A 68,538-nucleotide genomic window follows, 5' to 3' on the forward strand; every position below is an offset into this window, starting at 1 on the left:
ATAGGATAAATTGGCAATACTGCAAACAGAATATTTGCATTTGCTGATTGCAAAGTTACAGTTATAACTCACAGCTGTAATGAAGTCATAAAATAGTTGAGCTTAGTTTTTCAGGTTTTTTTTTTTTTTGCACCACAAGAACTTTTTGTTTGTAGCCATATAAACCACATTTATTAATGATGCCTTTGTGAAACACAGTATTGATAGTGTTTGCTAGGACATTATTTTAGTTGTATTCCACGCTATCTGGAAAGATAAGAGGGAATATCTCCCAACTGAACTTTGACAGAGTTTTAAATATTAGCACTTCTCACATTCAGACAAACCATACAAATCTTAATCTTCACATTTTTATTAAAATTGTTCTGAATGATAATACTGACAATCATATATCTTATGTTAAAACACTTCTCCATTGGAAAATGCTGGTTTGTCAGTAGTGAAGTTGTTTATTTCAATGAAACTTCACTCTGATTTCCCTTGAACAGAATTTTCTGATAAGGAACAGTGCAACATGTCAGCTTTTTTCAAAGTAGAACATTTCCATTTTCTTTTTAAAAGCAACCTCTTCTTTCAGAATATTTACAATGAACTTTTAATACAATATTGAAGGGAAATGTGGGAGAAATAAATTCAGACTAGTTTCCAGAATTTTGTTTTTAATTTCATTCTACATTAATTTTTTGCTTTTTAATGTATTTGCTCAGACTTTTTTTTTTGATCGCAGAGTTTCTCATGAAACAGAATTGCTGAGGCCACAGGCTCCATCAGGGTAAAGACCACAACTGCTGACTGACGAACCTTCTCCCTCGCGCTGAGCTGGTGACCGTCCTCTCCGACTTCCCGGTAACGTGGGACGATAAACTGGCGTCCTCCCAACCTTCCTTACGCAGTATTTTGTCTTTCTTGGGCAAAGCTCTTTTTGTTCCAGCTGGCTCAGAGACGGAGCATGTGAAGAAAAGGTAGGAGTCCTCAGCCCTTCCCAGGCGCGCTGAGACGTAGTTCACATCCTCCTTGGTTAATGCCAGCAACAGAATACGGGAAAAAAAAGATGAAAGTAAATTTGAATATCAAAAGTCATTCTCCAGTTTACTCGCTCTTAAAACCTGTCACATTGCCTTCCCAACACTAATTAGCTACTCTGTTTCAGCTCAGAAGTAATGGTATCTCAGAGGTGGTTGAATGACTCTATCAGTTGCTAACTGTTTATTTATTCAGGATAAAATTAGGGAAAAAAAAGAAGAAAAAAATGTTGTATGCATCTAACCATTCAGTAATTGCTGTTTGTATGATTTCAGTGTTTCTACATCATATTTTGGTTGCTGTTATACTCATCAGGACATTTAGAGGGTAATATAGTAATAATTTATGAAATAACAGAGTCTGATATGCTACAGTATTCCTAGTGGTGCATTTCGTCTCATATTAGCAATACAAAAATCATAAAAAGCTGATGATGGCAGTGGATTCCCACTGAGACATATCCTATTACAGTGGTATCCATGTCAGCTTTTTCGCTTTTTAATCACAGCTTTGACATTCAGTGACTACAGTGTTTTTCTCTTAAAAAAATCACATAGATCTTCACTCAGGAGCCCAAGTCATTAAGAAGATATTCTTTTAAATTAGAGCCAATTCATGAAAGTATATTAAGTGCATCTAAGTTCCATTGATGAAGCCTGATGTATCAACATTATTTCTGTGTACAATCTAATCTACAACGAAAAAGTCCTTTCTTAATTCATTGCTCAAGCCCCAGTCAGTACTGGATAGTACAGAATGGCAAGCAATCTAATGACAGTCTGGAGGTACATTTCCTTTGCTCTCACAAGGATTACGCTATATTCCCAGTTCACAAATATACATGAAAATTGCTAACAAATAAAAATTGACCTTTTGGTGTTTAGTTGATTTAGTATAACTGAACCGAAGCTAGGCAACATTCAGAATTTTTGAGCTATTGTTACTAAGCTAAGGGGAAAATATTGATGGGAGGGCCATGCTGATACACCGGTCAGCTGAAATAATTGGACTTGGTGAAAAATGGTCTTCCAACCCCATGAAAATTCTCAAGAGCTCAATATTTTTTCCATCAATTGTAAAACACTCTCTGTTCAAGACACTGAGAGTCTTGCCATTGACTGAAGTGCGGTCCAAATGTCAGCCACAGATCTTGCTCTAAGCGGGGGGAGGAAGAAAGCTTCAAGCCTAAAGCCTGGTTTTGATTTTACCGGATCTTTGCAAGAGAGCCATCCTTGGCCTATATGGAACAAACTGGAGGGCCGGGGCTTTAATAGGTAGGCAGTGCAAAATGGTACTATTGTAATAGCAAATCCTTTGGCTCTGCCTATTATACCTCAAAAAAAATTTAAAATCTCTGTTTCCTGCATCTACCAAATTACTTACTGTACTATTGAATCTTCGGTATCATTCTTACCTCATTCCCAGATTTTTACTGCTTTAATACTTCCCATCAGAGAGATCATCTTTGTTAGAGTAAACTGAAAATCACAGGTTATGACAAAAAAAGAATTCCCATTAACAAGTCATCATCTAATCATATTAGGATCTTTGTATCCTATTATCAGCTTTCTTATGAAATATCATTTCTTAATGACAGGGATTTCACTAATACTGTGCAAACTCTGCTAACATAATTTGAAAGTTACTATCAAGTGTGCATTTATAGAATAAGGTGTCATCTTTTTCATGCTTCCACATAATTTTAGCATGTGATTTGGTACGACGTGAATGTTGAAAGTTAATTTTCATCAAATCAAGCAAGCCAGAAAGCAGAGAGCTATTGGCTTTTTGCACCAGATTAAAGCATATCCCCACTGAATTCAGCGGGACTTCTTCAAAGGGAGTCAGATTTCGGTTCTCTATATCCCCAGGTTTCTTTTGTGGGTGACAGAGGAAATCCACCCATTTACCTTTTCCATCCTCTGAGGACTATTGCATAGCTCGCATATACAGTAGGTCATATATATATATAAATATATATTGTATTTGAGCCAGAGGCAGAGCCCCAGAGAGCCAGAGCGCCGCAGCACGAGGCGCGTGCGGGCGCCAGGCAGGTGCCCGCTCCCCGGCAGCACGTGCCCTCGACGTGGCGAAGCAGAAGAGCGGAGGGGAGGCACTCGGCTCGTGGCCGATGCCTGCTTCGTTTCTGCCACCTCCCTCCTCCTGCGACATGCTACTTCTTTCCCTCTGCTCCCTCTGGCATCAATCCAGGTTGATCTCAGGTTAACCTGAGCTGCCGAAGTTAGCTGTGCAGACCACGGAAATTATACGCAGATGTAACATTTCACTTCATCACTGTAAGTCTACACATCAAATCACATGTAAAACAGGTAAGAAATATATCACACTCTTTTTCTTATTCCATGTTGGTGGCTCTTTGTATCTCTAATTCCAGGATAAAATGCGTGGCACAACCTGGGAATCTGACATTTTCAAATCTGAAGATACATTTCTTAGATATAAGCTTGTTCAAAAAGTTTTCCAAGTCAGCAAAATAAAATGATTTTATTTATGGTAGTCTTGGAAAGAAGAAAAAATACAGATTTCAATTACTGTTTCATAACAATCTTCATGACACCTTTCCCTCCAGCCTTAAAAAGAAAAATAAAAGCATTCATTCATTTAAAAAGAAAATCTTCTATTGGAAATTTTGTGTTTGTGAATATTTCCTTTGGATGTATTTAAAAAACGGTCAAATACTGAAAAATAAATGTCAAGTCACAAAAATAGACTGCTTTATTTTTTCATAGGTGGACTGACTCCATGATCCTGAATGAAGGATGCTATTAATTAATAGGGAATTTTCAGTATGAATTACAGATGCGGAGATAGCTATCTGAAACATCATAGACTCACACCACTTCAGAGCAAAACTTTAACATCAATGAACTATTTGTAAGACAGTCTCACACTGGCAAGATGCCGAGCACAAGGGTCAGGAACTGTCCTTTGGGTTTGTGTTTGTGCAGCACCTATCACGTGAGCTCCATCAGTGCCTCATGTTCTTAGACCTACTGTCACACAAACAGCAATACAATTCTATGAAGCACAATGCCACATACTGAAATAGGAAGTACGGTAAATGACAGCAGATAGACTAAAGTTGTCAAAATAAGCATCTATCATGGTTCAGTATCCTTGAAATTGTTGTTATGGGAATTATGAAAGGAGATAATGCAAGCACAGCAACGTCAATGGAACTCCATACTTTGATTTCCATGAGCTTTGCATCATAGTTTTACTTGCCAATTTGCAACATCCGATAATCCACAATACAGCCAACAGAGTTATTAGTTTGCATTAGTGAAGTTCTACTACCTGATAGGTTTTAAGCCAATTTATATAGGCTTGCCCGTTTAAGCTGTTAATACTGTTGACGATTACTATGGTATTACTGCAGTCTGCAATATTTCAAAGCTTACAGCAGTGTTTCTCATGAAATCCTTGAAATGGATTTGACTTTTTCTACGCCACTTCTAATCATCTAAGAGCTATCATTTGTGAAACAAGCCAGTGAAAGCCTGAGCTAACTGTGCTAAGTGTCAGACAATAGCATTTCGCCTGCCAAAAGAACTAAAGCGAGAATTCAGTTGTTCAACATAAAATCAAAGAATGCTTTTTATTTTATATGACTTTCTTCCACACTTTGGTTAATTAAGCTGTGAAGTTGTTTCCTTGGATTAGAAATTCTGAGAGTTTCACTGAGTTCATTACTTAAATTCAGTCTGTATTTCCCTTTGTGATTCGCTCATTTTAGAAAAGAATTACTCATTTGAAACTAACACTGTTTCTGCATACATAGAAAGAATCCCTTAACATTTATTAAGTCAGTCTTCTTTAACTGCACAGAGAAGATAGATCAGTGTTGTAAATTAAGCCACGAACAGACTCTATGCTTTCATGCTCCTTAAAATAAAATCAGTGCATGGCAAAGTAAACCATCGCTGAAAATATGCAGCTGCAATTGCTCAGACAGGGCAGAGAAGATTATTAACAATCCACAGTTTTGAAAAGTTTAGCTAATGATACCGTCGCCTGGGTGAGAAGGGAGGCATAGCACCATCTGCTGTACAGCCCGGCGAACGTTTCAGAGCACGCAGCAGGAACAGAAAGTGCAGAAAAACACTGGTTTAAGCCATCCAAATAAGACCTGCATGAGGCCACTGTCGCAGAGCACTGCATGACTATGAGCCTGAGATGGTAACACACCAAAATCGGGGCGGGTGGGTGGGTGTGCTTCAGAGTTAGCCATCAAAAGCAACAGGGAGGAAATAAAGCGAGGAGAGTTATTTCTTCCGGGAAGCGAGGCACAGCTGGGATTTTTAAAGGAACAGAATTTGACAGTCTCAGTCTTACAGGCAAAATCAAACCCCAGAGGTGATATCGCTGTCATTTTGCTGCTGCTCAGAGAGTCTGTAAATCTTTCTCCGAACCCGAGCAATGGTACCAGAAGCTACAGGGCAGAAAGAACGTGTTCTTGCCATCTTGCCCTCCAGCAAAGCGCTGCATGTTATTCCACTCTACTAACATCTCCTCTTACAGAGGCGACAGGCCAGGCAGAAGCACTGCTGACAGAGAAAACCTATGAAGTTCTCTTTGTATGGCTACACCTCAGGAAAAAAGTGAAATGATTATACCGTGGGGCCACTGGCGATATCTTGGTGTAATTCCTCATCACTTCTAAAGGGTTGGCAGTGATTTGAAAACTAGCTTTGTGGAGGACTTCTATGTGGAAAAGTTTGAGATCTTTGGGGTCTTAAAAGTGCTTCAGAGTTTGTTTGGTCTGCCCCCGATGCTGCGGAGGCTGTGGGAATTAGGAAAGGAAATGCTGGTGACACTGCAAACACCTAGCAAGCCTGAAGATTGTCTACCATCCAACACATCCAATGTGGGCCACTGATGAGTGCAAGAGTGATGGAAAGTGACTGATTTCTGTCCAAGTAGCAGGTAAAATCCACTTTTCAGACTACCGGCTTGTCCCAGTCAAAATCAAGACCACCAGCTCCAGCACTAGATGAGCATGAACTGGTACTTCTAAGGATTGTAGAGATCAAAGCAATCAATTCAAAATGCAAATTTCATTTCTCTATCCTGAAAAAGATGAGGGACTATCAAAAATCAGACATCTCAGGACATGTGCTTTGGGAGCTGAAGCTCCCAAGAGTTTTAATTTATGGCTCAGAAAAGCCACTGAGGCTCATCCAGGCCACTAAATTTGGCCTAGCCAAACAAGCACTATTGAGCCCCCACAACAGCACTGAGACTAAGAACTGAGTACAGGGGAGTCACGAGCTTAGCCAGTGCTCTTGCAGCCCTCACATTTGCCTGAAAAGGCCCTAATAGGAACCAGAGGATCCTGGGGTTTAAGGCACGGCTGTGTACATAGTATTGTCAAAGAGGCTTTGGCTTCTTCATTCTTAGGGAAGACTACTACAAAGATGAGGCATCTATGAGCAAAGGCTTGTCCAGGAAACAAACTGTAGGGAGGAACACTTTATCTTAGGATTATCAAGGATTGCTGCAAAGGCACACAGACATACACACATACGCACACACACACAAACTAACCTGGCAAAGTGATGCAAAGAAAAATGGAAGAATTATTCATTACAGCATCACAGGAGGGGCAAGAACAAAGACAACGAGATAATCTGGTGAGCCTCTCACATGGCCAGATGTTAATGAATCAAGTAAGCAGTGTAAATGGAAACTGGAAGCAGGGCTACCATGTATCCTGATTTCTGCACGTGTTCTCCCTTCTTCTCTGAAAACTCTCTCCAGATAACAATAGCAGACTTGGACTTTTCCTTCATAGTTCTTGAAGTTAGGCAGCCTGGAAGAATAGAAAGGATGAACTTTGACAAAGCACAGAAAAAAAGCTTGCTAATTGATCAGTAAGGTCCCTTGGGAAACAAATTCCAAAAGAAGGTCAGGATAATATACACAAGTACAGACTATCCTGATATATAGACACAAAGTTTAATAAGAGTCAGCTTAGTCAAATCACACTTTCTTCAATGATCTTAAATGTGAATAAGTGTACAGGCAGTGGAAACAGATCAAATTACCAGAGATAAAAGAATGAAAAAAAATCAAAAAATGTAATAACTAAATCAGAAAAAGCCTACATTCTGCAGGCTATATCCTACTTGGCTTGTATACCGCTAGAAGTACGCATGCCTATGCCACAGTATGGAAACCCTTAGAGCACAGGAAATATCTGAAAGAAATGCTGGAAACTCCCCTTGTGCTCTGTCCTAATCACCTTATCTGTAATCTGTCTCAGCATCCTGGTGACTAACCTACTAACTAAGGATCTAAGCTACCCCAACATGATTTCCTGATGAATGAAAGAAAAATTTTCAGAGCAGTTTCACCCTTTTGGATTCCTTCATGAAGTTTATGTAGACTCCTTCATGAAGTGTACTTTTCTCTCCATTCACATGCCAATACCTGAAATCAAAACAGGATTCAAAACAGTATCTTGAAACTCACAGACTGAAGCATTTTAGGAAGTGTCGTGTTTCATCTCCAGCCCTGGAATTTAACCGCAACAAACTTAGAGCAAGCAGTCAAACTCCTGGCCAATTTATCCACGCACAACTAATGCTCCAAAACTACATCAGGGCAGCTGAATATGATCTTCCTAGCTAAAAAATAAAGAAAGGAAATCCCCTTATCACCTGCTACAGCATGAGTTATTGGGAACGTGCAAGGAGCGGGATAATTACTGTCTGCACAGCTTGCTCTCATTTTAGTTAATTAACTGATTTTCCTAGTGCTCCATTAGATAGATCAGATTCTTTTCTTTTACACTAGTATAAGCCAAGAGCAACTCTCCAAAAGTAGAACTTAGTCAATGTAAAACTGTAAATAACCAATACTAAGAAGAGGATCTGTCACAAAATGTTCTCTCTCTTCCTAATGGCTCATTGGTTTACTGTTTTACCCATTAAATTGACTAAACCTTTGGGATCCCGGCCTTAATAGAAATCTTAATCTCTGAAAGTCCGTTGACTCTTTCAGAGGTTACATCTATACTAAAAAAATCAAAGGGAACAGACCCTTTATCTGTTCCTGACAGCAGTTGAAATCGAATAGCTTGTACCATATGGCTGAACTCCTCCCTGATAGCCCTTGCCTATTGCCTGCTGGCAGAAGTCCCTGCTCTGTGCTATCCCTGAACTCCACCTGGGAAATGCTGCTGGAACAGGCTAAAACTGAGCAGGGACAGTGCACTAACAGGGAAACAGCATGGATGATCACAGACCCGCTAATGAAATCCCGTTTGATTTGTACAAATTGTACGTACAGTACGGCTGCAGCCAGAGGTGCCTGGTTTTCAGACCTAGAATTTTACAACTTGAGAACAGATTTTAAATTATAGTTTATTGAGAAATTAATAAAGGAAATCTCAACATCTCATTTGTGCTTGTCTAACTGCTTTCTAACTTAGCACTTCTCCACCAAAGCAGCACACAATACAGGTGACACTGGCTAGGACTGACATTAGCAGAGAAGCCTGCAAAATGCACATTATCAAAGTTCCCAGAGCAGCCGAAATTCCCCTTAAGAATCATGGGAGGTGGTCAGAAGCAGTTCAGTTTTTCTGCCTATAGCAAGGACAGCAGTCTTCATCAGTGCACCATCAGGAACTTCTTTAGCTTTACTAGGGAACTTTCAATGACTCTTACTTGCTGGCAGCAGCTCAGTACCTTAAAGTGAGGCGAGTAACATTGTGCTGGTGGTACTCACAGCTCATCATCATCATGCATCATTAACACAGCATCAGCTGTGGCTGGCCCAGGTGGGTCACGCTTTCAAAAAATGAGCCAGAAGAGTGTTATAGTTTTAGAGGGTTTAAAAAACATTAAGACCAAATATTGCATGTCTCATAATTATCTGAAGAAAATCACAAATAAACAGGCAGTTCAGAAATGAATCTACAGTATTAACTCTAAGCAATTAGTAATCCATTAATTCGAGTTAAAAAAGCACCAGAAAACTAGCATGTGATGGACTTGATCATGGCATGCCATTTGTCCACCTGCCCTGCAGAACAAGCCTATATGTAGCACATCCAGACTGATGCTGAACACCACTGCTCTGCACTAGCCTAGCTTCATCACCTGGAAGTATATAGGTGTGATTCTGAGGGTAGACTCACAAACACGGCAGTTTACATACAGTCAATTTGTTCAGCCAGTACTATTCTGCTGTTACTGTTAAGAAAATAAAATGAAAAAAAATGAAGAAAACTTCTGCAAATATTCCGCTTTGTACTTTATTTCATGGAAGGGGAAATTTCCACATAGAGCGTGCAATAAACACACAACCACGCTACTGGCAAAAGTCAACCAGACGCTCTGTCCATTTGCGCTTCACAAGTTACCTGTATTTTAGAACCACTGAGCATGGAATGTTTTATACACAAACCAACATATGAGTGTATATACAAGCTGCATCACAGTACTTCTCAGCTTCTTTCACATTTCTATGGCTAGGCTGAAAAGGCAGGTGATACTCCACAATTCGTTTACCTCAGTTTCAGTGATCCTATTAAAAAGGCTGATTCAGCCTTTCCCTACAGAGAAGGGCAGTAGAAATGCTTTGATTGTTTTCACTAAACACTAAATCAAGTCCAGATGGTTAAGGATAGTTTATTGCATTGACCAGCCAGAAGAAATACAAGGTGTTTCTAACGCCTACTCTTGGAGGAAAAAAGCATACTTTGTCTCCATGTTCCTCTACAGGCCTTCAGTAAGAAGTTAGAGTTCCTAACATAACATTTAATATCAGTCATTATTAAATCAGATAGCTCTACTGATAACCCAGGTATCTACAACTGACAGTTCAGTCTAGTTTACAGAAGCGCCTAGATAAAGCCCCAGACTACCACAGAGCGATTTGGAGGAAACCTGTCACCAGATGTAACTTATCATCATCCTAATTTGGTTGGAACTGCTTTGGTATCATGTCATTAATTTGGACTATGCAGACTGCTGTTGTGCCAATGTAAGATACTATTCACATGATAGCAGTTCTCTTTAAGAACTGAGGCTCAACAACTAAAACTTTATGCATCAGTAAAGAGCTATCTTCTGCCAGAAAGACCTTGCAATCCAGGTTAATGACTAAAAGAGTAAAGGAGATAGCAAAATATGTGAGAGTTTACAGCCTCCTGAGCCTCAGATCATTGCAGCCTCCCATCTTCTGAGTGAGCAATTTGGATCACAGTAGAAAGGCTCCCACATGGGCAGCTGGAGGGACAGCACAGTTCTTTGGGGCTCATGCTGGGGGCTGTCACCAAGCATGCTGGGCAAGCCCATGGATGTTCTTGCAGGTGAAGGGCACAGATAGGTGAGGAGCAATGAGGGTGTTGGAGGAGATACTGATGCTCTGCTTGGGAAGCCTCTGACGCAGCTGGCAGGTAAGGGCCCAGATCACCTGTCACGTCCCTAGTTCATTCCTTTTTTTTTTCTGTTCTTGAAAGTGCATCTCTTCTCTCATACGGGGATGCAGGATCATCACCAGGCAGAGATCATCACCATACGCCTGTAAAGCATTTGCTGTAATTACACCAGTCACAGCCCCCAGTTACAATCACAGCCCAGGTGACACAAGTCAAGGTCACAGAAGCCAGCACAGGGCATTGCCTCACTCCCAAAGCTGTTTTTGCAAGTGCACACTACCAGCTCACACTGTGTACTTGTCACAGCAGACCTAGGAAGAGCAGCCTGCAGCAGAAGTGGCTTTGTCAGCACGATGCTGAGTGTATTGGAGGGACAAGGGAATACATAGTAAAAGCCAGGGAGGAAATTAAAAAGAACATAACCTAGAGTCAAGGGGAGACTAAAGGCTGATTTTAACAGTTATGCTCTCAGTGGCTGAAGCAAAGTCATCACTAGGAAAAAAACAGAAAGCAAAAAAACCCCAAAGGGCAGTCAGATTTGAGCTTAAAACTGAGACTCGCAACATACAAACGAAGCAGAATATTCCTACACCTTTGTGTCTCTCCCTTTAATCTCTCCCTTCACAATATTCTTAAGTGAGAGGGGGAACACAAGAAAAGTTGATCTCCTTCCCCAGGGAAATGCAGTATTATGACTTTTTAAACAAGTTTGGGGTGAAAAAAAAAAAATTGAAACTTTTTCTTTTGTTTAGGGAACCAAATCAAAGTATCATCATTCAGTTCATCATGCAGCCTCTCCCAAACGTGTCACGCCATCTCAGGGATTTTCAGAGTACCTTGTCCTTTCCTGCCAAGTCTCTGGCAGTGAGATTTAAGTTACGCTAACGTTATATGACTTTCTTCTCTGTTTTCAAAACATCTGACTGAATTTGGTACTAATGCAAAGTTAACAATATATTACTGTTTTATTTACTGACATTGTCATTCACTGCCTTAGAGGAACTGTTCTGTGCACTGCTAGGTTTTGCACGGGGATTGCTTTTCGACTTTCACAGTTTTTACATAGGCAAAGTTAGCATCCACTTCAAAAGACGTAGGCATAAAATGTTAATCTGAGGTGCTTTGCACTCACTAGACCGCCAAATAGATTCCATGTAGAGGGCTAGAAACTTGATGTTTCTCATAGCTTTTGACTCACTATTTTCATTAATTTACATCACTTTACTGGCGTGATCGAACAGTTTAAATTGTACAGTGTTTTAATAAATGTTTTCAGAAAATGGCACTGTGAAAAGCAGACCCATTTGGACAAAAAGAAGGCTTTGAGCATCAAAAACATGCTCATTTCCCTTCTGTTCTATTCCAAAATGTAAGAATACAGTATAATTTCAGGAAATAACAGAAAGTAATCTTATGTAAAACTAATAAGTGTTTTCTTAGAAAATTCAGCTTCATGCCAAGTAACCTCTTCTTAAAGAAAAAATATAGATGAAATGGAGTTCAAAGAGCATAGCTTGTGGTAGCACTCTTAATACAGCAAATTTAAAAAACAAAACAGAAAGCCCAAGATAAAAATAATTTGATGCTATTAGAGTTGTACAGTTGCTTTCTCTTTCCCCTGAGGTTCTGCTGAATCTAGGACTCCTAGATTACTGTAAGCAGTAATGGTCTCTTAAAATTAAGACCAAATGTGAAAGAAATGCAAAGCAGTTTGTGAACTCTTCCTGTCCCCAGAACCAATTACATTATTAAAGACTATCAAAACATCCTACATTTTAATTGGTGTTCAAGATTTCACTACATCCTGAAAAAGAGAATGCTGTTTCCTTTTCAATTAGTGCCACAGAGATATTTAAGAACAAAACAGTATGAAAACAGTGATACAGTTATTTGAGGTTTTATTAAGTAGTGCCACTTAATTTCCTTTGTGCATTTCCCAAAAGGGTGTAACAGCTATTTCTTTGCCTACCCAATGTTCTGTAAAATTCACAAATGTACCCCATTGATTTTCAGTCCACAGTGTGTAGAGTGAAGAGAAACAATAACTGTATATAGAAAATATTGATTTAGAACCATTGATTCAAAGCCCCAGGGTATCAAAAGATTAGTTACTTTTAAGGAAAGCACTAAAGGTGACTTTCATCTACTTTGTTATTGACAAACACAGAGCAGATAAAACCTTTCATTCAAAACAGCAAGATATCAAACCAGAAGCTGTTACAAAGAAAACCAGTTTCACACATAACAGAACAATAGAAAGAGACCCAAATAAGCAATAGAAAGAGACCCAAATAAACATTTCTGGCAGGTACGTTAATGACAAAATATAAACGCTATGTCAGAGAAAAGAGAGAAAACCAGCATGGTGTAATCTCCAGATGCAAACAGAAAGGGACAGAAGCAAACTTTGGTGTGATGCGTGATCCTACTAGGATGTCTTCAAGTATAGGATGAATCCGATAAATCTGACCCTGGAACTGCAATTTGTCAGGCATCACTGGCTCCTCCTGATGTCAGTAGAGCTGGGGACACGCAGTACTTGCCTAAGCAAGTCACCACAGCCATGATTCATTGGAGCAGCTTTCCACACTCATCCCCTAAATCTGGGCCTGGCGCTCCCACCTGCTGCACATGCCTGCGGGGACGCCAGCTGCTCTGCTGGTGGCCCGGGACAGGCCCTGGCAGCCCAGTCCTGCCGCATCCACCTCACGGGGAGCAAGCTGCCAGCACACCTCTATCTCCCACTTCACAGAGAAATTGATATGAAGTTACACCTATGTGGCGTAACTCATCACTAGAGTATTGTTTCATTATCTCAGCATTTTCTGACAGTCTAAAACATAACTTCTGTACAAGAAAATCTCCTTTTCCTAACAAGTTGATAAAGACGGCCAACATTTATTTCCACAATTTACTCGATAAAAGCTTCTAATTCGCCCTGGATAACAGGATACTAGGTAAAAGGAAGCAAACGCTGTTGGTTTCCAGAATGCTGCAAATGAATACAGGTCTTCAATTTGACAACTTGGCAGAGTCCCTAAAGCTGCTACCTGAAAGTACTTACAAGCAAATACAGCGCACACGTGGACAGAAGACAACTTTTGACAACGGTTTAGTATAATCTTTAGAATCAGTTTTGTGGGGTTAGACTCGTTCCTTCCTAGAAACAGCAAAACAAAACACTAAAACAAACCAAACTAAAATAAAACCAAAACACAGGAGGACTTCATACCAGCTTCTGAAGTTGGAACTTTTAATTTTAATCACGTAGTACCTACATACCGGCATTTTTTTCTGATCAAAAAGTACTAGTAAGAATATTCACTAGAACATAGTGTGGATTTTTAAGACATAGCTGGAAAAAAAAATTTTTTGAAATTACAATTGCATCAGAAATTCTATTATAAGAAGCAATTTTGCTCAATTGGCATATGTATTACTTACTCTTCAGTGATTTAGTCTTAGACTAACTGCAGACCAAGACCTACTGACTAAATTATTCAAGTGATAATTTCAAAGAAATATTTTTTAGAAAAGTGACATTCTTTCCTGTACATATTCACAAATATGAATGTCAGGGAATACATCTTAAATCCAGCTTTGGCTGAGATTCACCTTGGATCAGCATAAAAGTCCGTGCTGTGGGCACAAACTTCTGAAATAGTTCCCTAGCCTCTTTGTATTAGAGGGGAAAACACAAGCACTTTAATTTACTTCATATGTCTACCTTAGGATCAGATGAACGATGGCACAGATGTCTGGAAATCCCCATTTTACTCCATCCACTTGAAAGGTATTTGAACACTATTAGTTCAAAGCAGTTGGATGATAGGAACCTAACTTATGTCTTCAGTAAAGGAAATACAACCTTTCCAGGTGAATGGATTTCATCACTACATATACTGATGAGGACTGTATTTGCAGTGTATTTGAACAGCAGCACTTGGCATACTGTAGAAATAAAAAATAAATGTAATTAATGTACTGTAAAAATAACAAATAATAAAAAAAATTAATGAAATTTTCCATTTAAAATTATGAGGGTCAAGTTATATTGCTGAAGCAAGAGAAAGAATTGAGTAGCTAAATTTTACACGGAAAGAGCAATAATAATCATATGTAACTACAGAACAGGTTATCCAATAAACTATACACAGATCATTAGGAATAATTACATACTTACATATTAACACAAGATTGCAATTGGAAGGACTGCCATGAGACAAGTAGTCTTCTGCAGATCAGTTCAAGGACACCAAAGATAAAAGCTAGAGCACTCCTATGGAGCTAACTCTGTATCATTTTTAGGATTTTTTTTCTATCCCTGCAGCAGAAACATTTGAATGGAAAAAGCATGTATATTCCATCAAAGTTCACCTTCTGTTTATTTCCTAGTAATTTGCTAAGGTATCATAATTACACTGTTAAGTACAAAATAAACTGCAAGACCTCAGCTCTTTTCTGAAACAGGTACTAGACTGGTCAGCAAGACTTCTTGTCACAGTCTGGAGAGAATGAGCTTCACTCATATTTGCTCTCTGAAAGACTTGATGTTTAACATATTTTAGAAGTTCTAAGAGCTACTTGGCCTCTGCTTCTGAGGACCTAGGATATATTTCTTCTTAATCAGCTGACCAGTTATTTTACATTCATGAAGAGCGGATGCAGCATTTGCCAACACAGGGATCAATATTTCAGAAGCTACTTTTCCTCTCCTACACCTGTGTTCACTCAGGATATTTAAAAAATAGAAGCTTGAGAGTTTCTTTTTCCACTGTGTATCTGTAATGACTGCCATACAGTTGTACAAGTGCATTTCTGGCACAAACCTTAAACAGAGTGAGGTTGGTTGGTTTTAATACTGTATCACAGCTTCTCTGAACTTCATTGGGTGATCTTAAAGGACAAAAAGAACAGGAGCCCCACGTCTTTCTATCAAGAAGATAAATTCCAAGTCTGCCTCACATTAGCTCTAAGATGATGTTCTGGCTTCTGCACAGTTCATACTAGTGTATGAACTGACTTGAAATGATCATCTATCAGACAAAACTTCTTTTCTCCCCTCATTTTTCTCTCTCCTCCCCCCACACACTACACTGGACCTGAAATCTGTCCGTTCTCTTGGATGAATTCTCCTATGCTGAGTATAATGGTTAGTCTGCTTCATAATTTTTGTGAGAATAAGGTCAAAGATCAGAAGATAAGGCTTTATCTCTTGGAACAGTGGATGAAAGTTTCACCAGACCTAGGAGGTGAAAAGATGCAGAAAATAAGAATAGATAAGCCAGCTTTGTGCAGTACCAGACAGCAGACAAGTAGAGTGCCACAAAGACACCACTAAGAAAAGGTTCAGCAAGATAATAAATAACAAAAGGAGAAAAGTCGAAATAAGTAAATGACATAGGAGTTACCACAATGTTCATATTGCAAAATTGGTAAGTATTTCGACTGGGGAAAAAAAAAAATCCTACAGCTGACAGAATGAGAGACTAAGAGCATAATGTTATTATTCTTAAAGTAGACTAAGAACAAAAGAAATGAAATTATTTCATTACTTAAAGTAACATTGTTAATAATCAAAAAAGTTCAGTTAAGTCTTCTCTATTCAAAAATAAAATGTTTGCATCACATGAGAATGTTGAAATGCTTTGCCCCTTAGCAATGCAGAAGAAAGTTAAACAATATTGATCAGATATAAATATTTCAAAATATGCAGATCCAGACAATTCACAGGAAGAAGCCATAAAAGAACTGTTATTGATAGTTCTAATAAATCTTAGCATTCCCAGGAAGTTCCAAAAGATAAAGTATTTTAGTATTATTCAAAATGGGAGGTAGGATGACTAAATTACTTGTAGTCAGACTACTACAGAAATTATCACCGCAAAAAATGATTTTAAAACCTGCAAAAGTTAACTGGAATAAAATTAAAGGAAAATACTACCATCAGAAGTAGCCAATATGGTTTTCAGGAAAATAAATCTTGTCCAGCAATTCTGATTTTTATACCTGAGGTTTTTTTATTCCTTGAAATTGAAATCATGCTATGCAGAAGGAAAAAAAAATCAAAATCTTGCAATATTAACTGGCAACCGTCAAGAGACTTGGCAAGTATTATCTAAAAGTTATTTCTAGTAACATTACAAAGGAATTAATATTATGCATAACACTGAAAAACATTCATCAATGATTTGGAAGTAAATATAAAATCATACGATCAAATTGGCAGATGACAATGCTTAATTGTCAATTGGCAAGACTGAGTTCATTTTAGCAAAGCCAAATGCCACTGTGTCTAGGAACATAGATTTTATCAGAGGAATAGATAGCAAGTTAACACAAACACTCAACATATAAGTTCAGGAAGGTCTAGGAAGATGATTTTACTTCTTTTTAAAAAAATGACCAAGTCCTTTGCTCTGCTGAAATCCAACAGATCATTCTGGTGCTCGTATCTTAAAGACTGTAAGAAATTGACAAAGCTACGAGAAAAGTCACAAAAATTGAATGAGAGAAATGTTTTACTGAGAGAGCTCACGACCTCAATGTATTTGACAAAAGGATATCAAGAAGTGATTTAATTTCCATGTATAAATACCTTTATGAGAAGAAACTGCAGGGTTTAAAAGAGCTCTTTAACCTAGGGGAGAGAGGCATAAAAAGAATCAATGGCTGGAAGCTAATCCCAGACAAATTCAAATGAGAAGCGAGACACACATTTATATCTGTGAGAGTGATTAACCATTGGAACAAACTGACAAAGGAAAGTATTTTCTCTCTTCATGCCTTTAGACCAAGACTAAACATTTTTCTGGAAGATATGATTTAGCTGAACACAAGTTATGCTTTAGTCAAACAAATTATTGGGTTCAGTACAGAGGTAAATTTAATGGCTTGTGATTTATGAGAGATCAGACTAGATGAACTAATATATACTGCAAGGCTAAATTCTTTTAATCGATTTATCAGTGTTTTATGCTGTCATCCATTGCTATAATATCTGGGCACTTTCATATTAAATCAATAACAATAGTGAAATCCCTGGTGGACCTCAAGAAGCTTCTGGAACTTTTGCTTGCAGAAGTAAACCTGTAATCAGGGAAGGATTTTTATGGTTTTGTAGAGGAGGTCAGGAGGACTGTATTTATCCTTCTTGTTATAAACTGTATATTAGTATATTCCCTTTGTGCATATGTTGGATTTTAAAGTAGTGACCTAGTAATTTTATTCAGGCATAGGACTGACAAATGGTTCTGTTTTAGGAACAGTGATGTTTGTCCCTGACTTGCAAACATACTAGTGAATAACACATAAGAACAATTTCAGAATTGTGCTTTTTGATATTGTTTAGAATAATGGGCACTTGATTTGCTGATCCTAAAAAAATGTTAGGATTATCAGAGACTCAAATTTTAGATAAAAAGAAAATGTGGCAGCAGGTCCAATGTACCATTAATTCACTCCCTAAAAATCTAATTTCCAGATAAACACAAGATATCATTCTAAGTGGTTAACATGTCTAGTCTAGAAAAATCTTCTTTACCTAAAGTACATTCCAAATCAATTGTATTTTTATAATATTTAACACTAGTTTTTATTATACATTATGCTTTAGAATTTGTCCCTAAAATACTTTACTTCACAACAAGTCAGAACTCAACCGCAGGTTCTGGGAATGATAAAAATACAAAAGCATTTTTAATGGAAGTTCTTCCCAAATGGAAGTTCTTCAGACACATGTACATTATCAAAGAAGCTTCAAATTAATTTAGACATCGCTCAAGACCTAAAATACCAAATTTTCTACAATACAAATTTTATATAAGCTTCATTTTTTATAGCACTAGCAAACAGGTGAAGCTTTATCCTTCAAGGTGAATCAATTGTCATTAATTACTGCTCATCCTTCTCATTAAAAAAAGACCAATGCAAACAGGATTGCTGCAAAAATAAGACACCTAGTTTTTAAGCAATATCTTAGCATTACGTATTTTGCTCAGTTTTATTCATTGTTTTTTATGAAACAATGAAAAACATACTTCTCAAAAGTCTGTATGTTCTGATGGGCTGTCTGTGGCTATCAAATTTTCATCTTGAACAATTTTACATACTTCGCACTGCTTATTGTATCCCATAATCCCTACAGAATTTTGTTTTGGGGTTTTTGAAGTCATAAGTCATTTTTTTTTTCCTTTGGTTGTAACATGCACAGGAATTGAAAGAATTGTCAATTGAATATTGCTTTTTCCTCAGAAGCTGTCCAGGACCTGTAAGAACAGAATAAAGACCAAGCACCTCAATGCAAACCAGTTGCCTTGGCACTTACCTTTTGTTCATGCTATTTGCTGAAGCCCTGTTGAGCCTGTCTGCCTCAGGCAAGCAGAATGACTCAGATCATCTCTATTTAATTGTAAATGCTCCATTGGCCAAGCTTTCTTCCTGAAGCATGCCTCTAGTAAAAAGCTTTTATCCATACAGAAAAACAAGAAATAATCAAATCTTGTAGTAGTCTACACAAAACTGAAAGGAAAACTAAGCTTTTCCCCAGAGCTACAGCCAAGAAATGCTCGGCACAGCTTAGGACCTACTCTGAGTAAATAATACACTTCTACGCTCATATGTGTGCGTATCCATTAGCACTGTGGAGAAAGTGGCATACCACTCTGGGATATGCTTCTGGCTCTGAATGGTACAAAATTAGCTTATTATGCTAAAAAGGCTAGTTCTGAAAGTGCTTATGTGGTAGCAGAAGGAATGTTAGCTAAAGGGCACGTTAACTACCAAAAGGATCCAAAAAGATCATTAAGAGGAGAACACAGGGAGTGACACTAACACATTGAAGAGAAAGCAACTAGACAGATAGAGGAATATCTTCCTAGAGGGGCAGTGGAGAAAAGAAGCAAGAGTAGCAAACAGGAAAACTGTGTGCCCATGACAGGCAATGAAAAACAAAAACGTCAAGTTTACCTAGTTGAAGAAAAAAACTGATCAAAATACACATACAATACATATGACACACACATCTTGGGCAGCAAACGTAGTTTCTAATTCTTGGCTTTTAGACCTGCAATCCCAATTTTAATGCTAATCATAGTATAAAAATGTAAAACAATACAATAAAATAAAATAAGACGGAACATTTTTAAATGAAAAAAAAATACAAATTTCAGGGACCTGTCAGGTGCCACACTAAACTAAATCAAACTTCTAAAGTTTAAAAATACTTAAGATGCAAGCACAGTGTCTGTAGGCACCAGCTATTCAGTAAGACACAGTAGGTTAGCATTACGAGGTTAGTACTATAAGTGAAAACATCAGTTCTAATTTAAAACTAATTTCCTAGTCTTAAATTAGGAGTAAAAACTGATTATCTTGTTTTCATATTCTTGGGGGGGGGAATGTCCTTAATATTTGTGAATTCAACCACAAAGATTTGCAATTTAGAATAACTTCTACATCTACTTTTGTATTTTAAAATGATTGCTATGAATATTACAAATTGATTTAATGTGCACTGCTCTAGAAGAATGTGTACATGAATGGCAGAACATTAAGATTCAAAAGATGCGGATATAAAAGGAAATCTGTTGTACCCAGTTTACAATTCTATAAATGAGGATACGATGTTAAATGACCTGAAGGAAGAATGAGACAAACTGACCACACACAACATGAAGGTAGTGAAAATGCATTAGGCTACTGTAATAAATTGTTCATCTAGATTTAATAATATTATTAATATAAATTAACTAAAATAAAGGTTCTTTAAGAACAATCAAAAGCCTTTTTAGAAATGAGTGTTTGATGCTGGAAACCAGGGAGGAAAAGAAGACAGAGTAATCTAGCAGCACTTCTCCCACAGGCTGTGAGAAAATAGGTTCCATATTTGTATTCTAGGACATTATAAAAGTTTGAAGCACCAAAACGATCACTTATTAAACAAACTCCACAGTCATTGTCGTAGCAAAATTCTGCTTTGTTTCAAAAGGAGGATTATTAAAGCAAAATCTCCAATTTTTTCTTTACTCCAGAGGGACAAAGAAATTGATTAACAAAACTTTAGTTAGCATCCTGCATATAAAATTAGTCCCTTTCTCCAGAACTGAGGAGGGACACAAAACAGTATATATGGAGCACAGAGAAAAGAAAGGGGAATTTGAGTGAGATTATTAGTGCAACAGGTACCCTCAGAGGCAGTGTAGCTCTATTCAAAATCCTTAAGACTGAATACTTCAGTCTAATCATCACCTCACAGGCTTGTGATGGACTTTTTCAGGGAATATATACCTATATGACTGCACACATATGTATCTTAAGACCTGGAAATCTTAAAACATCCAGAAATACTAACTACATAAATCTTAATGAGACCTCCTGCTCCTGAAGATCTATTTTAATAATCAGTATGACGAAACTATCTGACTGGAAACAGTCTCTGAATAAGGCCATGACTGGTGAAAATATGTTCCTAAATGAAGCTGTTAACATTCTAGGAGAAAGTATGTTGTTTAATCTCCTCTGGCTTTGAACAATGTGCAGAAAGACAGGCAAACAGACAAACAAACAAAGCAGTAGGACGTTGAACTATAAAGATACTAGGGCAGGACCAAACAATGAGATCAAAATATGAGATCTTTCCTGTCAGCATCCACTAGACAGCTACTAAAAAACAATTTCTCTTAATAGACAGCACTGGGACAGCTATTAGGTCTGAAAGAGTATGGGTAAGGGGATACAGAGGACCTACAGCAACGACTTCTTATGGTAAAAGAGGAACTCGGAGATCGAAGGCAACATGGGAACAGTTTAAGTGATGTCTGACCTTCACTTCATGTAAGTAACTGATGCAGAAGTAGTCAAGACTTGACCAAATCAAGGATGCTAACCAACTCTTACACTTACCAGATCAGAAATTAGTCTCAAGGACAGAATGCTATTTCAATACTGTTGATTATTTTTCAGAGATCTGTAATTCTCTAGTTCTTATCAGGAGTAAGCTATTATGAAAAATCTTGCATTCCTTGTTATCTCACTCACTATTTTACCCCTAGGGGTCTGATTGGAAACTAAAATATGCAGAGAAATGAAACTGAAGATGGAAACAGAAAAATATAAACTTGGACAAACTGATGCCCTGGTTTCTGCAACTAAGGCATCACCCAGATACAGATGTCTATGTAAACCCCAAATCTAGAAGAATCACAGTTGCTGCTTTGATTTAAAAAAAATGCACTAAATTAGATGAGGTAGGGGGACAGCAGTTGAGTGTACATCATAAGAGAGGATTACTCGAGGAACGTAACAGCTGCACTAGATGCTCAAAACTTCCTCCTACCCCAATATCCTGTTTTGGGCAGTGGACAGTATTAGGTTCTTATATAAAGAGTTTAAGAACAAGACAAGCACACAGGAATATTTTTACAGCATAGGTTATCAGTTTTCCAGTAGCTGAGTATTCAGGGACTTTTTTTAGGCCCATTTGACCTGAAGTTCTTTGTCTCACTTAACCTTAAGTTAAATGAGGGAAAAATTATATTAATCCTAATAAAAGTACAAAATTCGTTAGAGTAATAATAAGCTTTGAATAGTAAGAACTTGTATTTTATCAGAAAATCTCCAAGCTACAGTAGCACCACAAGTCTCTGCAAAAAGATTCTCACTTTATCTCCCCTAATTTTTATACGCATTCAGGTGGAAGAAGAGAGTAGTGATTACCTACCTAAAAGCACTGGAGGGAAAAGGAGGAGGAAAGAAGCCACATGAAAGTTTGGGGACAAATATTCAGGAAGATGCACATTCATGTAAATTGAAATAAGAATTCTCTAAAGAATTGAATGCAATAGTGCATAAAGTAACAGTAAAATGGAAAAAGACACAATTACAATTATTCAAGAGAAGAATTTTTGATTACTTAATATTCCCTTCAGGAACCTTGAAAATATAGTAAATTATAGGCCAAAAAATAAGGCCAACAAAGGCTTAGAAAGCATTGGAGAACCATACCTCTTAAATTTTTTAATCTGGGAGCATAAACTGTTCTTACATAGATCCATTAACTGGTTACAAGACAGAGATTTTTGAGAACTACTTTAAAATGAGTTTTTCTCATTTCCTGAAGTAACTTAAATTCCCTGTTAGCTCTACAAACATCTTTTGTTTTCAGACTCAAGCGTTAATTCCTAATAGTGTGCTAGGACTACAAAGCAACTGTGAAGTAACTCACAATTGTATAGAAAATTACTATGCATAACTCCAGATTTGGCAGTTAAATATAGAAAATAAGTAGTAAACATTTCTCTGTAGAGCTAAGGTTGGACCAAACAACTTTTTATTATTATTATTTTAAGGAGCTCTGTGCATACATTAATATATATATATATTTTAATTGGACTTGCTGGGTTCATGGTTTGTCAGCTTGGACAAATAGTTTAGCTGCTGTTTGTGCAAAACCTTAGAGGTTTAGAGAATAACCTTTTAAAGTTATTCTCACCTAATATTTGAAAAAAAATCCCAGCAAATTAGTGAAATCTAGAGACTGGATAGAACTGAATTGCTAACAAAGAAAAAGAACAACAGAAGACATCCAGAGAGATTAGAAACATGGAGAGAAGAATATATAAGGTCATTTTTGAAAACACAACACAGCACATCCAAGTGCTTTCATGCATAAAAAGAAGTGGTTAGACTGGCCGCAACAGACAAAGCTTAAGATAGATCCAAGACCTGTACCAAGATCCACAGTGAAAAGAAAGCTTGTCCCATTAATTCATACTTCCACATTCTACAAAAGAAATTACTTTTTTCTGGTAAAGAAAAAGCCATATCCTCACAGTTTAGTTTTCTGCAACTTATTTTAATACACAAAATGACTGGAACTATTCCAAGTTTTTACAGATCAGTGAAGTGGGAAGGAAAGCTATGATGATTATGATAATCACATTAAACGCTACAGCACAGAAAGTGAAAATAATTACTATTCAAAATGGACAATTTGTAAAATAATAATAATAATAATTGGAGGCATGAACAGCCTACACATTAGTTTATATAGGAGTATACCATTTTACTAAGTAAAAGAAAATATAGTATTGCGTAATTAACAAATGGATATTGTCAAACTACTTGATAGATGAAAATTTTTTAACTTGAAACAGAACTAGGGAATGAAAAGAACTTGCATACGACTGCTAGGTAATAGAAATTCTAGATACGCCCATGTGTTTGCAGACATTTTTATAAACCAGGAGACAGAAAGTAGAGGTCTAATTTTCCTACGAATAAGCTAAAAAAATGTGAGAGTTTTTTAATCCTTAGTTTCAACACATCTTAATCCATCACATAATAAATGACAGCAAATAAACAACCCTGGTTCATTCCTATGTTGCCTCAAAATAAGAGATCCCAGTAATGCACCTATGAATACTTCATTACATCTTCATTTTTACCTTCTACATATTCTATTTCTAAACAATCCAAGTAGACCCTTCCTATCAATACACCACAGAGCTGGATTATTTCCTTTTTCATGCTGTCTAGATGGGAAGTATAATTAGGAGGAGGAAGAGAAGGAAGATGGGATTCTTCTCAGTCATTTGGTTACAGAAAATGCACAAACTGAAGTGTAGAAAGTCTGCGAGTTTGGAGCACATCTAGTACAGACTGAATCTTTGTACAAATTTAACCAAAATATATGGGCACTTAAGTCTTCCAGAAAGCAATCTGCCAGAGGCTTATAACTTGACCAAATTTAGGTCAAAATTTAGCAAAAGGCAACTCCATATTGCTTTAAACTGTTTGAAGTCAAAAAAGAAAAAAACATATTTTTCTCTTAAGTCTCTTTTCTGATTCCTTTTGAATTTAAATCAAAGAAGAACATTTCAATGGAGGTAGGCATCAAGGATGTCTTCAGTCCAACTAAATTTTATCAAAACTACAAAAAAACTGGGAAAAACATTTTCATAAGGCTTATACAGCCCTATATATAGCCATACCTACAAGTTCCACATGACAAGATGTTCCAGTCTCATTAAGGCATAGTTGGTCTTTCACACTACTTACAAAGGACAGAATTTCATACAAACAAGGTAATACACATTCAGTAAATCTCTTCTAGCAGCAGACTGTGACCCCTTTAAACAGAGATAGGATCATGGTGTCATGATACAGAGTTAAATCAAGTGTGATGAAGACAGATTTATCTTAGTTCAACCTAAATGTACATTTTTCAAAGTCTTACATTTTTCTGTGAATCCTCATATTTCTATTAATATTAAAAAAATTTATAATAAATAAGAAAAAAATAGATTTCTATAGTTCCATAATTTGTCAGGTCCTATTTGGTTGGTCACTTACTATGCCTGCAGAAAAACAATGTTTTTGAAATTTTAAAGCAATACAAAGATTTGCATACTAACATGTTTCTATATATGCATATAAACTTACAAACAGCTATTGAAATGCTTGAGAGTGTAACTGGTTTCTATTATATTACTAGTTTTCCAGGCTCCTTACTGTCCCCAAATGCTTTATTTGTAAATTAGTGGAAAGGGAGGGCGTTTATAGGTAGATCAGCCTTCTAAATTTAAAACTTAAGAATTAAGAAATTAAATATTATTTAAAAGAGATAAATATTCTGGAATGGAAGTATTCACTACTAAGCACTTGCTGCTTTTTAAGCTTTTCTAAAATGTACATTTATTACTTCAAAAGCAGAGAATTGAGGGCGAGAGGGTTAAGTTTATAATACCAATTCATAACAAAAACTATGGCATAAAGCAGTATATCCTGCAATTTATCATATGCTAAATGTATGTCTCTTGAATTAAGCATGATTCACTGAGAAGTTTCTATTTTATAATAAGTTTCAATATTAACTATTTTTGTTCTAGTTCAACACAAAAACTGAAATTTAAGTTAGAGCTTGCTGCTAATGTTCACATTCAATGTTTTTTTTCTAAAATGGCCCGTTAAGTTTTAAGCAAGATCTTCACATGCATACAACATACTGAAAATCAATTCAAAACTGAATGTTTCTACAAAAAATAATACAAAGAAAAGGCAAAAGGAATTTGTAAATAGAAACACACAGTGTAAGTATAAAAAAAAGCTGAAGACAAACTGATACAAAATCAGTATTTATGTAAAAAAATAATGCATTTTAACTTATAAATCAGTCAATAACAGTATTCACCTTCACATAGAGTTCTAGATTTTCACACTCAGAAAGATTACATAACAAGGAAAAGAAACCATAACTACATGCAAGATGGACTGTCTTCCATTTTCTATCCCAGACATTTATATCCTGAGCTAGCAGGGTCCGAAAACAGAATATAAGCTCCATTTACAATGTAGTGTGTTTCTGTACTGCTAAAGTGTTCACCTAGCTCACGTGCATCTAAGATTCATTGGAGACAGGCACCCTTGACAAAAAAGCGGCCACTAAAATTAATTTTCTAAATGGGGTTGGGATGAAGGTGCAAGTCAGTGAGAGCATCTTCAATGTTCAATACACAGGAATTTCTCTGAAATCCAAAAAAACACTTTTTGAAGACTTCATCTCAGTTAGGTTATCCAAGTTCAAAAACTTCAGTTCAAACTTGAACTGAACAAGTTCAAGTATACCATGCCATTTAAAATAATATTTTACTGTTACATTAAAACTTGGCCTTTTTCATTCTATGTTTTTGTGAAATTTATATTACACAACAGAAAATGTTTTTTCATTAATAAAACTACAAAAGAGCCTAATCCTTATCTGTTGTAAATCACTATCACTCTATTAACCCTAATGAAATCATGCAGTTGAGGATCTGGTCCATGACAAATTTAAAGCCATGTTATTAAATATACATAGTAACAGGATATACCCTCTAAGAAACTCATCTATTATATAGCCTGATGAAGTATCAGCACTCTGATTACAGTTCTTCACTTTCAGGTACTAAATACTCCATTAATAATCATCACATAATAATTCTTAGCAATTGAAATAAAACAGAGATAGCTTTCCACCATGTTTTTCTACTTCCAAAAACGCCCTGTAAAGCTATAAAACCATTTTTTTGAAGTTTATAAGAAAAACTACTTCATCTCACATTTTTGTTAAAAACCCAAAACCCTCATCTGAGCTATATCATTTGGGCAGATGGCTCGATGACCCTGAAACAAATGCTGTATATTAAAACAAAGTCTGAGTATCTACAGACAGGAAAAACTAGCATCACATACTAGTTATTCATTTCTCTGAAAAATCTTATTTATACTGTACAGTTTACACCTAAAGATAATTGAAATAAGATTGTCAAAATAGTATTTCAACATGTAAGAGATGAACATATAAAGGCACATATAGATTGTCAATGGGTATATCACATTTCTTTGAAAATGGTTGTAAACAAATTCGTGCTCACACTTTTAAAGTGAGGTTAGTGCTGCTGACTCAATTATTGCTACATTCACAGCTTAGCAGAATTTTAGACAATATGAGGTACACTCCCCAAATACAGCCATCTTCATTTCTCCCTCATTCATTTGATCATTAAAGATAACTGAATTACGCAGACTAAAACTACTGACCACATAAGCCAGTAATATCTAAACTCATCAGATCCAAGATAAACATTAGCGGCGATTAAACTTCAAAAGAACAAAAAAGTCACCTTTGCAGAAAAAAGTTCCTGTTCTTCATAACAGAAATATTCTCTTCATTTTTATGTACACTAGTAAACTTTTATCTAGGCACATTAAGAGCCAATTCAAGCCATATTAGATCTTCTGCACCTTTCAAATAGCATGTAAATTCAATCTCTTCTTTTAACAGCTTGGAGTAAGAATCACCTTCCCTTTGATCTTCTATCATACAAATCTCTTATGCTTTTTGTTAGCTGCTTTATGAATACTTTGTATACTCTTCCACAGTATGTATGCATTGTTTTCTCTAATTCCAGTTCTAAGGGTTGTAAAAGGGAATGAACCAGGTCATCTCCAAATGAATACTGTAAAGAGGATAAGATTAAAAAAAATAAAGATTAGATGTTTTCAAGAACTCACAGAGAACATTTGAATACAATATTTAAAAGTCATCTCTACACTATAGAAATATTCTCAAATGCTTCCAGTAAGTGTAACAGAATAACTTTTTTTCCTTTGGATAAGCAAATGAACACATCTAGACAGGCAAGGAGGAATTTAAAAATTAAGCTATTAAATTAAAATTTTACAGATCAAAATGATTTCTAGTTTCGTTTGGTGACCAGTTACTTTTCTGAATGAAACATAACTTTTAAAGAGTACAATTCTTACCAAATTATAACAAAACAACAGTATGAACAGTAAGTAGTACTACTGAAAGCAGGAAGTTTCATTAAACTGAATGATAGTCAAACACATACTATGTTTAACATGGACATGAAATAAAGAAGTTATTAAATTCGCACTGCAATATTTTTTATAAACAAATTATAGTCTAAAATAGCATTTCAAAGTAACGTAATTTTGTTCATCTTATTACCACTGGATCAGCAATGTTTTATACACTCTCCCTGGCATATTCACAAACGAAATGGGATCATAAATAAAAGAAAATAATTTTTTCTTCTGTTTTTGACAATACTCAAAGGAAACAAAAAACTGCATTTTTATGGAACACATTCACTTTCTGTGCAATGTATTCTCAGATCCCCCAAAGTACATTTCTTCATTTTTATATCTATATGACAACATGTAATAAAGCACCATTAAAATATACTATTGATTTTTGAAGGTTATACACACACAATAGCCTGCTACATTAAAATGCGCATCAGTGCTAAATTTTACAGCTCTTTCATGAGAACACTGATATAGTGATAAATAGTTTATTAGAAGACTTATTTGTAGAATGAAAAAAAGTCCTATTACTTAGTATTTAAAGGAACAGTCACATATTAATGCACTGAATCTCCAGAGATCAAAAAATACAGTATCAAAAATTGTTTTCTAGCATCCAAATCTAGCTACAATAAAATGTTGAAAAGTTGCAGGGAGTATATACAGTCTTGGAGATGAAGAAAGTTTCTTTCTACATTTTAAAATCTCCAGCAAAATAAGTTTCAGGTAATGATCTCCACATGCTAATACAAGTATAGTTCATTAGATACATTTATTAAAAGAATGGGGATATAGATTTTTAAATAGATATGACAGTTACAGGCAACATTTTAGAATCCAAATCTAGATATGGTCTATATAATGATTCAAAAGATTTTAATCACAAAAGGAATAAACTGGAATTTTATCCAAACAGCAAATGAACTAATCAGTGAATTACTTAGGATTAGTTAGACGAAAAAACATTACTTCTATTGTAATCAAAGGGAGTATGAACAAAATCTACAAAATACATGCAGCAGTAGATAAAAACATATCTCAGATAACTTTGTAGGTGAAAAATGCTGAACACACTTACATTTTTTATTGCTTCATACACAGCCCTAAAAGTCGGTTGTTTATCATCATGGTAAACACCTCTGTTTCCATGAAGAATAAATATACCTTCTTCTTCAGCTTCTTTACAATTGCTCCCATAAATGCAGTGGTCAGGTCGATAATTCCATTGGCAAGGAAATACATAAAGACTTTCTGTTCAGAAAATCATAAGAACTCTGGATTAAATATCAAAATTGTTTCAGGAAATACATCATTTTTTCTCTTTCTTCTTTTTTAAGACTACTTCATATACTTACGTAGTTTTGAAATCTAATAACTAATTACACTCAGCAAGCTTTAATGGTGTCTCTTGAAAATCAAAGTAAATCATTCTTTTTTAAAAAAAGGAAAAAAATGAAAAGTCTTGAACACTTTCATCAAAAAGTCTGTTGAAAAGAATATTTTTCTGGATTTTAGAGCATCATACAAAAGATATATTTAACATGACAAAATCTAGAATCAATGTGAATTTACCTGGATTGTGAAAAAACATAATGTTCAATAGATCTTGATCACCCCATGTTATGTTTAACTTGTACTTCTTCAGCAGTGGCATAAGAATTTCTCCCCACTGTAACCGGACTGTTGTCATATCATTCTATTAAAACACAATGAAGCAAAACATATACACATTCATGATAATTATACCTATAAAGGAGAAGCCCTACAAAATCACAGTAATTTGCTTTTCAAAGCTACGTATCTCCAATTTTCCTAAGAATTTCTTTGTTTTAAGGAGATGATCACATCTAACAGAAATAGTTACAGACATCTCCAATATGATTTACTTCTCATTTAAATATTGTCTTTGGGTAAGCAAAATCATAAACATCTCCTTCTTAAGTGCCAAATACTTTTGTCTTCAAGATTTCTCTGAAAAACATCTTAAATCAAAAGAGTTCTAAGAAACAGCAATTTTGTTTTTTAAATACAGCAGCAGAGTCTAACACAAAAACTACGTTTAATAGGTATGTGCAATTAGCTGAGCACCATTTAAATCACCACTCTTCAGATGTCACACTTCATGCAATTTCTCTCTATTTTTCAGAGGCTGAAAGCGCACACAGTTTTGAACTACTAGTTTGAAAGCTAACTTTAAACATTCAAAACGGATTAATATAAAATTAAATGTCGACTAATTCCCAACACATTTGGCCACAAAGCAATATATAAAAATACAGAAATTTAGAAAGGTTTTCAAAAGATTTTCATCAACTCAAAATAATTTGTAAGTCACTCAACCTTAGGTTCATGTAACAAAGGCATGATTTTTCATTGCTAAAGAGTAGTAAGACAATAACGCAATAATTGTTTCTTATTTCCCAAATTCCTATTTTAGCTCAAGTCACAGCCTCGTGCTTCAAACTTCATGGGAAAGGGATGTTCTTCTAAGGGTTGTGCTGAGGAGGTGCTTCTCAGAATAAATGGGCCTGCATCGAACTTGACATTACCACAAATGTTATCATCTGCAGTATAACAGATTGCATATTCTAATGCTAATTTCCTATCTTTTACCACACTTATGCTCAGCCAAAACAGAAAAGGAATGAGGCTGCTCACTCAGTACCTTCTATTTCAGTTGGGAGAATGAGGATGGAATAACAATGGGTCCAGATAAAGAAAATTCCTGAAAGAGTGAAGACAACTCTTGATTCTTTTTAACCAAGTTGGTGGGGGAAAAAAAAATAGAACTCCAGTACAATTTGGGATTTGTCTACAGAAACACTACATTTATTCAGTGTTAGAATCTTAGCATCAAACACTTTCCAAGCTTTTCACTAGCAATTTAGAAAGTACAAAAATTAGTTATTAAGATTTTCCTCAAATCATTTCAGCCACCAAATATGAAGAGCTTTCAGAAACAAAGACTGAAAAAGAAATACTATCACACTTCAGGCAGGAACTAATACAAAAAAGATCTATAGCTTATATTATGTAAGAAGTCAAACTGAATGATATTACAGTCCCTTCTGCCCTTAAAAATTTATGACTGTGATTGTTTGCAAGTATTTGACAAGAGCAGGCATGAGAAACGCACAAGAGAATTCCTCTCTAGCAAGAATCATCATTAGGCTCAGTGCAATGTGATTAAGCAAAAGAAAACACAAGCTTAACACCAAGCTAAAACCTTCTAATCAGCAAATCAGACTGCAGTACATGTATAAAGATTACACCCTCACCTGAATTTGGCCCTCCTGTAATACTGACCTTAGGTTTAAATTTAGACTTAATGCTTCAAATTTAAAAACAAATTAAATTAGTTCACTGTTATCAGGATAATCATAAGAGATACTATTTTAAATTGCTGGAGTCATCAATTCATACAATTTTCATTTAACCCACACAGTTTTAATAGCAGTGAAATGCAGAGTATATTCCAGAGAGATATAAAGTGAGTAACAGCATATACTCACATTGCAAGATGTCTAGAAGCAATACTATTCGACAAACAGTGCTATTAGATTTAAGAATTAGAAATTCTAATATTTCAATAACCTTTGCATAAATAGATAAAGAGTAATATGTTAATTTATTAACACTGATGTATACATAAAACCAGTGTAGAAATCACACCAAGCAAGGGAAATTATTCAAATAATTATATAACCTTCTTATGCAAGATTCTAATCTAACTTGTAGTAAGATTAAACCAAACGTGTACAACGCTTGAATTCAATCAGAGCTGATGACACAAAAGCTCTTTAAAAGTTATTCAAGTAAACATCAAAAATGCTATGACAACTTCATAACAACTTTGATGTTTCCAGAAGATAAAACTGATCTCCAATATCCAATAAATTACAATGAAGGTTAAAGAGTTTTAAGGAAGAAAAAAAAACAGTGGTGGGCATTTATGTGGTATTCTGAGATGCTATGAAGCTGGCACAGGCTGTATGAACCCTCAAAGTCCCACCTTTTTCAAAGGGACAGGAATAAACCTTAAGAAAGAACAAAATATGCATAAAGAAATTAAGATATTTGCTAAAATGCTTTTATTTTACTACAATTTTTTGCTTTTATTTGTTTGCTCTGCAGTGATTTCTGTCCCAGGGGATTTCGGCTTTGCCAAGCCTGAGGTCAGACCTATTGCAGGTGTCATGTTTAAACTGCAGCACCTTAAACCGTAGTCTCCCTCTTAATTCTTGTAAGAAAATACAATATTTAGGGAAAACATTCAACAATATCCAAAGAAACTGCAGCTGCAGTTCTGCAAACAACTGAGTCACTTTTAAACTTTCTTAATACCAAGTGGAAGTTCTCTTCCTTGCCTTCTGCAATTTCGTTCTTGTGCTAACACTTGCTAACAGTGCTAAGACTTTTTTTGTGATTTATTTCTAAACCATCAGAAAGCTTTCTCTTCTCTTCTGTTAGCAAATTTAATTGGATCACAGAAGGATCCAACAAACACCAGAGGTGAATACAAATAGCAAAAGCAGGGGAAAGCAGCAGGAAAGTGACAGGGGTCTCCCTTTTAGAAGAACACAGTTTTCAAGGCTCATCATATTTCTCGGAAGTACAGCCTTAAGCAATCCTGAATGGTCATAAAAATCATGTATTATGGCTTAGGTCTTTCAACCTCCCTGAATTTTGGTCTCTTCTGTCTTAAGCATACCAACGAACCTCTCCTTTGCCCACATCATCTGGAGTTTTGTTAATGTTTGTGGATTTTCTTCTTTTTTTGAGCTCATTCCTTTCCACTTAAGTCTCAAGCTTTGTAACACTAAGAATAGCAACATTTCACAGAATCACAGAACGGCTGAGGTTGGAAGGGACCTCTGGAGACTATCTAGTCCAACCTCCCTGCTCAGACAGGATCACCTAGAGCATGTTAGACAGGGTTGCATCCAGGCAGGCCTTGAGGATCTCCAGAGAAGAAGACTTCACAACCTCTCTGGGCAACCTGTGCCAGTGCTCCGTCACTCTCACAGGGAAGAAGTTTTTCCTCATATTCAAGTGGAACTTCCTGCGTTTCAGTTTGCGCCCACTGCCTCAGGTACTGTTGCTGGGCACAACTGAAAAGAATCCAGCCCCATCCTGTTGACACCCTGCCTTTAAGATATTTGTAGACATTGATAAGATCCCTTCTCAGCCCTCTCTTCTCCAGTCTAAATAGGCCCAGCTCTCGCAGCCGTTCCTTGTAAGAGAGATGGTCCAGTCCTCTAATCATCTTCATAGCCCTACGCTGGATTCTCTCCAGTAGCTCCATGTCTCTCTCGTACTGGGGAGCCCAGAACTGGACACAGCACTCGAGATGAGGCCTCCCCAGGGCTGAGTAGAGGGGCAGGATCACCTCCCTTCACCTGCTGGCAACACTCTTCCCAGTGCACCCCAGGATACCATTGGCCTTCTTGGCCACCAGGGCACATTGCTGGCTCATGGTCAACTTGTTGCCCACCAGAACTCCCAGGTCCTTCTCTGTAGAGCTGCTTTCCAGCAGGTCAGCCCTTAGCCTGTACTGGTGCATGGTGTTATTTCTCCCCAGGTGCAGGACCCTGCACTTGCCCTTGTTGAACTTCACGATATTTTTCTCCACCCAATTCTCCAGCCTGTCCAGGTCTCTGAATGCCAGCACAGCCCTCTGGTGTATCAGCCACTCCTCAGTAAGTTTGCTGATGATACCAAACTGGGAGGAGACTTTGTCCTCCAATGACCATCCAGGTCATTGATGAATCAGCTGAACACGACTGGATCCAGTACTGACCTCTGAGGGACATCGCTAACAACAGGCCTCCAACTTGTCTGCACAACTGATGACAACCCTCTGAGCTCTGCCTTTCAGCCACTTCTCAAGCTACCTCACTGTCTACTCATCTAGCCTGCACTTCCTGAGCTTACCTATGAGGATATTATGGGAAACAGTGTTGAAAGTCTTGCTGAAGTCAAGGTAGACAACATTCATTGCTCTCCCCTCATCTACCCAGCCAGTCATGCCATCATAGAAGGCTAGAAGCTACAACAGAAAAAGCAGCTATATCTATAGCTTCTATATCAAGTCCATCAGACTGGAGAAAAGCCCTGATTCAGAATTTTCACTTTTTAGGTAAGTGCTCTAGCCACTAGCAAAAATGCATAACTCTATCATCTTATAATAAGGTGTTTAGGACTGCCAAAACCTAATACTGGCAGTCTGATGGATACCTTCAAAGTCTAGAAGCACAGCTATTTCTAAATTCTAGATTACCACAAAGGTTAAGCAGAATTCCTCCCCCTAGCAGCTAATATCTAGTTCTGGAGCTACCTATGCTTACAAGGTATTTGAGATTTAATTTTCATAGGTAAATAGAAGTTGTGTCTAGATCAGCTCCAGCCTGAGCGTTTAGCGCTCACCTAGTGTCAAAACTTCAGCATGTGGTTGGGCCTTAAATATTTCCAAGATGTGTTGTAAAGAATCTCTCCCATAGGCTGAAGAATTGAAGACAGTACTATAATAATGCAGCTACATCATTACCTTCCACTATCTTTCAATCAAAATCCTTGATTTGATTCTTGCCTACCTTTAAAATTAATTATTGTTAACTAGAACACTTTGTGTGTCTTTACGTGATTTTAGAGAGCAAGAACACTTGTTCTAGTAGAAATCTACTACAGATGTCAAACAGTGCAAGGGCTCGATACCAGACTCCTTCAGGCTAGCAGTATTGTAGACCACCCAGTCTCTGTCTCATCTCTTACCTTATTTATCTCTGTTTCAGGCATTAAGCAAGGCATACAGCCTCTGATTTTCTCACTTACTGAATCCTAAAATACTCCCTTCTTCTCCTTGAAGGCTCATACGTCAGGACACACGTCAAATTTAGTTACTGATACAAGAAAATTTTCATCTCCAGAAATCCAACTAATATCCACACTTAGTGAAAACTGAAGAACAGGCTAAGTAACAATGAGAGCCATCCATCTTCCAGACTGTCAAGTTCAGCACTTAAGAGCAACATAGCAAACATTTCCAGAATTCCAATCAAGTTCTGAAACTCAAATGTGCCTTTAGATAGGGGGAAAAAGGCAAATTCTTTCATACAGAGTGAAGAACAAGGAAATATACCCTAAAGAGCAAATAAATCCTTTTTGGAATAATTTCTCAGTCTAGGAAGCGCAAGACTTTATCAGTCTTATTTCAAGCAAGCTAGGTTTTCTGAGAAAAAGCTGTAGCCCTGAAGACAGAAATTAATAAATTCACTAGGATTCAACCAGGTGAGTGGGTTTTTTTTTTTTTTTTTTTTTTTTTTTGGTACCCAAAAAGTAAATGTCTGAGCTAACTAAAGGAAACTGAAGTCTCACATGTAGTCTGTAAGTGTGACATTCCTAAACTGCCAAAACTTAGCCAAGGTCTAAAGAGGAGTTAGTAAGCCAGTCATAGGAGAAAGTGTGCATCCCTGCAAATTCAAAACTTGAAGAAACAGCAAGCATCACATTTGCTAGGAGTATAGAAAGACCTGGAAATGAATGCCCATAGCTATATGCTTATCATTTGCTTCACAAGGGCCTGAAAGAATCCAGGATGAGGTTTTAAATTAAGAAATATATCCAAAAAAGGACATTTTATAATGCTTCACTTGAACCAGAAGATCAATATATGTCAAAGCACCACGCACCCAAACAATCGACATGTGTTTCTTGCTTGAGATAATTAGCATAAGAGTCCAAGTAAGATGTACATGATGATGAAATCAGAAAAAAAAAAAAGGTACAAGAAGGGAAGGAAAATGATGAAGTTAATGCAAAAAAAACAATTTCTCAGGAACCAAGATAAAACTGCACACTAAAAAGAACTGGTATACAGAACATTCTGTCTTGTCTTTCTTACTTATGCATCAAGCAAGGAGGGAAATATTTCTTTATGTGCATCACTAGTCTGAAATGTTTTAGGAATAACCAGTCCATATAGAAGCATTTCCACCACAGCACTGGGTAGTCACCTCCAATCTCAGTTCCTGTCTGTTAATGGTATGAATGGTCAGCCCGCAATTATTCAAGTACACTTGTCCAGTATAGTCTATACAGGACAATTTGAGAAAATGCTCATTCTTCCAAGACAATTCAGGATGTTTTTGGTTTCAATTCTCTGTGCCAGTTATGGCACACAATCTTCCTCAACAGAGAAGGAAGTTCAGTGGCTCACATGTCCAATTTCTTTGGCTATCATAGACATACTGAAATTTGCCAACAGGACCCCAAGAAAGGTATATAAATCTGTGCCTTGTTTTAATTGTAAGCCAGCCTGGTTAAACAACTGAGGTATTATAAATCATAGATATTCATCTCCATAATAAAGAGCAATTATAAAAAAGTTCTTCTGCCATAAGGCTGGTTTTGGTTCATCAACCTCACAGATTTCACTGCATAATAAATATAAAGCCTGGAAACAACAGGAACATGCAGCTGATATCCTCAGGACCTGGAAAACATTCCAGCCCTCTGTTAGCTGGGGAAGAGTTGCAATATTCCATTTTGAACTTCTAAATATTCATGAATAGTTTCATCTACCTAAATTTGTGTATAGAGAATTAAATTTTAGGAAACCACCACAGTCTTAGGAGTTAAAGAGAAAGGCATTTTTGTTATCCTCCAGAGAACTTGAGTTACTTTTAAAGATATTTTTAGTATATTACATAATTTGTGTACTCCTGAAAATTTTAACTACAGCTTTAAGACAAATGCATAAAGTTTCCATTAAATTGATTAACTTAAGTAGTACTGAGAGGCCCAGTCAGAACTCAGAGCATGAATAAAAGACCATCCTTATCTCAGACATTACCATACTGAAAATATTTCAATATACAGAAGCGCACTGTCAGAAGTGTAAGATGCATTCAGTTTTCAATCCTGTATTTTTTCACTTGTAAGCATAGTGCTTTTCAATCTTTTCATTTCTCTAGATACTACAATGTGGGAAACAAGCAACTAATAAGTGGACAATACAAGGTTCTACTGATGATATATACACAAAAATTTTCTTCTTAGAGAAATTAAATTTTGTAACTATTATAGCTTTACAATTCAACTACACAGTTGTCAATGTCAGTTCTCCATTTTCTTTGAATGTTTTGTTCTTCCATAACAAAAATATATTGGAAAAATATTAAAATGAGTGCCAAATATTTTCTAAACTTGAAGAAAGGTAACATTTACTGAAAGCTTATGTTGTCCTTCTTATGGGTGCCCCTGCCAATAGTTTTTGGCTACATAATAACTCTTCCGTGATGAAATCTCTTTCAGTGCTTATTTTTTAATGTGTAAAATACAGAGAAGTAATTTTTCTCTATCATAATGATGTAATATTGCTTTTGTACTTATCTTTCAAGTATATAGGAAAAACTTCACACCAGTGAAGCAATGGCTATTTCTGTTGCTGCACACCTTGCTTAAGAAGTAATTTCATAACAAAGTTATTTCTCTCCATAGAAACTATGATGATGAAATAAATCAAAAGATAAATAAGTTGATAAGCACCTGGTTACATTTTAAAAGATGAAAAATTAGAAATAGTATCGTTACAATAACTTACTAAATGTTTTAGCACCACCTTCTGGTCATGTAACTATATACACAGATTTTTAGAGCCTAGTTTACAGTATTTATAAATTATTTTCTGAGATCTCTAATGTGAAGTGAGAACAGTAAAATATCTGCTGATAAATGTAATTTACAGCAATAAATTCTATCAAATCACATGATTTTCCAGAATTCAGAAAAGCAACAATCAAATAGACTTAAGAGGCAGGTATTTCATGTTTATAGTGAATATTAAAAAAAAAAAAAAAAAAAAAAAAAAAAAAAAAAGCTACCAGTCTAAATAGAGTTTAACTTTAGAACTTTATTCCAATTACATAAGAAAGAGATATTTTGAAAATTATTGTTCTACATAAATTTGAAACATGTCTAGAATTAAAAGAGATAAAAACATTCAAAATTCAATGAAAGTAACACACATACCTTAAAATATTTTCTTCTGATACGTGTCATATTCATTAACATGACTCCAGAATTTATTCCAGTGACTCCATAAAATGGATGTCTAGCAAAGCGATTATACCATCCAATACGAGGTTCTTCATGTTCTGGCGCCATGGCAGCAATTTGACTGGAGTTGAACTTTCTCAGAAAAGACCAAATGTCATCAACAGGTCTCAAAAATAAGATGTCAGTATCAACATACAATAGTGAATCCACATTTTTGAGGATTAACTGTGAGAGAAAGAAGTTTAAAACCAAACTTTTAAACAAATTTATTGAGCTGCTTTTTATAATACAGGAGTTATTTGTGGGGAAAATTAACTGCAATTCAACTCCATTCCATAATAAATTTTGATATATTTTTGTCGCGTGCAAGTAAATTTACTTTAGACTGACACCTCGCAATGAAAAATTTGTTATCATTCCCTCTTCTCTCATTTTGGACAATTTTTGTAGAGTTAAATAGTTTTTATGTAGGACAGTAACACAAAGGCACTCAGTCCATATTTTATATCCTGGTGCTGCTTGGGAGCAGGTTGTGGGCCAGGTGAAACACTACATTTAAAGGAGCTACTACCTCACTGGTTCCTGCTGTTCCCTCACTCCTCCATGCCTCCAGTCAAACGACGGGAGAAGTGTAAGGGAGGCACAAAAGACAGAGTATTTGGGAGATGGCTGCCACTGCTACAATTCACCCAGCCTGAAATACAATTTCTGAGGAGTCTTACATCAGCAAAGAAAAGGCTTCATGTAGTCATTCTGGCTACAACAGCTTTCTATTTTTTTCCTTTTCTATAATATTTCCTAGACCTATGCAAGCAGCAAGCTTTCGAAATAAATGCAGAGATGGGGTCTGATAAACTTTGTTACATCTGAGAAGATGACATGAACCTGTGGGTCAGATACCACCCACTGAGGATATTGTGCAATGGATAAGTGTGAAAAGGAGTTTTATTACACAGTGTATTACTGTCACAGAAGAATAATGTTAAATTCAGGGTGTTTTTGGAGATGTCACAGAAGTGGCTTTTAGGAGTAACAGGTTTTCATTAAAAACAAAGAAGTTAGAATAACAAAGAGAGCTTGATAACTCCTAAATGGATTTATGTATTGTCCTATTAGAGATTAAACTTACTGGCAAGAATAGTCTTTGTGAAGCACATGGCTTAAACAGTTTCTTCCATTCTGCTGCAGTCTCAGTTGGAAATGTTATTGGATATAAAGTGTAATTAACTTTTCCTTCATAGGGGAAGTCATCAAGCTAAGTGAAAAGAGATCATAAAAAATTATTTGAGTTCAATTCTACAATAAAAAAATAAACCATTTCCCACTTACATTGATAACTGAACATAACTGACACTCTTCTCTCCCAAAATAAAAATGCTTCTCAAACTACGAAAAACTGTCAAATATTCAAAATACTTAAACAGAAAGAGGCATCTGCAGGCCACTACAATGAAAACAAATCAAAGATATAAAAAAGTAAGAACAAATTCAAAATAAAATACATTAATATTTGCATAAGTAAATGCATCAGATAAAACATTTACCTTTTCCTCTTAACCAGTTTCCATCAATTAAATCTTTCTCAAACTAAAATAACCTTACCCAACTTTGCCATAATTACTCAAAGTATGCCATTTCAAGCACATTAATAGCAAAACACTTCATAGATATGTATCAGTATATTTCTAATAATGCCATTGGTCACTCTGGTCATAATGTTACATTCATTAACTGAAAGTTGCTAAAATAAGACATAACCACATCTACGTCTTCAGAGATTGATGTTTCATTTTGTTTAGACAATATAAGGCTGACTCATACTGTAAGGACATGGATATAAAAGGATGGATTTTTATTTTCTCTCAAAAAATAGTTTTAAATAAGCTCTCAAGACGATTATTGTTTTCTGCTCTGAACATCAGGTTTGTGTTTAACAGATTCAAGGTGACAAATCAGGAAGTTCAGGGAAATAATGGTTAAAAGCCCGTTCCAGTGTTACAAAAGACCTTCATATTAACTTATTTTTAGACCTCTGCATTTTTGCCACTATATCCAACAATTCTCACCCATGTTAGCAAAAACATTGTTATATATTACTCCAAATGTACTACAAATCAATTAACTACATGATTTGGGTACTTACTATGTCTTTGAAACTCTTATGCAACTGGTCCTCAGCAAAAATATGAAACTGTAGCGGTTTGATGCTGAAAATAATGGCTGATCTCAACATAGTAACAGTCTCTTCCAGTCTTTCACCACAGGCAACCACTGCTAGATGCATTTTCTCAGAGGAATGTGTTTTCACATAATCATATCTAATACAAAAATATTTTTTCAATTGGCATTTTTCCTAGCACAGGTTTAAACAAAAGCTCTATTTACTGAAGCACACAATCTAACAAAATATCCTTTATCTTAATTAAATCAGCAAAAGAAAACTCAAACAGAACATATAAAACTGCAGTGTTACACCTCATTTGTAGGTTTAAGCTTAAACTGAACTACACTTATTTCCACTCCACACACCACCCCAGTCCATGAGGCAGACAAAAGGGACGGAAGATCTGTACAGAAACTAGATACAACAAATACAAATGTTTATTTCATTAGAAAACTTATTCTTCATTAATAGCAAGGAATTCCATCAAAATAGTACATTAAAAGAAAGATCATGGAAAATTTCATCATCAAAATGTGAAAGGGGGATAGTACATTAAATCTGTGCATGAAATACTTAAGTCCATTTTCTCCCCTTTTTTCTGGACTATTCCCCTTACTCGATTCAGAGATGGGAAAACTTATGATAAATATAGCAGTAGTAGTATACTAGATAAGTAAGATTTCATGTCCAACAAGCAAGAAAAGCTTTCAAAGGTATTAAATAGACATCAAAGTCCACAAAGTCAACTTTTAAAACTGTTGAATATTCTCAACTTGAGCTATTTGCACATGTCTAACAGGTAGGGGTCTATTAGCATCTGAAAGCTTGAAACTACAGCCTTACAAGTTACACAGATATAAAATTCTCTGAAGTCAGAAAAGACTTTCCCTAAACTAGTAACAGTAGAGAAAAACTGGGCAACATATTACCCATTCTTAGAAACTTGCCAAAAAGAGATGCACTTCGAAACAAAAACTAACAGATGTGATTCCTAGTACATCATCTCTACTCAATTTATTATTATTATTAAAATATGCTTAAAGATGAAGTTGGGCACATATTTTCTTTTAAATTGACAAAAGATACTATGCGAATATACATTTTTTGTTAAAGGCAGAAAAAAATCAGCATATAATTTTGAACTCCACATAGTTAAATATAAGCAAAGATATCTCAGTGAAACTGCTGAAGTTCGAAGCCATAGCTTCGAAGCCATAGCTTCGTAGCTGCATTTAAAAAGCATTCTGAGTTTTGAAATAGATCAACTGCCCTGGAATTAATAAAACCCACAGATTTAAGATTGACCTAAGACTGACTGTATGCTTTAGTTAAAGGTTTGAGGCATTAACAACAGCTACATGGAAGAATGACTTCTCAGGTAGGATTCAGATTAAGCCATCTAAATGAAGGTGCTGACATGAGAGATTTTGTCCAAGCTCTCATTATAGCCTATGGAGATCCAGTAAATAGGCAATGGAGCCTAAACAGCAATTCATCTTACTTTAAAGTAAACACCTAGGGATCAATTCAAATGATTTACGTGGACATAGTGCTTTTTAATATGCCCTAGAATATTCCACCTGACCTCCAGATGCCAGTCCCAAAGGATGAGGGTGTCTCCAATATCATGTTATAGCTAATAGTCCTCTGCACAAGTTTAGGATACCCTCCCTAATGCTTCTCAAATGCGCAATCCACTTACCTTTCAGAAACTTTATGGCTGGTCACCTGGACCATTCTCTATGCTTTCAATTATAATGACAATTTAAGATCTGCTTAGCACAGCCACCTATATGCACACATTTACATTCAGATGATTTAATCCACGGACTGAATGCGATTAGAAATGCTACAGCAAAATCTGAAAAATTAGTTCAAGTAAACAGAAAAAAATATAAAACAGAACTGTAACTGAGCCATGCCATTCAGACCTTTATACATAAATGAAGCTAATTTAAGCTACCATGAAGTAAGCAGCTGATATAAAGTAGTAAAGCAAGCTGAATGTGAACAGGGTAGCTGAGACCCACAAATGATCACACTGTTGCATCCTGAACAAGCTGCAAGCAGTAGATTAGCCTCATAACTAATCCACTGAGAAGGGAATTACAATAATTAAGTCCTGAGGTCATAAGAGCCTACAGTGATATTGCAAGTTCCTGTGAAAACCTACATAAAATGCATAGCTGAAAGCCAAATTCCTGAACCATATGTAACCCATGGCTTTCCATGAATAAGTTAGGATAAAAAAGTATGTCAAAACAGGTCTAAAACATATCATTAAAATTCAAAGACTGCATTTAATTATTTCTACATCCAGTGGTATCTGCAAATAAAAGATTTCTAGTCAAAGTACCAAAAACAATCTGATCATATTATAATATCTTTATGGTCACTTAGTCACTTTGTGCACCTGCAGTCTCTGTTCTTTGAGTCCATGGACTCTGAGAGTTCAAATCTTTTATTCTGTATTTAAATTAAAAAAAAAATTTTTTTTTTGAAAGATAAAAGAAACTTTATAAAAAACTAATAAGCCCATCTTGATTTCCATTTTGAGAACATCAGGAAGCATCTAGACACAGATCCTTAAGTCCACAATGCAAAGCTTTATCCTTGGAGCAGATGGAGCACGACTCCTTGGAAAGAAAAGGCAATAGTTCTCTATGGGAACCATCTACTAAGAAAGGGATACGACATTTGAGGTCTCAGAGACATATGGCAGTAGGGAGACTCTAGAATTGTGGGCTTCATTCCAGGCTGTGTGAAGAAACATGCTTTAGTGATTTTTAAGCTGCATCTGACTTCGCTGCACACAGACCATCAGCAATCACAACCTTTTTTATAATCAGGCCTCAGTACTGCTCCTCTTTCTTCACATACTCCCCTCCACTTCCACCTGTAAATCACTGCCCCACCTCTATCCAGGGCCACTACTTACAACTCTTGGGCTAATTTTCCACCACCTTACTTGTCATTTCATCACTTTTTCCTCCTCCTGCCACTAGCAGCAATGTGAAAAGACTGTTATCTTGACTGCTCTGTCTCACCTTTCAAATTAACACGATTTGCTGGTGTGGCATGTTATCTATGCTATGACTGTCTCATTCCCCTCTTCTAACTGTGCATGACTTTGGGCCCTCCCTGTTTTCCCTTCAAAATTATTTGCCCTCAGCTGCTTCCTTCTCCACTTCTCCCTCCTGACTTTAGTCTTCTGTAACCCTTTCTTCTCCCTTCTTCTCTCCATTGCTCTCCACTGCAGTTAGCCATGCAATTACCTCACTAGAAGACAATACAAGAAAAATCTTGCTCATTCAGACAGCCACTTCATAACACCTTAGGTTGGGTAACATCTAACAAAAAAAAGATTATTCAAGGTGATATAGATTTGTTAGTCATTCAGTAATCATAGAATCAGTAAGGTTGGAAGGGACCTCTGGAGATCATCTAGTCCAACCTCCCTGCTCAAACAGGGTCACCTAGAGCATGGTAGACAGGGTTGCATCCAGGCGGGCCTTGAACATCTCCAGAGAAGGAGACTCCACAACCTCCTTGGGCAACCTGTGCCAGTGCTCCGTCACTCTCACAGGGAAGAAATTCCCCCTCACGGTCAGGCAGAACTTCCTGTGGTTCAGTTTCTGCCCATTGCCTCTTGTCCTGTCACACGGGACAACTGAAAAGAGTTTGTCCCCGTCCCCTTGACACCCTCCCTTCAGGTACTTGTACACATTGATAAGATCCCCCCTCAGTCTTCTCTTCCCCAGGCTGAAGAGGCCCAGCTCTCACAGCCGTTCCTCATAGGGCAGATGCTCCAGCCCCCTGATCATCTTTGTAGCCCTAATGGAGCTGACTATGAGTAAAATAAAACTATTTTAGCAAAATTCTAACCTGTTGAATCTGATCAACTTTTCACAAGGATATAGGAAACATCACATTTCTGGAATCAGAGCAATTCCCTTGTGGAATTTCAAATCTAGGTTCTGACATGTGGTTTTTTTTTTGAAGTGACACTTCAAATCGTTTGTTTTTGTATTTTGGTAGATAATTTTAGAAAAAATTTCCAGAGGCAACATGAAAAAATTCAAAATACAGATTTTTATATGCACATTTCTAATTACTAGCAGCCTGATGTGTTGGTGTAGAAGAACTTAGTGGAGAAGCTGGAAAGAGCACCAACAGAATGAGATACAAACTATGCATTTTAGCAAGGCTTTCTGAAGAACTATTAAGAAAACCTTGAGATTCCTTACTTTAAAATCAAAAAAAAGTCTCTGATAATTAAAATGGAAGAGTAAAAGTAAAAAAAAAAATGTACCTCCAGCCCAATGCTGAGCAGGAAGTCATGACATGATTTGGAAAGTTCGGTGTTTAAAGACAAATAAGAAAACTTTATTTAAGGATTCCAATCTGAAATCAGAGGTATGAACAGTAAAAATAACAGGGAAAAAAAATCACTCAAGAGAGATGAAGATACTCCCACCAGTTTAGAAAATATATTAAAAAACATTCCACTTTGACACTATAAGAGCAAAAATACATATTTTAAAACATGGTGCAAGCCTGGCCCTGAAGTATTCATGTGTTGAAGTGTAGGTATATATTCTGTACTAATTGATTCTGTTGTGCAGTAACAACCCCTGACAGGGGAATATAGCTGGATTTGCTCAATGAAATCTGCTACAAGATTTTTCTCAGCCTGTCTGTCAAACCTTACTGTATGTTTAAAGAGGTATAGCATGATAAGACTTTATACTAAATGATCATTTTTAGGTTAATTAAAATTACGAAGTCATAATTTTCTAGTAAGCTACAGAGTTATGTTTTGACTGGCTGACCTTTCTGGAACCTTCACTGGATCTCATCCTAACTTCCTGGAAAAAAAAATATATATATATATGTCTTAAGTTAAAATACCCACCAGCTTCATCACAATCTTAGCTCTGTCCCCTGGACTCTCTGAAGAGCACTGCACTCAGGATCTATTGCATATGTTTCAGACAGAGCTCCTCTATTCTTTGTGTAAGTAATGCACAAAGAGCACAAATCAGCAACATCCAGACAGACATAACTAATCCTATACAGAACTCCATCTGATTTGTGATCCTTAACCCTGTCCCAGTCCCAGCCTGCTTTACTGAGGTCACAGTAGGATAATTTCTTCTGCTGTATGTATACACTGCCTTCTTCAGGGCTCCAAGACTTCCAGAACAGCAGACATCTTTCAGGATCTACTGTGACCTGGGTATTGTTCATTTGTTACTTTGCTTTCCATAGAAATAGTCAAGTTTCAGACAAAGAGGAAGAGATAACAATATCAAAGGCCAGCTTAATCAAATTTTAAATATAAGAAAAATTGAAAAATTAACTTGCAACATTTGTTATATACTGAAAAGAACTGTGCAGGTTATGGAACACATCTAGTTTAAAGCTTCTTGCTGTTCTGACCAGCTGCTTTCATAATCTGACAACCTAATGCATCTGAAAAATTGCATCAAAACATTTAAATTTTGCATGCAACTTTTAAATTTTGATGCAACTTTTAGGATGCTTTATGTATCTTACTTAACATACTGTAGCTCAAAGTACTTTCAAAAATAATTGTTTCAGCACTTTTGGATGGAATATTCTCCTGAATTCCTTTAAAATAAAGGAACTTCAGTTAAAAAAAAAAAAAAGCTACTAGGCATACCTTCCATTTTTTATCATAAGCTACATCACAGGTGTTACCATGCAACAAGTTTTATTTATCAAAAATGGTAATTCATCAACAACTTTTCAATATATTAAGGTGACTTTTTACCAAGATTAGGAAATCTCCATTTAAGGAAATAATATAATAGAGAAAATGTACTCTTTGTAACAGCACTTTGAGACTAGCATGTTCAAAAACATAGTTAATAGGATAGAAGGAGAAAGCCCAGATGAGGATAAATGTATTATAAGCACAAAATAATGCATGTGAAACAATCAAATTATTTTGCTTTGTCGGCTTGCTAAAATAGCCAAAAATATTTACTAGCTGCACCTGTCTGCAATTGAATAATGAAGTGCTATTTAATGTCAGAGCCTACCTAAAAGCAGCTTCCCAAAAGCAGTTCATTCCACAAACATCAGAGGGCAGCATCCAATAGGAATTCCAGAAAGATACAGACAAATTCTTACACCTAACAGGATAAGACAGAAATAACCTATGTAAATGTTACTGATTTTATGGCAAAGTTAAATGGATTATTTTCTAGCTCAAATGTAACTAGAATGGTTAATTACCTGGCAAAAGACTGCCTACACAATAGCGCTTAGACATCAACTATTCATTAAGACAGTGATAAACTAGTTGAAAATATGCACAAAAGAAGAGGTATTAGTTGCCAATTAGGAGGAATTATCTTAAGGAAGGAATGGTCCCCATCCTAATTTTAATCTTTCCTCTCCATCCCTTACATTTTCAAAAAGAAAAACAAAGTGGCTGGGATTTTTACGAGGGTCATCCTATGCTCTCCATTTAACACGAGCCCACAGGTAATGAAATGAAAGTCAATGCTTTTTTTTGCTGCAAAGAACTCTTTCACCTTTGCAATACCTGTGTCTGCTTCAAGTAGAGGAGTAGACATTTCATTTTAGTAGACATTTCATTTTCAAAGAAATATTGTCCATTTAAACACAATCCCTATTCACTTATGATTCTATTCCATATAAACCTCCAAAAATGATTAATGAAAAAAAGGTTATCAGCGGTAAAGAATTCCATTGTTCTGTAACAAAATGCGATACAGAATAATTACTTCTGAGGAGTCTTCCTTCTCCATATTAATGACAGGACTAATAATCTCTTGATTTGTGCTACACTAACAACTGAAAGAGCAAGTTTTACTGGTCCACCACAAAATTTTATGCAGTAAAAAAAAAAGAGAAAATATTTTAAAGAGTAATAGAAGTACATATTCAAAGGTTCTGGTGAGGAAATCAACATCAAGATTTAAAATCTTAAATGAGGAAGTGGAATATTTCAAAGCAAGGGGGATACTCTTGAGTGAGATCCTACGCTCCATACTCATGTCCTAGTGGAATGATGCCAATAGTCTTCACCCTCCTTTGAAAGTTAGTCTCTGTAAATGGAAGACGTGAGCAAGAAGTAAAACCACACAGAAGTTTGATAATAAGAAGATATTTAAGGACTATAGCACAGAAAACTGTACTGGTAGTACTACAAGTCTGAAATCAGTCAGCACCATCTTGGTAATGTCATCTGAAATTTATAAAAGCCAATTTTTTGTGAACAACAGATTTAATATTATTAATGTAGTATCAGAAATGGTAAGCTGTATAATTTCTTCTCTTCTTAAGACTGACACTTGAGAAAAATGACCAGGTAAGAACACAAGGCATTTCACAAAACCTCAGTAAGTGTTGGGAGGGGGCAATCCTCTGGTAGACGATTTGGGAAATCCTCATATGCTGTAGATACACATGTAAGCAAAAGTATTAGTGAAATAATTCTATCTTGTGATATAAGAATTATCTCCACAAATAGAGATCCATGTATCCAAAAAGGTAATGTGCATTTTGATTTTTATATTTGCACTTCTCTGGGGAACACAAATGGTATAAACCACAAGCGCTCTCTGCCAGATTCTTTCTTACATCAATCTTTGTGGCTTTTGAAGTTTCTAAAGAATCTCAAGGCACATTAAGAACTTCTGCTTATCTGAAGAACAATCTTTACAATCTCCTTTTTGAAGTAACTGTCTCTCACCAGTTTTAGGGTAAATTAATAGACTATTTCTCAAAAAGAGTCTTCTACTTTAGATTATTTACTAGTCAGCGGTTTCCTCTTCCAGCTGTCATGACAGCTATGTTTTTCTTAGTTGCCTTAAGCTGCTGTCTTATCCAGACTAGCCTGGTAATAGGCAAGTTGAAATTAATGCTGAAATAAGTGATTTCTTGGCTTTCTCACATTAGGCCTTTCTCTATCCTATTTAGCAATATGGCAGGGTCGTCAGCCTTGGATTTGGTTCATAAATTTCCTTAGTTTCAAATGAAAACTGCTACTGTGTTTAGATACACATGTATAACACTAGCAGGTAATTTACCTAATGCTAGACTCAGACTAAAGTGTCTCTCAATTGATCATATACTATAACATTGCATAAAGCTTTTATATAGAAAGGAACAAAAAACTAGAGTCAACAGATAACATTTTATTACTGCTATTCACATTAATATAATTTTAAAAGCCACTTATAAAGATTTTTTTTTACCTGAAAGCTAGTAGAATAAACTTGAAAAAAGCTTAGAAGACAAGATGTCACAAGTGATTTACAAAACTAGTGAGATGCATTTTCTCTTCATCAAAACAGGTACAGTGATTATTACCTAAAAGAGCACTAGTCAGACAGGAATAGTCACCTTCAGCATTAAGGTGGGTATTTTGCTCCTAAATATACTATGTGATTAAAAGCTGATCTCTATAAACACAAAGAGGGAGGGGGAGGGAACAATGACAGGTGGACAAAATCCATCAATCTAATCTGGGCCTATGGAACACCCTGACTAGGCTCCTCCCAGACCTGTTACAGGAGAGAAATCAGCCCACAGTGTGAGATCCACTAGACAGGCAATGAGGCAACAGGAGAGGCTTTCTGGATCACCTTACAGGGTAGGCAGGGCTCATTATCGGTCTCTGGGGAAGTATTTTAAGATCCTGTAAAATGTAAAGTAAGGGGCTTGGGGAAGGATCATAGTAAGGATGTTTAGGGGAAGGACCAAAGTGAACTGGGGACAAACCAGCACAGAAAAATAGAGGAGGAAGAAGATAAAAAGGGCTGGTCACATGTGAACAATTTGCTGGTTGGTACAATTGGCCTAATCAGCATGGTCTCCTTATTCTATTTTTCCTGAGTGAAGGAGTGCTCTGCATGCATGTGTGTGGAAAAGAGGCCATGGATGATAGGGCTCCATGAGCCTGTAGCACCAGCAACTGGAGAAACCTGAGAGTGTTCATACTGCATATGGGCATATATATTGATGCATGTGATCACTAGCAGACATCAAACTAGACCAGCCAGTAAGCAGGAAAAGAGACTTGGGAGCCAGGTATCAGAGAGGCCATAAGTCTGGGCCAGACTGTGCAGAGATCAGAGGGTCTCTGTTGGCTACTGAAAGAACCAGGAGGTCCAAACCAGATACTAGGTTGACTGAGGGTCTGACAGTTGGCTAACAGAATGAGTAGGGGGTTCAAACAGCTCTGGAGAGAAACTGGTGTTTGGGAGCTGGCAAGTCTTAAGACCTTATGTCTGGATCAGCTGTTGGAGAGACCCATTTGCATGTGTGTAAGGCAACTGGGAGACCAAGCTATCCAGTGACCAGCAACTCATGACTGTCTAATGTCAGTTACTGGAGAGATCCATAGTGGGTCCAAGTGTGTGCAAGCTGGTCCAAGTACCAACAACTGGAGCTGGGCTACAAGCCTTGCAAGTTTCATGCACTGGTGCCAGCAACTGGGGAGACAAGTGGATCTCAAGGCCAGGTATTGGATAGACTGAATGTCTAAGGACAGTTACTAGAGGGATCTAACAACAAGCTTTTATCCTGATCATCTAGGGAGAAGAACAGGATCACTGTTTGTGTTATCTGTGGTTGCACAAGTGCTGTGTTTCTGCATTGATCTGTGGGGTCAAACATACCAATATACACATTTGCATGTATTGTGGGTATGTGCGCCTACTGGGGACACCTTTGCAGCCTCACTACTGGCCAGACCTGGAGATACAGAGCTGCAGCAGCCTCATCTTTATTGGATCACTCACTTGATTTGGCAACTCCTAACACCAATCATTGTAAAAAATATAAAAACAAAAAAATACAAAATACAAAGCTCTAAAAACACTGGGATCAAAGACAAGCATTCTCAAAGATTCACTTGCCAGTTCAAGGCACTACTTTAGACAACCAGCCATTTAATCATCTTGAACTGGTAATTCAGCTTCAACATACTGGTTACTAAAAGTTTTAGTATTACAGAGACAAAGTTGTCTAAGTTACGACAGGAAAAGAAGGATTTAGGACAATCTTAACTTTGTGTGCAAAATACAAATGTGTAAGTCATATTCACTAAGACTAAGGCCTTGAGTTCAAACAAGTCAAGTTTTAACCTTAAGAAGCACCCAAAATAAGTGGTGAAAATTTCTTTTTGTTAAATGCAGTGCTGGGCTGGGCTTACAATTAATGAAGACCACAGCTTTCATCAAGTATACTTTTCAGGTCCATATGGTCAGGGTTGCAATTAACTAATTTGAGGCATGACTAATGCATTCCTATCAGTACTGAATTAATGATATAAGTCTAATCAGCTGCAAGAACTGGCTAACTGAGTTCTTTTGGTGGTTCTCCTCAGTATATCCTACAACATGCAGCAAAACAGGAAGTCTGCATTTTTCACTTCCTTCCTGTGCATATTGATAGGAGTCAAAAGTTGAAGATAAGAGCTGTTCAATTTAACTCCCAGTTGCATTGAGAAGTTCTGATTCTCCTGAAGAACTTTTCCTGAATATCTGCAGCAATATCACGAATATATTTTTTCAGAATAGATTTATTAGACAGGAAACAGCAGATTACAAATTTAAGGTTAGATGTCAGACACAGAACAATCAATATTTTTACAATTAAAGAGTTAGTGTTTCATTAATTTACAACATTGTTATGTAAAACAAGATTTGTTAGTCATCTTAACTGCTATGACAAATTCAGAGTTTAATGAAATTTCCTTTAAAAGTTTTACTCACATTTTGAAACGTTTAGAAGTTACTAGGCCAACTTCTTAAGGCACAGGAATAGCTCAGAAGCATTATGGTGAAAGTGCTGGCTAGGTTCTGACATAGAAAAATAGTGCATACAGTGCAAGGAAATAAATATATATATATATATATATATATATTAAAACCACTCTACTCCATTATCTAAACTCATGGGTATACTTCCTAAACTGTTTATGCACTATAACACACTTAACTCTCCCTTTGACAGGATAGTTAGAAAGCAACAGACAGGTACAGACAGATATCAGTGTTAGTGTATTTGGCTACAAGAAAGTGATGAAAACCTATAGCATAATGTGGAATACTGTTTTACTTGAGTGAGGTCAAATGCGCTGTCCTCATGCAACTGACTACAGGCCAGTTCCTGCTGTTTCACAAACTTTCCATTAGGGTAGCACTTTTTGGGGACATTATACGCCTAGCTGCAGTAGCAATATCAATAAAGTTAAGTGAAGATTCACTTCTCATAAGCGGAGTTATGGTCCTCAAATTCACTGATCTGACAGTATGTGCAGAAAGACTGTCTTGAAGGATACTCCACAGACAGTAAATTATAACACTAATAAATGACCTACATGTGGCAAACATGAATTTATCCACCTTTGTTTTTTCATCCATACATGGTTTCCTCCTCTTCCCCACCCATAAGTCAGGCTAGCAGAGCGGGAAAAAAAAAAAGCTGGCTACATATGCTAGCTTTTAATGGGATCATCTCTTCTGAAAGTAGACCCTTGGATATTTTTGGCTTCAGATCTGTTTTTCAGTTAGATACCATATATGACTGCATTTAGTATTCATTATGTCTTTTCTCACTGGAATGAATAATTCAGAGGACTAACTTCAATCTTAATCTTTCTTTGCAGCTAAAATCCTGTCTCAGAATTAACTATGAAACTCTTGAAATGCTTTACAGGTATTTATATCATGTTTCAATACATGAGCTTTGAATTTCTAATCATCTTGCTCCTCAGGCTAAAGTAGCCTTTGAAACAAACTCCTTACCAAAGCTATTACCCAACAAGCTCCTCTCTGAATTACTATGCTTATGGGAGGATCTTGCCTCAACCTGTAAATCAGGTTTCAACATAGTACTTCCTTTTTAATTAAAGATTTTCTACTTAAAAGCATCATCATTATTGCAAAATTATTCCAGGTATGCTATCCTGAACTTTTATTCAAAGCTTGAAGCATTCATGTTTGCACACTTTAAAAGCTGTACCAGAAATCTTCACCTTCATCTTTTTTTTTTCTTCCATAATGGAGCATGATTGAGTCCTTTCTGTCTTATGCCATGTACCAATCTAAGCTAATCAGGGGAGAAAATCCCACATGACTAAAGAGAAAAGAAAATCATTGCTGAGTGTGTAAACGCCTTCAGCTGGCAGTTCAAATTCAAAATATAGTTTAGCAAAACAAGTGATCAGTGAAAACAGACAATAACAGCTCACTACGAGAAAGTAATAGTAATACTTGTGAAATGTTAAACTACAAGGATTAAAAGATTATCTGAACACAGTTTACTCTATAAAGTTATCAGTACTTTAGGATGTTATGTGATCACAATATAGAGTCAAAAGAGGGCATAAAACTGCTATGGAGCTATCATGCTTAAATTCCATTAAAGAAACAGCTGAAGTATAAAAACTGAAAAATACGGATACATTGCTAAATATTCATTATTGGGAGAACATAACTCATGATTTAATACTTAAGAAAAACTGAAATATGCATCTAAATAAACATCCACTAAGTCATTTTTTCACTGCCACAGTACTTGAAATTTTTCTTAAATAAACTTTAAGGGACTTCTCCCAGGGGCCAACTTGCACATCATTTTTGCACAAGACAAAGCACAAGACTTCAATAATTTATAGTAGAAAGATGTTAATGTAACCTTTCCATGTAACAATACTTTATGTACAATTTATGTCAGATAAACTCTGATTTTGCAAAGAGACGAAACTCTACATGCGTATGAATTATATATGCGACTTAGACCTTTGGAAAATGATATTCTTTAAAACAAAGATTTTCCACATTGCCACACAGGGTGGATTTATATCTCATTACATGTTAATGCAGCAAGAAGCTTCTTGCACCTTGTGGGGTTCCCTCCGCCCCAGGCAGTACCTTGACTTATTAAGTGTAGTTTTTAAAATAGACTTTGTTCTTCTTTTGCTAACCAGGAGCATAATGCATATACCAGTAACTTCAGTACAAATTATTCATAATCTCCTCTTTTACCCAACAAAGTTTTCTTGTGTATTAATTTTTCATTAGTAAAACAAGTGTTAGATATATGTGAACTTTCCCTCGCGTTTCTCTGATTTATCAGATCTATGAAATACTACATAAAACTGTTAGCATGAATTCTTCTTTATCAGTTACTGTGTTATTTAAAAGCGGTAACTGGAAAAAGTTACCACTTCTACTTCAAAAGCAGATACTAACTTTTCATGATGATATTTTAACCATGAATTGGAAGTGAGAATGAAAAATCTTCATGTTTTTCCAAGTCATAATCTGTACAAATTTAAACTAAAGCAAAAGCACGGAAAGAAAGAAAACATTCTCCGAAGAAGTCGAATCAGTCAAGAGTTGGGTTTCACATTTCAGCTGGCTCCATCCATAGCAACTCAGAATGTAGTTTCATGACATTTTAAAATGATAAATCAGAGCTTCTGATAACATCCTCCTCTGTAACTCCTTTGCACCAGGACTGTGACTTTCGTAATTACTTGATGAACCAATTCAGAGAGCTGAGCTAGCCAAAAACTAAATAGTTTTCAGCTAGAGTAGCACCCTAGGCCAACTGACTTTTGTGATCAGAGGAATACAAGTTGAATAAGGGTGGAGAGGGGGAAGGGGATGTGTGCAGCATCAGGAGGGAGTAACAGTCACAGGACTATCAATTTACACTGCCTTAAGGTGTTGTGAAATTTAAAAGAGCTTTAAAAGAAACGCAGATTGATCTTGAAAGGCCTGGTCCTAATCTCTCCTCCAGCTTTTAGCAACAGATTTCCTGTCACCCCTCTTTTCCTGGCAGCCACAAGATGAACAGCATCATGAAACTAATTTAAATGAAAACTATTTTTCCGTTCTGTAATCTCACATACCACTTGTCAACACAAAAATTGCTGGTGACATCTATGCAGAGTACGAGCAGCTCAGATCTGCATCGCTTTAACTGTGGAAGTTAACTGCTCACACTGTATTTTCTCACAATTCACCGAGATTTTCTTGAAATTTCCCACAATAAATATTTTTTGCTCAAATACTTAAAGTTATGTTTCATAAAACTGTCAATCTCAGCTTCAGAACTACATAACACCTTCACAGCATCTTAAAGAAAAAAATGACTCCTTCAGCTCATTTTACCCTACTGCAACAAAAAAAATGTCAAGAGTAAAGACTCAAGTCAGCTCCAGAAGCTGTACGACTGTTTCCTACAGCTTTAATTTTTATTTTGTCTTGCACTGCGCATCAGTGCACCCCGGGAAAGGCCCACACTGGGCACAGCCATTCACGGGGCACCCCCCGGAGGGGCGTCCCCGCCGAGCTGCGACCGAGTTCCGCCTCACACTCAACAGCGGGCCTTTAACATCACTTCCGACCTTTCTGTGTTCGCTTTTACGTGCTTTTGTAAGTTCAGTCTCTTGGAAGATGCCATTTCCCCGGTAACCGGACCCAAGAGCCGCCAAAGCTGCCTGGGAGGGGAACGCGGAGCCCCCTCCCCCAGCCTCGCACTCCCTCCAGAGCGGGCAGCAGTTTCCCGGCCGCGGACAGAGGCGGCAGCGACCGTCTCGACGCCGGGGGCGGCTCAACGCCGGCCGCGGGGGGCGAGGGCGGGCGCCAGGCCCCGCTCCGCCCGCCGCCGGCCCCGGGCCGAGCCCGCAGGAATGCGGGAGAAGCACCGCCCGCCCCAGCGCCCTCCCCGCCGCCCGGCTCCGTCCTCCGCTGCTGCGCGGCCCCTACCTGGCCGCCTCGCCTCGGCCCGCGCTCCCCGCCGCCCTGCCGCCGCCGCCGCCGCCTGCGTGCCGCCTCCCGCCGGGCGCGGCGGGGTCTCGGGCCTGCAGCTCCCCGCCGCCGCCGGGCTCCTGCTCCAGCGAGAGGGCCAGCTGGCTGAAGCCGTAGAGCAGCGAGCACACGCCGCAGCCCAGGCACAGCAGCGCCACCCGCACGAACCGCCGCATCCTTCTGCCGCTCCGCCGGCGCCGGCCCCGGCAGCGGCGCCAGGCGGCGGCCGGGGCCCAACCGGCAGCGCGAGCGCCAACGGACGCGGCGGCGGCGGCGCGGGCGCGAGCCCGGGCGGGGGGCGGGGCCGGGCGGGGGGCGGGGCGAGCCCTGAGGGAGCCAGGTGCCGCGGGCGGGCAACGGCCGCGGGGCAGGGCCGCGCCGCGAAGGGCCGCGGCCGCCGCAGCGGTTGGGGCGGTGAGGCGGAGCGCTCCGGCCGCGAAGAAACGGCTGCGAATCCGTGTTTAACTGCCCAATTAACAGCCGAAGGCCGCCTCCCACCCTGCAACCGCTGTTAAAAAGAAAAAAGGGAAGAAAAAAAAAAAAAAAAAAAAAAGGAGAGACTGGCAAAGAAAAGGAAATCCAGGAGGGGAACTTGAGGGGTGCCGCTGTCCCTGCTGCCCTCCTGTGCTGGTCAGTGAGGGGTGAAGGGTGTCCAGCCCTCCTTGGGAGACCCGTAAAGGAGTTGACTTCCGTGTTTGCTTTCCCTGTGGCTGCTGTAGTTAATCTGAGTTTATCGTTCGTTCAAACCGACAAAAAGCGCATCCCAAAGAAGGAAAGAAATGGATCAGACAGATGCCGTGGCCTGTCTTTGCAAACCAGCAGCAGGAAACCAAGGGCAGAGCACATAGGTTTATAGCCCACCTTGTCCTCATTAGGAGTTGAAGTAAGGTTAAAAACCAGTGAAAACCACTTTTTTTTTTTTTTTTCACATTCATTACAAGGCCAAGGTTTCTGCTACAGTATCTTTGACTTTTGCGCATAAAAGCTTCACAATTGCCCCTTCATTGAGGTTTTCCCTCATGCTTTCTAGGCTATTTGGGTTACAACTATATCCTTTTTCCTCATGAAGATGCAATCTGAGCATGCAAATTGTCTTGGACTCCAGCCCCTTCCCTTTCACTGGCATTGGTGCTCGTGCAAGTGCACAGCGTGCTCGTCCAGGGAACTGATCCAGGCTGCTCTTTTCTTCTCTTTTCCTTTTTTGTTCTTTCTTTCCTTTTTTTTTCTTTTTTCCCTAGACTGATTCTTGTCTGGTTAAACTCAGTGGACTCTCTGGATGTATGAGCACCTGTGCCAGCACAAGGGTGACGGTGGGAACATGCAACTGGGGGCTGTGACACCCCCCATTATAGGCCAGCATAAAGTGCCATGGAACAAGACCTTAAGAAATTGCTGGTGATCACTAGCAAAGACAGGGTTTTCTTGGGTCATTCAGTTAGGCTTCTGATAGACCAAAACATTGGACTGGGGAGTGATACCCTGTGGAAAAGGAAATAACAAGTGTGCCTCCTGTTGGACACTGGGAGTGTTGGTGGGGTCTCAGCTGAACCCAGTACATGATGCTGTCACATTCCCTCTCTCTGGCCCAGTCAGCTGAATGAAGGCCTAATAGTCTAACCCACTATCTCCAATTCAAAGGTTTTTAAATTATCAGTCAGCACTTCTCCCTTAAGTTCTCATATTGGTTAAGGAAAAAAATCCAAATATTTGAAAATAAATAAAAGTTTAGTTCCTTTGTTCTGCCTTCTTTTTAGTTCTTTACCATGTATTTGGCTCTCATTTTCTTCCATAGTCTAGAAATATCCTCTTCTAAAATGAGAGATGACATACCCACTTAATCATTTGAATTTAGGTGCCTGAGTTTTAAGAAAAATGACAGTAAGATTTACAGTAAAGATAAAAGAATTCCTTATATTGTCAGTTACAGATTCTGGAGCCTGAGGGTATCTATCATATCTGAATGCCCATAAAACCTCAGCTGTACCTTACTGCTTCCTTTGGTTCTGTTTAAAAGATTAGGGGAAGTAGAGTGATGCCAAATGGTGATCCTAGTAGCTGAAAGAGAAGTAATGACTAAATATGTCCTGCCCACCCTCACCTGTTTCCCCCAAGCAAAAACAACCAACCACCTGTTCCCCTAAAAACCAAAAAGTGCAAAAAGAGGCCTTCTGAAAAGATAGGATGCTCAGCTATATTTACATTTTAGGAGATCCTACCAGGAAAATAGGGACCAAGAAAAACAATTAGGATCTAACAACATTAAGGAACTAGGGAGGATGAAAAGCAATGACGAGAATTCGAGGCTGAAGGTGACAAGGTAAAGGGACCTCATGAAGGAGAGACTTGCTGGGAGACTTGGATCAAATGCGGAAGGATTTGTAAAAAGGGATCTCTGAAAAGAATTGGTTTAATGCAGGGGGGGAAATTTAGGTACTGAAATCCATCTACACATCAAGGAAAGAATTGGCTCCAAGTGTACTGCTGAAAATTTTAGCTAGGATCTGTGTTTCTCTTGTTTTCTATACCTTCACGCTTTCTTTCACAACGGATGAACTCTGTCATTCCATCAGTTTTCATGAATTTGTGTTTATGCTCAAAATCTGGCTGATAGTGCTCATAGTGTATCTGCTTCCTGACCTGTGTTGTAAATTCACTCACTGTCCCATATCACAACCCTTTGCATAAACTATCAAGTCTATATGGTAGGCAATAAGCCACATTTCTCATGGGTAAGTGAAGCTCTGGCTTCTTGCCCTTATTGCTGACGGGAGCTTTAAGACAAGAGATCTAATTATGCCTAAGAAACAAGAAGAGTGCATACCGATATTGTGTTTTACAGACTGATTGTATAAAGTTAGTTAAAGAAGAAGAAATAAGAAGTGCTAAAAAATATGAGATAGGAGGTAAAAAAAAAAAATCCTTTCAGGTTTTCAATCATACCATTTCCCAAATAGGAATTTATAGGATTCTTTTTATCCACTGCTGTCCAATAACGCCTGAATAATGAATGAGTGATGATGTATCTGCAGTGGTCTAAAAATATAACTGAGGTAAGGTCAGAGGAAAGTTAGTATCTTTTGTTAGACTGATGCAATTGCAGAGGGAAAAAAAGATAAACTTTTATGCATATAAACCTTTCTCACACTGCAAAACTTGTTCATTTTATCCAACTGTATCAATGTCTGATAAAAGGTAAAATGCCTTTCACTACAAATTCTGTCTTGTGAATAACAAAGATAAGCAAAAATGACTGAAATGTCATACTGAGGTTTTTATCACTGAGAAAGGACAATATCGGAAGGTACCCAATTAGCTAATTCAGCCTTTTAAATTCTTTAAAAGGGAATAATTAAGTATATTTATTATTCATCATGAAAAATTAATGAGCAATATATAACATTTTATGCTATAACATTTGTTAGTCCTAAGTGAAATGTTAAAACATGCAGAGGCATAATCAGACATAAGGTTCTCTCCTTTTGTTACCAAATTTAAATCTTGAAAGGCTTTTCCTGTCAGTGGAATTGAAAGTTCTTTAGCTGTGGTAAATCTTTAGGGTCTTTAGGGTTCACTTCTACTACTATGTTCAGAAAATAACTAAAATTCAGAATACTGTAAGCTTAGCAAACTACAGGTGTTAAATAAGCATATAGGACAATCAATTTTTTTAAGAATAAACCTCTTACACTTTTGTATGTTCAAAGGCCATTGGAACAGTTACTGTATGCCAGACAAACAAAATTCTAACTACTCTTTAGATAAACAGATAAATTAGATCAACATTGAAGTATTTGTAATTATGGAAGGGGATTATCTGATTCAGCAGAGAAAACAGAGTAATCAGTTTCCTCTCAAACTTTCTGCTGATCAAGTAATCCATCTAAGTAGATGTATTTGTATAATTTCTTCTGGTTTTGTTCTCTCAGAAAGTTAAACCATTAGTTAAGTCTGCAAAGCAATAAGATTTAGTGTTGACAGATTTGTGTCAGTGATGCCAAGCATGCAGAATAGTTAAGAGTTTTTCAAAGGCAAAGATGCTTTCTTTGATGTTCACATGCCCTCTCGTACAACCTCCAGTGTCAACAGTTTGCTATGATAAATTGTAAGTTTGGGCAAGCAAGGGGAAACTCAATGTGTTTTATTGCCATGTGTTGTGCATATCGTATCATCAGACTTCTTGGTACAATGTTTTCTGTTGCTGCCAGACAACATTGTTCTTTCCTTTAAATTCATTTTAAGACAATAATTTAATTTTGAAGTTGCCTTCCACTCTTACTGTATCTACTCTTTACATCCTCCTACATCAGCCCCCCTATGTTAAAAGGCAATTAAAAAAATCTCAAAATCAATTTAAAGTTATTCCCAAATGACTTCACCTGTTTCTTCTTTTCTTAGCTCTCATTATTTTGTATTGTAGAGTTTACTTAACTCATTCAGACCATAAGCAGGAGCTTATAATATTTTGCAATTACTCATGGTATTAGCAATACACACATTCAGGGACAAATGTACACAAAATTAAGCTACATTGTAAGCAGTTGGCAAAGTGGTGTGACATTTATTAAAATTCCATTTTTTTTCTAATTTGGATTATTTTTTCATCAGTAGGACAATTCACTTTAAAATCCATTTAACAGGTCCTTTAGGAACAACTAGAAGGTATTAAATAGTAAAGAGTCCAAAATTTCCTCTTAAGAAAGCTCAACTTTCTTCTACTAAATAATAATAATGCAGCTATATATATAGACTAGCACAATTTTTATTTAATATATTAAAAAAGAAGAAATAAGAGTTTTAAGAGAATTTTGTTTTTATCTCTTTTTTTGTATTCATGTGTCAAAATCTTTTTTTTTGTAAAGACTTCTGAAAAGGGTATTCCAAAGCATCAGTCCAAAGGGAATTCTCAGTGTTGGGCTTTTGTTTCTTTGCCTCATCTAAAATTCTCCAAGAATGATTTCTGCCACAGCTATTAGTGTTTAAAGTCCTCTTGGAAGGAGTCAAATCAAACTTACTAGCTTATGTAAATATATACTATGTATGAAAACAGTAAGGCAAGCAAGCCTGGATTTTTATTTTTATTTTTGTTTAATGAACTATACTCAATTATAAAACTGCTCAGCTTCTCCTGCCAAGCTTTGCTACACCACAAAGTGCTTTGAGTTCCCTGACATTCAGCATCCTTTGTATTTTCATACTGGAATAAGTATTTACTAACAGTAATTATACACAATAGCAACTTTGCATGATGGCTTGAAATTTCAAATTTTAAGGTAATGTACGTTACCTTATAGGTATGTACCTTATGTTCAGATTAGTTGTGTTCAGCCTTTTCCATTTTACAGTAGCAGTGCGGTCTCTAGGTAGTAAATCTAAGAATATTGGTAATAAGTATGCTCATCCTAGTTACTTTTTTCATGACCCTTAGAAGCAACATATTAGCTTATGAGATGTTTGGATCACAGAGCCAGTGCTTTTTGTATTTAGTTTATTTTTTCATATTTAATGTAGATATATTTAATATATATTAAGGTATTTATTATTCCCAAATGTGTGTGGGGGAGTAAGCCATACATTGTTAGAAGAGTGAACGTGCATCTAGCAAACAGCTAAAGTGAAAAAATGTTCGATGATGACAGCCAGCTGCTCTTTCGAGAGGAAACAGAGGTTTAGGAGAGTTGCCAGAATCTCTGAAAGCCATGCAACAGAGCAAGCCTGATATGCTAAAGGCAGCAAGCCAGGTAGCCAGTTGCCTCCATTTCAGAAAAAGCAGCATAACCTGGAATGGAAAAGATGACAGATGGTTGTTCAGTAGACAGAGGTTTTTGGAAGGCAGGCAGTCAGTCAAAGCAGGTGAAGATTTCATTTACTTTGTCAATTTCTGGCCAAGCCAGCTTGTTATTTACTGTTATCACTACTCTGCTTCTGCTCCCTTCTCCCTTTTTCACGTACAGTTTGACATCATAAAGAAATTAAGAGCCATGTCACGTATAGAGAAATAAAAGCCTAATGTTTCTCTTTCCATATTGAGAGTCCATGAAAGATCCATAAGGCCCCAGTTCTCTAGGGGTTGTTTTATTCCTCAAACTAATAATTCAAAACCAGATTATATCAGTCAAAAATACCAGTAGTTTAAAGCATTTAATGCTTGAACTATCAGGAAGAAGAGAGAACACAACTTCTATACTTTCTTTTGTACCCACTTTCCCTTTTAAAACTTTGAATAGAACAGCCATGTCACGGACAAAAGCCAAAGGTATGTAACAGGCTTATATACCAACACATCCTTATACTCTGTCATTAGTTTTAGTCATGCCGTAAATTTATATAAGGGGTTATGGTGAGCAGTCAGCTTGCCTTTTACAGCCCTGTGCCACTCCATTTGAGTGCAGATATTATACTAACTCATCTAAGGTATCATTAGAATTATACTGTCAAACCATCTCATTTCACAAGTGGGAGCCGAGTCTATGAGGGGATAATATACCACACTGCATTGAGAGAGCACAGAACTTAAAGCCTGAGACATCTAAGATATCTTCAAGTGCTACTGGCTGATGACTGTGCTGATAAATTATCCAACTTTCACCCATTCCTTATGTGTAACTTCAGAAAGATTTTTTTTTTTCTATTTTCTTTCAGGTTAAGAAAGGGTAAGATAAAAATAGGACATAGCACTAAGCTAGCTCCAGACACCATGCACAAAAAGGAATGCTGCATTCTGCAATGGCTGCCAAAACATTTGTGTGGAATTTAAAAAATCTGTTCTGATCTTCAGAGCCACAATTGTGTAGCAGACTTGCTAAAGAGTTAGCAAAGAAATGAATAGAAGGGTGATAGAAGGATCTTAGAACTTGCTCTCCTCTTTTGAATTCCTTCTTGTCTTCCAAACACAGACAAGTAAGTAAACTAAACTAGAGTCCTTTAATTAGTGACAGTAACCCTCTTTTGGGATCTGATGCTGACTTAATCTCAAAAGCATTGAAGTTCATTGTCCCTCATACAAGTCACCAGCTCTGACAGAACCAAGCTTGGTGTTCATATCAACAGTTTGTTACCACCCGTTGCCTGCCTTTGGGATATACGCCCTACACTCACAGGGTACCACTGTAAGCAGTCTGTATCCAGGGACTTAGCGGTCTTACACACTGCCCACTTCAGAGTGAGGGTGTTTATTCATGGCCAACACTTCAGTCACCTGCTACACAAACGGGAAACTCAGACTGTCTTTACGAGGAAACTAGCTTCATTCAAGACCTGCTTGTAGGATATTAGCCTCACACTACAAAGCAGCACAAATGAAAAACAATTCACAGAAAATTGAACAGTCATTGGAAGAGTATGTAGCTTGAAGATAAACTGAGACAACCCATACACATCCTTTTCTTTCTTTTTTTTAATCTGCTTTATTAACAAGAATAGTTATATATAAAATGAAATGAAGTCTTACACTGAGCCTTCTCAAGCTTCTTAGCTCAGCTGTTACTTTTACCTTAAATTTCATTTGCAAGCATAGATGTTTTCACGGTTTCTTCCAGCTGAAGCAGCACTCCAAGGAGTATCTCTACTTCTATGATACTTCTGCCACTGAGAAAGTGTCACCAATTAGCAGAGCCCACTTGGCATTTTGAGAGCAGACACTATCTAACGATCTGCTAGAACTTATGCTCAAATTGTCCACTTACATGTCAAGCACTTTTTCCCTAACCAGTACAAATAACACATTCAAGAAAGGGTGTCTAAAAATTTTAATCATTTTATTTATTGCGTTATTTATCATGACACACTCTAAGCCTCATCACTGCCAGTCAAGACTGAATAAACTGCATCCACAATAATTTTCACCATATACATATATATGTGTGTGTGTGTGTGTGTGTATTTTTTTTTGTCAAACTCTTCACAGGTAAAGCCATACAAGAAATATTAATTTATTCTGGAAGAAGGCATTTAAATATCTAAGTCACTATTCTGGGCTTCAAACATACCTATCATTTGAAACTAACTCATTTCAAACTGACTGTATGTTCACCAAACAATGTGATGTAACTACAGTCTTCACTTTTAAACAAATTCATTATGATTGTGTGCAGTTAATTCTGTAAAAACATCCTTGCACTGTGATTTCTACTGTTTCTTTCTTTCCAGCCCTTCCTCCCAGCTTTTGTGCTAAGCTTTGAAAATTTAAAATTACTTAACAATTACTCCACCATTGAGTGGAGGTCAGCATGAAGTCAGTTTACAGCATTTTCTTAATGTGTTAACTGTATACTTGGCTAAATGCAATATAGTGTCACCTCTATTAAAGGAGCACTTAACTGGAGTTTTACATAGTTCATGAGATAGAAAATTCACAGCATCTTAAGGTGTAAGCTGATTGCTGATTGATCCAGTTGCTACAAAGAGGCCTTTTAAGTATACAACAATATACTGGGTTTGTTTTGCTTGCAGTATATTTGGAATTTTTAGAACAAAATCATATACACATTAAAAAATTACATCCACACACAATCTTTTGTTCATGGAGATGTTTATTTTTGTCTTCAATGCTTGTAGGGAATACGGTTTCACTACAAAAAGTGTCTCAGAGAAACTCCATTGAAAATCTAGACTTAAGAATGATGGGAAAAATATACTTTCAGCTGTACCAGTCCTGAGCAAAGAAGTTAAAAAAAAAAAAAAAAAAAACAACAACAACAAAAAACCCTTAGAGAGATCGGTAACAGCACCAATAAAACAGGAGGGCCTCTTACTGATACCTGCTCATGCTTTCTTGCTAGAAAAATGGTAAAATTTATGTGGGAAGAATTATTTTACTAGAACATGGACTTGACTAAGATTCACAGTCCCAGTCTCTCGAAAAAAAAATACCATGGAATCTTTTACAATTTGAATTCTGAGCCTCAGTTTTACTTTATGTTAAAGTAGTCAGGACTGCTAACAGCATGACTGTTGCCCCATGGTGGAACATTTTCTCTTACTTAAATTGGTAAATAAATACTTAATATATTTATTTTAATAAATATTTATTTCCTAACCAACACTGAGTTCCTGAAAAGTTACATATTTCTTAGAAGTATACTGCTTATATGCAATTGTAAACTTTTGGTAACATCAGATCTCTAAATAAGTCAAGTGGCTTACATTCTGTCTTTTCTTCTCTCAGTGAAAGGATATCAAGCCATTGGTAATGCTCAGTACTTAATAATTAGTTTATCCAGGACATTAAGATTCAGTTTGACAAAGTAAATACTTCTAAGAGTCAGAACAGAAAAGGCACTTAAGTCATTTTGGGGAAGACACCTGACAGATACTATTTTTTCAAAACAAGCCCTTTTTCTGACAATAAGGATTTTAACCACCTTTAGATAAAACATATACCCTACAAATAAGAACAATTTCTGTGCCCCTTCCCAAGAAAGGTAACACTACTCTTGATTAGGAAATCAAGTGTGAGAGCATCCAGAAATGCTCAGAAGTTTTATTCACTTCTGTGATATTCTAGTAGGCTATCACAGCTGCCTGGAAGAAAAAGTATTCTCTAAAGAATTTCCATTTTATATACTGAAAGCCATAGCAATTTCTGAACTGTTTCTTATTAGGTGCTTGTATCAGCAATAAAATCTAAGATTCTAATGGATTATAACCAGAAACATCACATCAGTTATAATCAATAACTGTGACTCCATCCAAAAGAGTAAATCTTCTATCAGACTTTCTTCAGCTGAATCATTGCCTCAGGGATGCTCTGGATAAGGCACTTAATAATAGTAAATTTAAAGAGCATTTGACAGTGTTGTTGGTAGTTTTGATATGTCAGTGAGGGTGCCTCAATATTAACTGGCTAAGGTGTGGAATAATCACTGAAAATAGCCATATGAACTACTGGTCAAAAAACACTTCTCAGAAGCCACACCCATTCTAGTCTGTGTTCTTATTACCCTTTCAGCATAAAAATATCCTTCTTTCTAGTAGTTGAGGAATCTGACCATTTAAAACTGGGTAATTTCTAAATGTACCAGAAGAGTCTGTTTTGGTCCTGATTATTTTTTAATTTCTTTCAATACACATGACCTAAGAGAGAGATGCTGATGGTATTTAACATGAACTTCACAAAACCTTACATCTATCTGGAGGTCAAAAGTTCCTGGAACCAACATGCATTAAGGATTGTAAAGCAAAACACAGTGGTATGGACTGTGGGATGTTGCCTGCTTCCAATAGAGAACGCAGAGAAGGCAATACTAAACTCTTGAAGAAGCTATAATATAAAGGCTTTTCTAGGTATCAGTCTGAAAATACATTTTTCTTCTTCCTCTTCTTCTTCCTCTTGTTGGACTGAGGGTTTCTAAACATTGTGTTGTGTAACATTTTAGAAATAGAAGCTGCCTACTCAGAATTTGTGTAAAAAGCTGAAAAAATGCTCAGTATCTGCACTCTCCTTGGTGGATCTCTCTCTTCAGTCAACACAGAAAGCATTTTCTTGTACCTAACAAAAATCCTTCACATACAGCAATTTATCTGGCAAAGTCACACCTCCATCAGTTAGAAAGCATTTTGCTTATTCTTCCACATGTGGAAAGCTCACAACAATCGTATCAGACATTTGCAGGAATATAGATATGAAGACTAGCATTTCAGAAATCCAGTTACCTCAGCTTGAATAGTGTGGGATTGCTATGAATAAGTTTGTTCAGCAAGAACCTCTCCAGTAAGTCAATTACATAGAAACAAGAACAAAACTGATAGATGATCTCCAAGCTCTGTTCCATATACCATTTCTGGTCTTACAGAAATCAAATTACACTCGAAGAACTGGGAATAACAGTCAGATTCACCACTTACAGAAGTAGGTATGATAGATTATTTCAAATTCACTGCATCCACTTACACTATAGATACACTTTTTTCTCAAAAAAAAAAAGATAAAAAGGGATCTGAATTTGTTCCCTTTAGAAGTGGGCGTAGTGACACTCAACAAATATATGTAATCTTAAGAAATTTCCCTTGATTAGATTAGCTCATAGCTGAAGGCCATTACAGTAAGAGATGATCAAACAGATGGCAGATTTTCTTGCTTAGAGGTCTGTGCCTTCAGAAAGCGGGCCTAGCACTGAAGCATTTTGATTTATTCTCTGTAAAGAAGGATCAGCTTGAAATAGATTATTTCATTTTCAGGGAAGGCAGTTACATATTAAATGAATATAAATCACGAATTAGATCTTTGAATTCCCAAAATGGATATTCAGGGAAGTAGATTCTTGGCCTGATCACTGGCTCAGCTTAACTAACCGATGCTAATTGATCCTGAACAACTCCAACCTTCTCTAGTGAAGGATAAAGAGCCTGCTACTGCCTTCGAACTAACAGAAGTTGCAGTTTGTAGAATCTAGACCAAGGCACCTTGCTCGAAATAATGGAGTCTTTACTGCTTGAACCACAGACAAGATAATACAACCTTACTGGTGGGTGGAGAGCAATCTCACCAGGGTAAAGGGGGTAAAGAGCCAGTGAGTTAATCTTATTAGCACAGGTTATATGTATCTCATTCTTGAGTATACTTTTGCTTCCTCACACTGAAGACAAACATTAACAGCATGTGGTCAGCAGGTTATCCAAAAATATATTCGTGTGCTCCCCCCCGCCCAAGTCGTCTTCCCAGTAACTCCACTGTAAATTAGAGTTCCTTTGGTCTAGAGCAACATTCTTCAAATTTTAAGCTTGAGAGAACTTTTTCACCTTGCAAACACTTTGATAAAGATCAAGATTTTAACACTGAGAAGACTATAATTAAAGATGTATAAATAAATATGTTTTCCAGGTGATCTAAATCTTGCAGATAAATACCTGAAGGACTTGCTCAGATATTCCTACTTTTGTGAAGACACGCTATACTCCCCCCAAAATAACTGGTATTTTGGGTACTAGTCTTTAAACTAGTTCCTGAAACAATATCTTTCTGGTGATTACTGCTTTCCTAAGTATATGGAAAAAGGAGTAATAGATCATATATCATTTTGTCTTTTACAAAACCAAAATACCACAGGAATGAACAAATGTGACCATTCTCCATATTATGTGTTTGAGCTATGGAGCATGCTTTTGCCCTTCACCTTCCATGGTTTAACTCCTTAAAAGCGCAGCTAATATCTCCATGCAAATTAAACCACTCACACAGTTCCGTGTGTGAGTGAATAGAGTAATTTCTTTAGGATGACTCTTATTTGTTTCCCATAATAAAAGTGACAAGATGAGGATGGAAAGCATTTTTTGAGGGATTAAGAATTATACAATGGATATTCATTTTCACTAACTGTCACTTATACAGTTATACAGAAGTTATAAACAGCTCTGGCATCAATAAGACTACACAATCTGAAGCTAATTTATTTGGTTTCTGCAGTTTCTTTCACTGTTTGAAATTTTGATGACATAGTTCAGGCAGAGAAGGTGGCATCTGGTCTCCTAGGCTATTTTCATAGGCATATTACAATCTTTTGTGCAATGTCTTAGGCAAGTAACTCAAAATTCACTTTCTGTTGAATAATACCATTTATCAACAAAGCTGTAGCCACTCATTGCTGTTGCACCATTTTTTTCCATTCATATCTGCCTAAGTAGGAAGTTGTAATAATTTCTGTAAAGCATTAATTTCTGATTAGATTGTGAATTTTAATAGTAGTCAAATCCTGTTACTTTTCATTAAGATACAGCTTTTTTCTTTTCAGACATCAAATTAAGCTCAATATCTGATTATTGTCTTAGACAAATCTCTTGAACCTTTTACCCGTCTTGTCAAAATTTAGGCAGTACAGATGAAAACAGACTGAGCTCCCCTCAGCGTGATTGATTTTACTGTGCATCTTTTGCTAGTATGTGAAGTTACACTCCTTCAAATTGAGACTGTTTTAGTTAGGGCACAGTTTAAGGTAGAAAAAAAAAGGTTCTAACGCACAAATGGTATTTCCAGCACACTCAAATCATTAAGATAAAAGAATATGTTTGCTAAAAATCTTATTTGACTGTTCCACTAGTAATCTTATCTGTCTTATTCCTGAGAAAGCCCAAGCCAAGTTTACTGAAAAAACTGCACTCTAGAGGAGAAATTAAATTAAATTAATTTCTTTTTCCAATATGGTTTCTGATATTTGAAAGGACGTATACCCACACTCTCTAGTAGAGAATAAATCAACAAAAGAAGAGTCAACAAAAGGTATGTGACAGTAGATACAATCAAAAAAATCTGGAGGTACATGAAAGAACAAAACAGAGAGTTCCACGTCATATGCATCCTGCATAATAACACATAACCAAACAGCACAATCTGGGAAACTGCCAGGCTTTTGAGACAGGATAGATACAAATTAAAAACTGAGGATGTGGAGCTATATAGCTGTGTAAAATTTAGAAGACCCACCTGAACACTATAAAGAACTAGTGGAAATAAATTATAGAAAGTATTCTATCTCTTATGTCTATCCAAAAAAATTCCTATCTGTAATATTAAAAATCGTAAAGTGCACAACTGTAAAATCTCAAAAATTGTTTGTACTATATAATGTCAGAAAACTTCATATATCTAGAGAAACATGTAATAGGTTAAAATTTCAATCATACTTAGTTTCAAGACTTTTAATATCAAGATTTTTTAAAGCTAAGTTTTCAAATGTAATTCTTTTTACTATCAC

General features: G+C 36.8%; 1 protein-coding gene across 3 annotated transcripts; it reads right to left on the minus strand.

The window, feature by feature from the left end:
- Window positions 1–626: 626 nt before the first annotated feature.
- On the minus strand, window positions 627–55,080 carry GXYLT1 (glucoside xylosyltransferase 1). Of its 3 annotated transcripts, XR_009957338.1 has the most exons (10): window positions 54,812–55,080; window positions 46,094–46,186; window positions 40,005–40,179; window positions 38,991–39,116; window positions 37,835–38,086; window positions 29,378–29,501; window positions 28,884–29,056; window positions 27,097–27,432; window positions 6,750–6,856; window positions 627–1,013 (listed from the first exon to the last, which is right to left on the minus strand). XR_009957338.1 is itself a non-coding variant. In XM_062567429.1 (8 exons), exons 1-8 carry the CDS (start codon window positions 55,027–55,029, stop codon window positions 27,271–27,273), a joined length of 1,323 nt encoding a protein of 440 aa, XP_062423413.1. In that variant the 5' UTR covers window positions 55,030–55,080; the 3' UTR covers window positions 25,554–27,270. The 3 variants fall into 3 exon arrangements, 2 of the variants coding, with proteins under 2 accessions (XP_062423413.1, XP_062423429.1); XM_062567429.1 differs by lacking the exons at window positions 627–1,013; window positions 6,750–6,856 and having other exon boundaries at window positions 25,554–27,432; XM_062567445.1 differs by lacking the exons at window positions 627–1,013; window positions 6,750–6,856; window positions 46,094–46,186 and having other exon boundaries at window positions 25,554–27,432.
- Window positions 55,081–68,538: the final 13,458 nt, after the last annotated feature.

Source organism: Rhea pennata, chromosome 1 (genome assembly GCF_028389875.1).
Source record: "Rhea pennata isolate bPtePen1 chromosome 1, bPtePen1.pri, whole genome shotgun sequence".
Classification (NCBI taxonomy): Eukaryota; Metazoa; Chordata; class Aves; order Rheiformes; family Rheidae; genus Rhea; species Rhea pennata.

Bases quoted from the DNA above. Each gene is read 5' to 3' on its own strand.
- GXYLT1 (XM_062567429.1), bottom strand. From the start codon at position 55,029: ATGCGGCGGTTCGTGCGGGTGGCGCTGCTGTGCCTGGGCTGCGGCGTG. The intron at 39,117-40,004 runs GTAAGTACCCAA...CTTTTCACTTAG, and splicing joins ATAAGAGTTTCAAAGACATA to CTTGATGACTTCCCCTATGA. The intron at 29,502-37,834 runs GTATGTGTGTTA...GTGTTTTAATAG, and splicing joins TCAGAAGAAAATATTTTAAG to AATGATATGACAACAGTCCG.